Genomic DNA, 72,089 nt, shown 5'->3' on the forward strand with positions numbered 1-72,089 from the left:
TAGATAAGAGTCAATTACCAATCCGCTATTGCGTGATGTCTAATCATTTGATATAACTTATCAACGTATTTCATAGGAGTGACACGACGGGTGCCATATGTGTAGCAGGATCTGCGTACCCTTCCAGAGCACCTGAGATCAATCCCAGTTTTTGGTGGGGCTCGTGTTGCTCAGTATTAGTTTTGCATGCTGTGTTTTGTGTACTTTTATTTGTTTGTTTGTTTTTTTCTTTTCAGTTTAGCCATGGCGTTTTTTGTTTTGTTTTCGACTTATATGAGTTTGAATGTCCCTTTGGTATCTTTCGCCTCTCTTTTACTGTCAGTTAGCAATCTGGTTCCCTTTTTAGGGCGGTACTCCTTTATTGCCATGTTTCTTGGATTTGTATCATCCCCATTATGGTTTTAAATTGTTTTGTTTAAATCCGTCGATTATTGTTGAATTTGGTATTTCCTGAGTTCCTCTAGTTTTAACTGGATTATCTGCTACTAATTTTTAAAGCCTTCGCTTTTCGTTATATGTTGACTACGAGAGATATTAGATCTAAGACTTTAGCGATAAGAAGATACAAGCGAGAGTGTTGCGTACGAACTGGAAGGGAACAGACAAGTCAGGTCCGGCAATTAATATACTGCTTCGATGATAATTTCACCACCGAACACCACAGAACCGCGTGACACTAAAAAGCACCATTAAACTCCGAGGAAAACTGTAGTTTGACACAATAAAACGATAAAACAACAAAATTCCTTAAAATTCAAACATCGTATTATCATTTTTTTTAATGTTGTCAGGATAGATATACTGTTCCCAGGTTATGTGCACCATCCATTTTTTTATGTAAAAGTCGAGACGTCTTCGGATTCAATATGATTTTTTCTATGGTTCACATTGCATACATTTCTATGTATATTATCTTACTGTCTTTACTTTTCAATTATTAATAATTCAAATAATTCCAAACATTTCATTTAAAAATATATGTTGTAGATAACTTTGTGAAATTTTGTTTGTTGTTATAAAATCAATACAGTACTGTAAATTCAGAAATTATTGTGACGTTTTCAATAATGAGAATAATTAAACTGGATGAGTATCACAACAATAAGAACTCGCATTCTGATATATAATAAATTGAGAATGGAACCGGGGAATGTGTCAAAGAGACAACAACCCGACCAAAGAGCAGAAAACAGCCCAAGGCTACCAATGGGTCTTCAGCACAGCGAGAAAATCCCGCCGACCCGGAGGCGGGCTTCAGCTGGCCCCTTAACAAAAATGTGTACTAGTTCAGTGAAAATGGACGTCACACTAAACTCTGAAACATATAAATGAACTAAAATTAAAAAAAACATACAAGACTAGCCTGGCATCCTGACCCAATCTAATACTTCGTCGATAGGTGAGCCAGGATCCCAGGCTAATTCAAGACTAACAAAGGCCAGAGGCTCCCGACTCGGCCAACAGGCACAAAAACGCTGCGGGGCCAAAAATGCATTTATTTGAATCGGAAACTTTTCATGAAATCGCAATAATTAATCTCGCATTCATGAAACCGAATCTGATGCAAAGTATATTTCTCTCTTGAAATACAAGCGTCAATACATGCTTGAACTGTCATATGTATTATGTGGTGACTACCATGAATACTGGTCAATTGACAAAAGACTTTGAACTATTCAATATCAAAATTCAAGGGTCCATTTAGAGTATATAAAATAATAAAATCAATAAAAATCACAACTTTGAAGTTCATACAATATCCAGGCATACCTCACATGCAATCTATCATGCATGCTGATTATTAATGATAAAAGAAAGAAAAGAACCAATACAAAGGGGGATAACTCCATTTGTTCACCATAACCTTGGAATAGTAGTTATTTGAAAAATGGAACCAAAATTTACATAGATTCCCCAGACGACCTATTTAAATTGGGATATAATGAAGTGGATTACAAGCAGTTAGGCCTTGCAGAGCTATAGGGAAATTCGGGAAGGAAATGTTCTAGGGATGTCTGTGATAGCATACCGTATGTTTCTCAGGAAAAGTCATTGGTTAATATTTAATAAAGATTTTAAAAATGATTTGCAATTTAATAAAATTAAAGTTTTAGCGCTAAATGTGTGTGGTCTAGTCTCTAAATTGAGAAACCCTGATTTTATAGAATTTATATATATTTACGACATAATTTGTCTAACAGAAACAAAGCTTGATCAGTATGATGATGTTAATGTCGATGGTTTTCTGTTATTGCCCCTGTTAATCAACAAAATTGCAAAGCTAAATCCGGTGGTATATGTGTATTGTTAGGGAAAATTTATGTGAATGTATTAATGTTGGTTACCCTTATACTTGTTCTAGTCATTGTGTGTTTTGTGGTTTACAGTTGATGATAAACTATTGTTTAATAAAACACTGTTTGGGGTTGTGTATATTCCTCCTGTCGTGAGAATAGTTTATTCAGTGATGTTGATATGTTTAATGAAATTGAAAATGTTATTGTTGATTCAGAGCTACAAATCTGTTTGCTTGGTGATTTTAATGCACATACTAGTGATGTTAATGAATATGTTGTTATCGATAGTAATATACTTGATTTTTGCAATGTTCCTAATGTTGATCCAGGTTTTATCAATAATTTGTATATATTAGAAGAATGTGGAATTTCAGTTGTAAGAGATTCACAAGATAAATGTAAAGTTGACAAATATGGCAGTTGATTTATACATTACAAATGACTCTGATATTGTAATCGCCTATGAAGGTGAATCTATTGTAAAACCAAGATGGGCCAGCGATCGAGCTCCAGTTTTCACGGAAAAATTAGACGATAACAGCAGTCTAGATGAACTCTTGAATGGACTAGAGGATATTGATCCTCAAAACACAAATATTGTAATTATTAACAAGGCTGTAGATGATTGTAATAATATTATTAAGAATGCTGCTGAGCATGCATACATGTTTGTTAAAATTAATAATAGCAATGCACAGAAAAATGTAAAACGTCAGAATTTACGCTGTAAACGGTATTTTAATAGCGATTGTTATGTAAAACGTAAAGAATATCGCAAGTCAAAGAAGTATTTTTATAGAGTTCGTTCAACAATTAATTATAACGATATGTTATGTAAAAGCTTCTTCTTCTTCTATTGCATGGATATCCTTCCATTCATGGAACACCACATACAGCTCTGTATGTGTATTGAAATGTGTCACACAATTTTAAAATTTATTTATACTAATAAATTTAAAATCTAAAAGGACACTTTTAAACAGTATAAATAGGGGAAATTAATTTTAAAATTTATATATACGACTAAATTTAAAATCTAAGAGGATACTTTTGTACAGTAAAAGTTAAGCGGGAATAAACTTAAAATCTACAAGGATACTTTATACAGTATAAGTTAAGCGGGAAGAATACCCTGTCTCTCCCTGTTTATCTGTCTATATACATACATACAAAAATTTGGCAAAGCACTGTTCAGTAGCCACATTATATACAATGTCAGTTTATGATCATCTCCTTGTATCCTATATATCTGAGTTATTACTTTAAAAGTCTGATTCTGTGTGTATGAAGTTTATAGCATAGACTTGCCGAAAGATTATGGATATTGATAATGTCCTCCTTCTTGAATAATGCACAGAAGTGGCTACAGTCGATTACAAGCTGTACAATATCTTGTTTCTTTGAGAAGGTGTTTTTCCAAGTTTGTGGCTCAATGATGTTTATTGTATACATTTTCAGTTCTTGAAAAGCTTCTTTTCTTTGCTTAAATAGAGCCGGACAGTCTAGGAAGAAATGAATCTCATCTTCATCGCTCAATCCACAGCATTTACAAGTAGGTGCTTCCTTTCCTCCAGAATATTTATATTTTAGACTTTGTAAGAAAAAGAGTCACGAAAGATACCAGAGGGACAGTCAAACTCATAGATCGAAAACAAACTGACAACGTCATGGCCAAAAATAAAAATAAGAGATATGTTCCAGTAATTAGTCGTGTTTTTACAGTGCCTTTCTTTATATCTGAGATAGTTGAATTTAGACTGCTCCAGGATGGGTGAGTGGATCCAAAGGTTAGGCAGTTTTGACTTAAATGTTTTAAGGTAGATTTTTGTGATATATCAGATTTTAATTTTTGTGTCCAGAACTCTCGGATAGATGATTTGACTGTAGATTTCCACGATAGTTTAGTGGGCAAGCGTTGTTGGAGAGCAGTTATCTCTGGTAATTGATATATTGATAGAAGCGGTTGGATCCTGTTAAAGAAGCTTGTTGGATTTTGCATATTCATGAGGATTTGACGCTCAGAGAGATCCCTAATTGTACTGTTTTCGTATGAAAGTATATTATGGAGGAATGTCAGTTGCCTTTTGTGTATTTCTGCCTCAAGGGGCAATGCTCCGATAAGTAATAATACTGCACAGTTTGCTGTCCTGATAGGTAGAGATTGGAAGCTTTTCAAGTTCTTTAAATGAAATATATTTAATTTGTCCATCTGGGAATTGTTTAGTGGTAAAATTTCCAATCCATAAATCAGTCTTGGTAAAATATAGAACTGGTAGATTTTATAAGATGTTGCCGGGTTTAATCCATTAGTTCCATGTACTCCGGTTTTAATAAGAGAATAAAGTGTTCTCCTGGCTATGCTCATTCTAGCATCAATATTAATGTCGTTTTCTTTTAGTTCTGATCTTATGATTTCCAGATGGGTTGTTTCTTTGGAAGGATATATGGTGGTGTTGTCCAATGTCCAACTTAGTGTTGATGTATCCATTTTTGCGGATTTATTGAGAATGACAGCTTTAGTTTTTCAGGGTGCAGCGTTACCCGGTCCTGTTTAGAATGCCAGATAGCGGTAGATACCATTGTTTGAAGTTCTGACGGGTCGCTACTCAAGAAAGCAATATCGTCTGCACATGTTGGGCAGCCTACGTAGGTTGTTCCAATTTTTAATCCGATATTATGTGTTTTTAGGTCCTCAAGGAAGTCATTCACATACATTTTATATAGAAAGGGTGACAGTACTCCTCCTTGTCTTACTCCTTCTTTGATGCCAAAAGAGTTGCTGAGGATACCTTTCCATTTGACTTTTGATGTTAGACCCGAATAGAAATCCTTGATAACTGTCCATAATGAGCTATTTGGAATATTTTCATAGAATTTGTCCATCATTATAATGTGGTCTACTACATCAAACGCTTTTTTACTATCTACTGTCATGAGAAATAATGAATCTAATGTTATATGTTTGGATTCAGCTCGCGCTTCATTGATGATAAAAGCGGCCATTAGCATGCAAAGTCCCTCTGTAAAGCCAAATTGGAGAGTAGAAAGCAAGAAGATTTTGGAAAGACCTGGGAGGATGGAACTTTCAAAGAGCTTGGAGATAATAGGCGTCACTGTAATGCCTCTGTAATTGTCCATAATAGATGCTTCTTTTCCATTTTTCAATACTGGTGTAAGAATTCCAGATTTGAGATTGCCAGGGACTTTTCGTTCTTTCAGAATTTTTCCAAATAGGTTTGTGAGAAACGTTGTAACAGAGTACGGAGAATTTTTAAGATGTTCAGATGAGATTCCAAATTCATCGGCAGCTTTTCTACAATTGAGTTTTTTTTATCGCTGTAGCTATCACATCTGACGTGATGTCCAGAGGTTCAGAGCAGGATTGTTCCTCGTATTGCTGTATGAGTGAGTGGCGCACATTACAGAGTTCCTGAAAATCATTATCATAATTGTTGTCCTTAGGGATGGTCAAGTCTTCAAAGTACTGTGCAAAACATCTGGTTTGCTCATCTGTATTGTATAAATTTTGATTGTTGGAAGAGATATATGAAGCTTGGCTATTGCGGTTTGCCCTATTCATTCTAATTAATCTATGAAATTTTTCTGAATCCGGGTTATCCATCAGCTCTTTATAAAAGTTTTCTTTTTCTGTATATTGCTCCCTACGCATTTGGCGTCGCAAGTTTCTTTGAGCGATGATTTTATCTGATTTTAAAGAGTCATCTTTACTTCCATTTTGTTTCCATAGCCAGTGTTTCTCCTTTGCGGTTTTCAAAAGGTTGATTACTTCTTGGGAGCCTCTCCTTTTAGGTCCGGATAATTTCAATTTTTTAGATGGTACAGCAGATGTTGCAGCTTGTATTAAAGTTTCACATAAAAAGACCACATCTTTTTCAGATGAGTTAGAGAGTTGTTGGTAATTATTTATTTTAACTTCTATAATGTTTTGAAAATTTTCTAGATCGATTTTGTTCCAAACTGGTTTTTGAGTTACTGACTTCTTCTGGTTAGTATACTGTTTATCTTGCTCAAATACCACTGTGAAAGTTGCTGAAACCGGAACATGGCTAGAGATGTTTTCCATACATCTGTCGTGGATTATGTAGTTGCAAAGTGATCCTTCAGTAGAGTTGTCAAGAATGTAATCGATTTGAGATGTAGCGTCCCAAGCGTGGTGGAAAAAGGTTTCCTTGTCTGATGGATATACGTTGAGCTTCATTTCCTTAATAAAAGATTGCAAGAGCTTGTCGTGCTTGTTGCTTTTTCGGGGTGACAATAATGTTCCATTTAGATCACATAACAATAGAATTTGGTGAGATTCAGAATATGTTGAGATAATAGAGTTTATAATATCCAGGCATTCCATATATTCAATATGCGAGTCTTTAGAATTATTAGATGGCATATATGCACCGATAATGCAGATGTTGCAAGGAGAAGTAATCTCTACAGCTATAATTCTTTCATTTCCCTCGTTGATTTCTTTTATCTTATGCGATAAGTGTTTTTTCCAGGCAATTGCAACTCCACCTTTTCCTCTTGGCAAATTAAAGTTGTGGATGTTGTCGTAGGTGTCAGTACATCGTATAGCATAATCCATATTTGGAAGTATTTCCCCTAAAGATTGTTTTTGACATTCGTATAGCCAATGTTCTTGTATGCAAATGATGTCCGACGTTTTTTCAAGACTTGATAAAAATAGAGAATTCCCTTTTCCTTCCATGTTGCAAGACAATATATTTATGGGAAGGTTCTGTGACTGCCTTTCTGTTATGTCATTTGCGTGTCGACTACTTCTTTTTCCTTGTCTGGAGGAGGCTTTGAATCTGGCTTGTGTAGAAAAGGATATTTCTCAGATTCTCCGTTGTTTGACGTCGATCGCTCTTCGTTATGGATTGAAGGTTTAGGAAGAAGATTGGTACATTGGTCTTGAGATGGAGTGTTTTCTGCAGTTGAAGGACAGGTGTCTCCTATATCCGCTGGAGACACAAAAGTTGAGTGATGTCTCACATTTGTTTTGCCATTTTTTTTATATGAGGCGAACGGCAATTCTTTCTCAGAACTCTTTGTATGTCTAGAGTTTAAAGAGTTTGACCTCCTAGAGGTGTATGTCCCATTACTTTGTCGTTTATAAGTATTGGCATTTGGTCGGTAGCTAGGTTGTATGTTCTCAGAGGGAGGTACTACACTGGATTTTGGAATGTGCGTAGCCATGTTGTTTGAACTATTTGGTTGTGCTCTTTGTTGTTGAGAGAATGCCATTTGACCACTCTGTGCTTGATGCAGATGTGCAGTAGGTGGAATTGTTTGAAAAGGAGGCGTCATGTATGGGCTTCCAGAATGAGCAAGGTTTTGATGCTGAGTTTGCATGTAGTACGCAGGTGGTGGAATAGGAGGCGTCATGTGAGGGCTTCTAGAATGTGCGAGATTTTGTTGCTGAGTCTGCAGATAATACGCTGGCGGAGGAATAGGAGGCATACTGTTTGGATACATGTTCATCTGAGGAATATAAGCAGACGTTGGAACAGTAAACCTTGGATGAAGCATAGTGGGAGAGTGACTGTAAGGATGGTTTGTTGCTGATTGGAGCATTTGTTGTTGTTGCATAAGCATTTGTGTCTGTTGATTTATGATAATTGAATTCATGGTCATATTTTGCATTAATTGAAATTCAATTGTTCTAAAGCGTTGCTCTGTTATCTGCCCTTCAAGATTACCTAGTTGCGTGTTTAAATTTTGTTGAAGGTTGTTGATCTGGGGAGAATGAAGAGTTTGATCAATTGTTTGGTTACTATCAAACTGATTGTTAGAGTTGTTAGCAATGTGATCATTTGTCTTCCTTTGTAATTCAATTGTTGACTTTAATTTATTGAGTTCGCTCTCAAGCTTCAAAATATATGCCCTCTCATCACAGTTTTCAGACTTGTTTTTTTGACTTTTTATGTTGTTTTTCTTCCCCTTTTTTGCAGGGTTTAACGTAGTTTGATCGGAAGGAGGGTTAAAAGATGAGGTTTGTGGTTCATTATGATCCTGTGCAGTATTACAGTAAATTTCCTGTGTATTTGGTAGAGGAGTATCGTTTCCAGACTCTTGCTGGTCGTAACCAGTCATTGCGCTATAGTTGGCTTCAGCATTGTTAAATGGTTGTTTTAAATGTGTAAGTTCATGATCTAAGTCCCCATTAAGATTAATACGCTCATTGTCAGGATGACATTCTTTCTCCCTATGATCGGAATGCTGGGTTATTGGAGGAATGTTGGTAGTTTCAATTTCTTGGTTAGATTTTGATATTTGATCACTAGTTGTGTTTACACTGTATAAGAGGTTTTCTGAGCATAAATTACAGACATAATCGTTGTTATTGAGAATTTCGATGGATTGACGAGTAATTCCAGCACAGTCAAAATGGACCCAGAGTGCACAATCACTGCATTCGATGGTTTCGTTAAGAGCGATTTGATTGCATATAGGACAAAGCAAAGAGTATAAAAAGACTTTGAAAATGCAATTTAATGAGTATCAAAAGGCTAATTTTATGTACAATAATGAACGTGTATCTGTTATCGATGAATTCCAATATCTTGGCATAATATTTTCTAGAAGGGGTAATTTTCATAGTAACGGGTCTAGATTGGTCAACAAGCCAGAAAAGCTATGTTTTTTGTATTTTTGTATTGCGTAAAGCAAGAAAATTGTTCTTACCAATAGATATTTTACTACAATTGTTTGAACCTATTCTGTTATATGGTGCTGAGGTTTGGGGATATGAAAACAATGATATTGTTGAATCTCTGCATTTAGAATTTTGTAAATATATTATGAAAGTTAAAAAATGTACACCTAATTGCATTGTATATGATGAACTTGGTAGAGTACCTATGTCTGGACGAATTAAAGCAAGAATGATTGGTTTTTTTTGGGAACGTATTGTTACAGGTAAAAAAGAGAATATACACTGTACGAAATGTTGTATAGACTCGACTATGGTGATGTTTATCATTCTAAATGGTTAAATTATGTAAAAGATATTTTAATTGAATGTGGTAATGTTGATGCTTGGAATAATCAATTTGTTGGAAAGTATTGTAATTTATCTAAAAATGTGAAACAGTATTACCATGATTTATTTGTAAATGATTGGAAGACAAAAATATTCAATTCATCTAAATGTTTAAATTACAGAATGTAAAAGGCCAAATTTGGTAAGGAAATTATTTAACTGTATTACCTTTTGATTTAAGACACAACTTATGTAAATTTAGATGTGGCAGTCATAGATTACCCATTGAATGTGGTAGATTTTTTAGTATAGATAGGTCAGAAAGAGCCGTTTGTGAGTTTATGTAATAAAGAAGAATTGGGTGATTAATTTCACTATATATTTAACTGCAATTTTTTCAACGTTGAGAGATAAAAGTTTTTACCTGCAGAGATATGTAAAGTAAAAAATGTTGATAGTTTCTATCAACTAGTGAATAGTAATGATAAATTCACTCTTGTTGGATTGTAAAATTGTAACATGTCAATATTTAAGTGATATTTACCTTCCTGGGTAATTTTGTACATATGTATATATGTTTAATTTTGTTCATGCATTATATTTGTTATATTGTATTGTTTGTACTATCATGCCTCATGTGAGGCCTTTAGTGAAATAAAAAGTTTCAAAGTTTCAAAAGTTTCAAGTTTATATATATACTAACAAATTATGTCCCAACTTTATCTTGTACCTCTTTTTCCTGTCTTATGTGGAGGAGAAAATATGTATATTAACTGTACATGAGGAGAAAGGCACTTCAGAGTTTAGTATCTTTTAGCTTACATTTTAATGAACTTTCATAAAAATTTTACTGAGGTGAAGTGCTCCAATCTACTGGAGTTTAATATACAGAAAAAGAAGAAAAAGAATTACCTCCCTTACATGAACTTCCTAAAAAAAATAACAACATTCGGTTATGTAAAATATGTTAGAACACTTATACTTGATAACAACTATTTTAGTAGGTAAACATGTTATTTCTGAAATCTGTTGTTGTAAAGTGGAAGATCCTCTGTATTGGTGTTAACTTCGAAATGGTGTGCAAAGTGTCAGCGATAAACGTATAAACAAACAGCAGGTGTCAGTCAACGCGCAAATTAATATTTAAAAGACAATGCGGTCGGTTACATAAGAATAGTATTTGTTTTTTTATGAAAAATGTTCAGCTTTATGGTTACCAGAGCACGAAACAATAATCTTTAATTTACTATGTGTCCAACGATTACTAAATAAGATGTGGTATGATTGCCTATGAAACAAACTCTCCACAAGAGACCAAATGACATCGAAATTAACAACTATAGGTCACTGTACGGCCTTCAACAATGAGCAAAGCCCATACTGCATAGTCAGTATAAAAGGCCCTGAAATGACAAATGTAAAACTATTCAAACAAGAAAACTAACATGACTAAAGGCCTGATTAATGTACAAAATAATGAACGAAAAACAAATATGATATATAGCAACAAACGACAACCACTGAATTACAGGCTCCTGACTTGGAAAAGGCACATACAGAATGTGGCAGGGTTAAATATGTATGTTGTATAACTACAAAAATAAAGGGTACATGAAACCAAACTGATTTAGTTTCAGAAGATCTTCTATTAGAGCTCTGCCTTCAGATCCCTTTTGAGATGTTTCAGCCACAGTACCAGTTCAACCAAATTGATTCATCCACACTATTTTATAATGTTCTTTTCATATATATACGATTACATATTGAGACAGAATTTTGTTCTGTAAATGAATATTATTTAACAAAAAGTCATTTTGTCATAAGGTGTGCATCAGATGTGATAGAAGGACACATGACATTCTTACGTTACAGTTCACTTATAAGTTAATAACATTTCCCTTTGACTTTGGCTAGTACCAATATACATATATAAATTCATTTATATGAGTTACATATTTTTTATAACAGAGAATAGAGAAAAACAACATGTCATTCGTGGACAAAAATACTTTTTAATAGTAGACCCATTTGAAAAAAATATTTTTAAAATCAATTATTTAATAGTTCTTCCATAAAGAACATAAGTATAACTATTTTTACACATCTCTCATTCTCTAACATATCGTCAATTAGCAATAATTTACAATGAAGTTGGGTCTGACTGCGGACTGGCGAGTGTCAAGTCCCGTCAATAATTTATGTTTTAGTTTGAGTGCCATTATACTATATAGTGATCAGTATATATATTAATTTAATACTTCAGATATACATGTAGCAAAGAAATGATGATTAGCAATTATCAAATGATCAGATTAATGGATCATTATGATGAGGACTTAATTAACAATCTTCTTTACTTTTTTAATAATTATCATATCTTGTTTGACATTTAAAAGAAAGAACTTTTAAGTTTTATTGATATGAATAATCCCCCTTTTATGAATATTCTCATAACATACATAAATTTATACAAATTCTTAACAATCAATATAATTCCATGCAGGGTTTCCCCTGGGTCAAATATTTTTTTGCCACCTCTTTCGCCAAAGCAATATTTTTTTGTGCCACTATCAATCTTTTTTCGCCAACAGAAAAAAAATCTGCTTGCAGCATTGTTGTCTCATTCATTATAATTATACATATCTATTCAATTTCTCTAATCTACATTGTAAAAATTGAACACTCAATTGGAACAAAATTTCTTATAGTATGTTTTAAAAGATACTGTAAAAATTGACTTCTCAATCAGCTTATTGGATATTTTCTGTCTAAAAGGACAGAATTTTTTCTTACTTTTGAACCCTTTCTTTTTTCATTTTCCGGACCCATCTTTAAAAGTAAAAGTTGAGACGTAGAAATATGCTTAAAACAGGTACGCCACTGAAACGATTGTGAATTACAAACTTCAAAACAGTAATATTTATCAAAGTTGTAACAACAATCCTTTGGTTGACAAGTGACGCTATTTTACCACACATTTTGATTAATTACAATTAACACCTTTATTAATTAGTCCATTGTTGTGGATTGCTATCAAAAGCTGATTATTGATTTTTCTGTCAAAATCAATATGTGTGACAAGTTGAAGGTGAAATCCAAGTATTGTCTGATCAGGAAAAAAGTCTGAGAAATCTGAACAAAATTTAACAAGATGGACAAAGTGGATCTGTTATATTTCTTTCGCCAAATTCTTTCGCCAGTCTTGATTTTTTATCTCCACAATTTTTCTTTTTCTCAAAATGCAAAATTGGCTAACGCCAGCAGAAACTCTGATTCTTTGATTAAAATGTATCTTTACATCTGTTTGTAGGAACAATAAATTTTTTCTCCCTTTATAAAAAAAAAATAACCATGGCTGAAAAGACATTGCAAAGTATGGCCAAAACAACCATAGCCGAACTGGCATTATGGCCATAATGTCTTGTATCGTTTAGATCCAGAGATTGAGAGTTGGATTCCAACTTGTACCAATGGAATTTGCTTAACAAACCAATTTTCCTGTATCCTTTCCTCATCACATGCAGACAATGAAGGTATTGAAGCTGATTCATAAATATGACTGAAAAACCAACAGAGAGTTTCTAAGACTACAACACACCACACTAGTCCTCAATAAAATACAATTTGGGTAAAAACAAAAAAGACAGTTTCTATAATAACGGGGACAGCGGTGGCCGAGTTTATCCTAGTAGTTCATCTACTATATATTTAGCCGGTCAACACTGAGGTTGTGAGTTAGCCTTGGAACCCAGCAAGTGGCCGTTGCATTCATATCCAATCTTTATTTACTAGGATTGCCAGTTTTCCTAAAGAAGGTCTGTTGTTCTCTCAAGGCACTTTGGCTTCCTCCACCAATAAGAAATAGATGCACTAAAACCAAGTATGACAATTCACCTCCAAACCAATTATGACAATGCACCTCCATGTATTTATATACTATCTCATTGACTACATGTACATTCACAAAATAACATTGTACATGAGGATACCAGTTTTTGGGTCAATTTTTTTACTTCGTTATTAAATAAATTAAACAAATAAATATTTTCTTTGTCCAGACGTTAACAAACAAACTATGTGTATATATACTTATTCTAATATACACAGTTTTGTTTCATTGTAACTTGATGATTAAATCAAAGATTATGGGGTTTGTTGACGAAAAAACTCGCAAAACAAAATTATTTTCATATAAATTGTCAGTGTATGTAACAGAGATATGTATCTTCTTCATTTCAGAATGAAAGTCAGCATGTTTATAGCCACAGTGGTAATTAAAGGCTTCATGGGAACAGAGTTATGGGAAACTTGTTGCATCTAGAATCACAAGCTTTACATTAATATTGGTGTATCAACGTAAAGAATGGATACAAATCATTCTACATCATCTCCACACAGTGTACATAATGACACCCATACAGATAGTGGTACAACAGTTAACTTTGACAACTTGTATCCTGCCATCGTCCAATGTTTTGCCGTCATTCTCTTCGGTTACATTGCTGGCCGAGCTAATATTATCTCTACCACACAAGGAAAAGGAATTGGAACTTTTGTCTCAAAATTTTGTCTTCCTGCTCTGCTATTCAAGAATATGTGCATTTTGGATTTTTCCATTGTTAACTGGATGTTTTTGACAAGTGTGTTGATCTCAAAATCTGTTGTATTCATAATTGTTACAATTGTAACATTAGTTGCCAAGCGACCAGTAAATTATGGATATGCTGGATTGTTTGCCATTTTCTGTACACAAAGTAATGACTTTGCCTTAGGATATCCTATTTGTAAGTATATGTATATATTGGCTCCTATATATACACAATACACAAACATAAAGTTATGTTGAGTTGATTTGTCTCACCGGCGACGAAAGTCGCAGTATGCGAGACATAGGGATTACTATCCGGTGGCCGTGGCGCTGTAAACTATTTCTACAAAGCTTTATATTTCAGAGGGTAGAAGACCTTGATGCTTCAAATCTTGTATGCAGATACCTTATGTAACAAAGTTTCTGTCTGTCATATGTCAATTGTTCTTGACCTCTTTTTCATGGTTCAGTGACTGCTTGAAAAAAAAAATTGAGATTTTTTTTGTCATGTGAATTTCTTACTTATTATGAGTAATAGAATAACTGTATTTGGTATATGTGTTCCTTGCAATGTCTACATGTTCGTCAGGCAGAGTTCACCTGACCTTGACCTCATTATATTATAGTTCAAGGTCAAAGTTAGGTGATTAGGTCCGTTTCTCAGATACTAAAAGCAGTAGGTCAACTACATACATGTACATGTATATGTGGTTTATGGAATGATTGTTAGAGATACATGTCAGACTGGCAGGTTGCATCTGACCTTGACCTCATTTTTATGGTTCATTGGTCAATGTTAAATTTGTGTGTTTTGGTCTGTTTTTCAAATACTATCATGACTATAAGCAGCAGGTCAACTATATTTGGTGTATGGAATGATTGTAAAGTGTACATGTCTGTCTGACCGGGTTCATTTACCTTGATCTCATTTCATTGTTCATTGGTCAATGTTAAGTCTTTGTGTTTTGGTCTGTTTATCAATTAATATAAGCAATAGGTCAACCATATTTGGTGTATGGAATATTGTAAGGTGTACATGTCTGTCTGACAGGATTTATATGACATTGACCTCATTGTAATGGATCTTTAAAAATTTTAAGTTTATGTGATATTTGTAGTAAAACCTTTATCTTTAAGACTTGCAACATAAAATCAATGGACAGTAAAACAGGTGAGATATTTCAGCATGTACACTCTAGCTTAAGACGAAAAAAGTGTTTTACACACTTGGATAGTACAAATACTACATTGTAGTATAGTGTACATACCATTTACAATACTACATGTATATAAATACTTTTATTAGTGAATGTTGATTTTTTTTCAGAAAAGCTAAGGATTAGATCAGTAACATGAATGGAATATGTTTTTTTAAGTGTCTGACTGTCAGACTTTCACATAACAAATCGAAGGAAAATATTTGTAGATTAAAGTCTCAGGTTTAAATCAAGATCAGAATTAACAAAGTATTCATACTCCACAATGTGAATCACTACATTTACATGTATTTTCATGAATACTACCTGAACACAATCCCTGACAATATTTTTTATATTTATAAAATTTGTTTTTCTCAGTACAAATATTGTATGAAAAATGCAATTTACTTATGTTCTCATAACTTAACTTTTTTTTTCAGTACAAGCATTGTATGATAAAAGCCATTCACCATGTTCTCATAACTTAACTTTGTTTTTTTTCAGTACAAGCATTGTATTTTAAAAGCCATTCACCATGTTCTCATAACTTAACTTTTTTTTTCAGTACAAGCATTGTATGATAAAAGCCATTCACCATGTTCTCATAACGTAACTTTTTTTTCAGTACAAGCATTGTATGATAAAAGCCTTTCACCATGTTCTGATAACTTAACTTTGTTTTTTTTTTCAGTACAAGCATTGTATGATAAAAGCCATTCACCATGTTCTGATAACTTAACTTTGTTTTTTTTAGTACAAGCATTGTATGATAAAAACCATTCACTATGTTCTGATAACTTAACTTTTTTTTCAGTACAAGCATTGTATTTTAAAAGCCATTCACCATGTTCTCATAACTTAACTTTTTTTTCAGTACAAGCATTGTATGATAAAAACCATTTACCATGTTCTCATAACTTAACTTTTTTTTTTAGTACAAGCATTGTATGATAAAAACCATTTACCATGTTTTGATAACTTAACTTGTTTTTAAAGGCAGTGCTTTAATGCCTTTCTAGTTGCCGTGTTAATATTTCTTTCCGCGATATCCAACTTATCTACGTGGGGGGTCATTTAGCTCCAAGTAGATCCGGAAAATGTTGATTCTCTCCTCTTCTTATTGTGGTATAAAATGTTTTTTGTCTCATTTCATTTACATTGGGAAATAGAGAAACGATCATTGTGTTTTGTTAGTTTTAAAAACTTTTGATATATAAGTATTTTGCATTATAAGCAGTCAACCGATTGACAAACTAGAATTATTTGAATTCCGTGGGAAAGAGCTCGGGTTAATTTCGAGTGCTATCTGCAATCTAGATGTTTATAAATCATTTCAGTCGTTGATATAATAATTAAAGGTCGACTGAACATGAATTATATTATACAATTTATAGCGCATTTCTGTTTATGCACGTGAACCCATCTAACGTTATTGTTATTTCGCAGTTATATAAAGTAGCAAATTATCGTTCCTGAATAGGTGGCGCCGTGGTAGCGGATCCTGTTCCTCAACTTCCGGTTTCTGCACAGTGCAACTATTTCAGTTATATTTTTAATTAACGATGCCAAGTACTTGTTGTTGTGTACCTGGATGTCATTTAAGAGGAGGACATGCATTTCAAAATGACTTAAAAATAAGGAAAAGTTGGATCAACGCCATTGCCCATACGCAGATTGGACGAGAACACGATGATATCGTGGAGTCCATCTCAATCAGCTGTTGTTTGCAAGGCACGTTTTACTGAAAAAGACTACGTGCAGGAAACTATTCATGGTAAAACTCTATTTTCTTTGTGAAATATATAGTTATATATGTAATCGCCATGCGAATAAACCAAAGTCAGTTTACAACCGCAATTTGCCAATTATCGTTTTAGAATAAAAGGGGGTGGTTAATTCAAGACGTCATAATTTTTTGGATTACGATTCAATGTGATCTGTTTGAGATTTTTTGGTGCTTGCTACAATTATAATGATTTCTTACAAGAGGTATATCATACTGAGAATTATTTTAGCAGTAATTATGCTTATGTAGTAATGACAGGAATGCATAAGCTATGCCTCATAGACTTTCTTGAAAAATATCAATGACAATGTTAACAGGAACAAAACAATGACATGCTCTCATCTATATTATAGTTATTTAGGTACAAACAATGTATGTTTGTTGCATACGTCTCTCATTGTTAGTCCTTTGGATTTACATAACATACATTTTGATGTACATTGAATCAGGCTAACATAGTTTTATCCAGATTGTAATGAATAAATCTAGTTTATATTTTGCCAGGTTACGAGTACAAAGGAATTATAGTTATCTCGTACCATTGTAACTCGTACCAATGTCAACTCGTACCACTAAACAAAAACTCGTTCCAATGCAAACTCGTACCACTGCTAACTCGTACCACGGTAAATTCATACCATTGTAAACTCGTACCAACTTATTTAAATGCATTCAAACGGTGTTTAATGATGAATATATACTTCAATTTCACTCAATACCTCTTAAGTCTGTAAAATGTATATAATTTGAAATTACAATAACCAATTTGTAGCTATTTTTCCTTGTCTAATTGGATAGAGAAAACCGTGGCAGATTGGCTTTGTTGTCTCCCTTGAATAGACTCTTTTTTAAACTTTTACTGACAACTATTTGATTTAATTTTTAATCATTCCAAATCAGTAACATTGAATAGATTTGGGTATTTTTCTATTGTTTCTAAAAGGAATTTTATTTAATGAAAGAATTTATTGATTGTGTTTTAAAGGTTTAAAATTGTTTATGACCAACAGTTAGAAAGTATGAAATTTATTTTTATACAATATTCAGCACATTTCAGCAGAATATGACCATGCTTATATGATTATACAAGTTGATTAGTTAAAAAGAAAAAAAAACAAGTTGATTAGTTAATAATCAACCAATAATCACACAATCAAAGGAATTTAATATATTTATTAGCATGGTAATTAAGAAATTACATTTGTATTTTTGTCTAAGTTTTCATTAAAATCTGGTATAAATTTCAAAGATATTTTAATTTTTTGTATAAAGCTTAAAAAAAAAAATAATCATAAAACATTCGTATTTTTGTCTAAGTTTTCATTAAAATATAGTATAAAATTCAAGTAATTCAACTTTTTTTATTTAGTTTACCAAAAAAAAAATCATAAAACTTTCGTATTTTTGAATATATTTTTAATGGTACGATTTTGCAGTGGTAAGAGTTCTGATTGGTACGAGTTTACGTTGGTACGAGATTACGTGGTACGAGTTTACAATGGTACAAGTTAACTTGCTTCTGTACAAAGTATGCATTGCTAATGGAAGTTCATTTAATTATCAAAAAACTAATGTTTTATAACCTTTTTCAGGGCACAAACCCACCATACAGAGACTAAAGTCTACTGCCAATCCCAGCCTATTTTCCTGGACCAAGCAAGAGACTGAATCGTCCGCAAAAAGAAAAATCGGGGCAGATTCCTGTGAAAACAAAAGAACTAAACTTGATGAATATTGTAGTAGAAATCTAGAGGAAAGTTTTGATTGTAAAGTTGGTTTTCCTGAAGAGGTAATTCATACTGCAGACAGGATTTATGACTGTCCACCACCAACTGCCGAGCTAATGTTGAGCTTCACAGATGGAATTACGCAAACACCATCAATGCCTATATTTTCAGCAGAGAATTTTGAAATGAAGACACGTGACACAGCCATGCATTTTTATACCGGTTTAGAGTTGTATACTAAATTTTTATTTGTTTTGACCACACTTGGTCCAACAGCACATTGTTTGAGATACATATATTTTCAAATTGATAGGGTGTCATTTGAAAATCAGTTTTTTTATGACTTTGATGAAATTGATGCATTATACAACCAACTTTGAACTGTCTAGATTCTAGATTGAAACTAGTGTTAAGAATATTGTGTAAACATGGATTGTTTTTATGTCTAAACAGTGGCGTGAGGCTAACGCTTGGCCATTTAGTGGTTTAGTCAGGTATTTTTCGCCATCCAACTTAGAATTAAAGTTTCCTACAACTTGGATTATTATTGACAGCACAGAATATCCCGTGATAAAACCTAAAGCTCCTAAAGCTCAGGCAACCTTTTCATCATATAAAAACAGAAACACTGAAAATACTTGTATGTTGGACACCTGGTGGTTTAGTCAACTATGTCTCTAATGCATATGTTGGTTGTACCAGTGACTGTGAAATAGTTGAAAGATGTAGAATAGTTCAATTATGTGATCCAGGTGACAGTGTGATGGCAGACAAAGGTTTAAATGTGCAAGATTTGTTTGCTCACTTTTTTCAAAAAAAGAAACAGAATTAGTTCCAAAACTCTTGTACGGGATAGAAAAGTCTCCAATTAACACGTGCATATAGAGCTAATTATTGGACTTGGCAAAACATACAAAATTCTAATAAATCCTATGAATGGAACTGAAACAAAACTTTCATCTGAAATATCATTTAGTTGTTTTATGTTGTGTAATTTTAGAACTTGTGCCAAAGGATGTATAAATAAAAGTGACGCAATGAAGTTTGTTCTGATATATATATATAAATATTATTTACAATTACATGCACATGTAAATTGTAATGCATATAAAAATAAGGAGATGTGGTATGATATTCAGTGAGTTTATCGAACCAAAGTGCATAAGAAATGGGTAAAGCAGTTACAGGTGTTACTGTCAACGTACAATCTCCAACAATTAGAAAAACTTGTACCGTGTAAAAAATTTCAGAGATCTTACAACTAAGTTTTGTTGTCTCACCTTGACTTTGGTGAATTGTTTATATCTGTTGATGTAAATATAAAAAAGAAGATGTGGTATGATTGCCAATGAGACAACTCTCCACAAGAGACCAAATGACACAGAAATTAACAGCTATAGGTCACAGTACGGCCTTCAACAATGAGCAAAGCACATACCGCACAGTGAGCTATAAAAGGCCCCGAAATGACAATGTAAAACAATTCAAACAAGAAAACTAACGGCCTAATTTATGTACAAAAAATGAACGAATAACAAATATGCAACACATAAACAAACGACAACCACTGAATTATAGGCTCCTGACTTCGGACAGGCACATACATGTACATACAGAATGTGGCGGGGTTAAACATGTTCGCGGGATCCCAACCCACCCCCTTACCTGGGACAGTGGTGTAACAGTACAATATAAGAGCGAACTATAAAAATCGGTTGAAAGAGGCTTAACTCATCAGATGGATAAATACAAATACAAGTGGAAGTGGCCGGGTAGTTGTACATCCAAACAACAAAAAGACACTTAAGTACAGATCTGAGAGTACTCGCATTTACTGACAGCTAGTTCAAAGCCACAAACAACTGATAAAAAAATCTTGCATCTAAGACTAAATTATCAATCCGTAAGCTCCCTTTAGAATTTTATAAATTTTAGATTTTACATTTCTGAGTTATGGGGTTTTATTCATTAAAAAGGGGGGGGATTTTCCAGTTTTTGGACAACTCAAAAATGCTTTAAGCAGTTCGCATGAAACTTTGGTGAATTATTTATAGCTATTGATGTAATCTCCCTATTGATTTTCATAAATTTCAAATATGACATTGAGAAGAAATTGAACTTTATTTGTTTATAGTCTGGCAACAGATTTATTAAGTATTGCCCAACAGCACAGTGTATTGCACAACAGCAAGAAATCTTTAATTGAATGTAAATTCAATTCATATAACTGATTTCAAGTTCTTTGACAACATTTATTCAGAAACTATAATATGTCAAATATTTAATTACAATCCAAATTCAGACCTGTATCAAGCTTAAATATTGTGTCCATTTTTGCCCCAACTGTTCAGGGTTGGACCTCTGTGGGTGTATCCAGCTGCGTTCAGCGAATCAGTTTATTACTTAATTAAGAACTCCTTTTTGTCGAGCCTGCGACTGTTGCAGAAAGCTCGACATAGGGATAGTGATCCGGCTGCGGCGTTAGCTAACTTCTTAAAAGCTTTATATTTTAGAAGGTGGAAGGTCTGGATGCTTCATACTTTGTATATGGATGCCTCATGTTACGAAGTTTCCGTCAGTCACATGTCCAATGTCCTTGACCTCATTTTCATGGTTTAGTGACTACTTGAAAAAAAGTTAAGATTTTTTGTAATGTTGAATTCTCTCTTATTATAAGTAATAGGATAACTATATTTGGTATGTGCATACCTTGCAAGGTCCTCATGCCCGTCAGACAGTTTTCACTTGACCTCGACCTCATTTCATGGATCAGTGAACAAGGTTAAGTTTTGGTGGTCAAGTCCATATCTCAGATACTATAAGCAATGGGTCTAGTATATTCGGTGTATGGAAGGACTGTAAGGTGTACATGTCCATCTGGCAGGTGTCATCTGATCTTGACCTCATTTTCATGGTTCAGTGGTTATAGTTAAGTTTTTGTGTTTTGGTCTGTTTTTCTTATACTGTATGCAATAGGTCTGCTATATTTGGTGTATGGAATGATTGTAAGGTGTACATGTCTAGCTGGCAGGTGTCATCTGACCTTGACCTCATTTTCACGGTTCAGTGGTCAAAGTTAAGTTTTTGAGTTTTGTCTTTTTTTCTAATACTATATGCAATAGTTCAACTATATTTGGTGTATGGAAATATTTTATGATCTATATGTCAGTCAAGCAGGTTTTTTTTTACCTTGACCTCATTTTCAAGGTTCATTGCTCAGTTTTAAGTTTTTGTGTTTTGGTCTGTTTTTCTTAAACTATAAGCAATAGGTCAACTATATTTGTTGTATGGAAGAATTGTTAGCTGTACATGCCTGCCTAGCATGGTTCATCTGACCTTGACCTCATTTTCTTGGTTCATTGGTCAATGTTTAGTTTACTTGGTTAATGTTAAGTTTATGTGGCAGTTGTAATAAAGCTTTATATTTAGGACTATCAACATAATATCAATGATTAGTAAAGAAGGCGAGACATTTCAGCGTGTGCACTCTTGTTTCATTCATAAATTACTTTATACTTAGAAATATAATTTTGCTTGGAGTTATAGTTTCTAAAAAAAGTATTGTCATTGAAAGAGTTGACATGTTGCAATGTACATTTATTCTACATAGTTCTATGGTACCAAATCAAAAGTTTATATTAAAGAAAGAAGTCAAAGGTTTCCCATCATAGTTTAGTTACATACATTTTTTTTGTACCTGAGGTCGTTGAATATAGATCATTATATAAATAAGGAGATGTGTTATGATTGCCAATGAAACAACTATCATCCATACATTGTACTTACCAGTAACAAACCACATTTGCAAAGTTGAATAAAATACAGTTGATAACATTTACTTATTACTTAAAAGAAAATGCCAAACTATTTTAAACAGTATTTGACTATAAACATAGATAAAAAAGGTACAAACTGGACATAATGCACTAGTTCATAAACAAGTGAGAACAATCGCCTTCATATAGTGCTCAGAATATGACATTCATAAAACTTGTTCAATATCATTAGAGAACTCTAAATCTTAAATACTGAAAGCCACCTCTGATAAGTACAATGTACTATGCAAGATAATGATATAACTGGACTAAAAATACACACAACCTGTAATTAACTGCCTTTACAGCGCTTTAGCGCTTTGATTCAGTACAAGCATTGTATGATAAAAGCCATTCACCATGCATGTTCTCAAAACTTCACTTTATTTTTTAGTACAAGCATTGTATGATAAAAACCATTCACCATGTTCTGATAACTTAACTTTTTTTTCAGTACAAGCATTGTATGTTAAAAGCCATTCACCATGTTCTCATAACTTAACTTTTTTTTCAGTACAAGCATTGTATGATAAAAACCATTCACCATGTTCTCATAACTTAACTTTATTTTTTAGTACAAGCATTGTATGATAAAAACCATTTACCATGTTTTGATAACTTAACTTTTTTTTCAGTACAAGCATTGTATGATAAAAACCATTCACCGTATTCTGATAACTTAACTTTATTTTTCAGTTCAAGCATTGTATGATAAAAGCCATTCACCATGTTCTCATAACTTAACTTTGTTTTTTTCAGTTCAAGCATTGTATGATAAAAGCCATTCACCATGTTCTCATAACTTAACTTTATTTTTCAGTACAAGCATTGTATGATAAAAGCCATCCACAGTACCTGAATTATATCTATCTGATAGCTCCTGTATCTGTTGTTATTCTCAACCCAATTGGTTTTTTATTGTTGGAAATTCAAAAAAAGCGGGAAGGAGTTGATGTAGAAGTGTCTAAGAGTATAAATGACTCTGGTCCAAAATCTGGGACATGTGCCTTGATACTGCATGTGATTAAAGGGGTAATCACTAATCCTATTGTATTCATGACCATCATCGGTATTGCAGGAAACTTCATACTACGAAGAAATTTACCTTTGGTTATCTCAGAAATTCTTGATGTTTTAGGTATTATGATTATTTTTGTTTTATTTAGAAAAAACAGATGACTAATGTAATAATCTTAAATACAATTAAAAAATTCAATCATTTGTATCATTATTATTTCAGATAAATCTAAATGCAATTTTAACTGACAATTACTTATACTTTGCCTGTCTTCTGTTCAGATACACATGTACCCTGGTATATGATGTACATGTATAATTTGTGAAAAAGTTTACATTTCAATAAAATATATCAAAAATATTTCAATTATATTAATATGATATTAAAAAGATGTTAGATAATACACATGTTTATCTATTTTATAGATTTAAGACAGAAGAGTTATGGAAATGGAAATGAATCAAATATTCTTATCTTTACAGGGGATGCCTTCTCTGGAGCTGCTCTGTTTTATCTTGGTCTAAGTTTAGTAGGGAAAATATCAGGCCAGATGGGTCCACAACTTATTGTACCAGTACTTCTAATAGCAGCTAAAGCGTTAGTATCTATGTTTATAGATAATTAAAACACTTTATTATACGTTAGAATAAGATTGATTGATTGATTGATTGATTGTTGTGGTGTTTAATGGCACTTATACCGTGGAGGCTAGTTGTTATTGATGAAGGAAACTGGTTTGAACTCACAACCGCAGTCCGCTGTCACAAGAACAAGAGACAGTTATTCTGAAAGGTGTCAGCTCTTTAAGTTAATCATTGAAAAACTTAGAGTACGGTAACTGTCATGATGAAACAGCAACACTGTTTCTGTAGCTATTTGGTTATAATTTTGTATTCCATATTTTTGTATTATTTCGTTTCTGTTCCAGTTTAGAATTCAGATAAATTGAATCAACTCACACAATCACCTGAAAACAGGACTTGTTTCAAATAATTAATTTTTACCATGGACATACTTCATCCTAGTTAAAATTTTAACTTGCAGAAAAACTGATAAAATGTCTTGGCTCTCACCAACACAAATAACTTTGACAATGTTATTTACAATACGAAAAGCTTACGCAAAACTATAAATGTGTTTGATTGAATGTTGTTCGCGTAACCTCGAGTGGTAAATAATGCATATTCAGGACGACTAGGAATGGTAGAAAGCATATATCAAATTAATCACTTGTACAAAATTGATAAAACAATGCATGTTTATTAATCGCACTAAAACTATCTATTATAAAAAAAAATGTGTTAATAGGTTAATCCTGCCATTAGTTACTTGGGAAGTTGTTGGTGCTTTAGAGAAATCTTATAGTAACAAGAATACTACAGAGTCATTGAGTATGTTTGGCTTTTTATATGGCACATTCCCAACAGCGCCATCTGTCTTTTTATATGCCAGTCACTATTCTATTGGACAAGATATTGTAAGTATCAATTTATAATACATAGAGTGTAATAGGTTCATATAATATGTATATATTTTAGAAGAACCTTTTCTGGAATGAAGTCTTTTAGTGAAAGATCATGAAGATAATGTGTATTTTTATCCAAAGGAGTAGGGTCATTACTTAAAGCCCGGTTTTGGCCCATGAAGATAAAGTTGTTGAGAAATATTTCAAATTTGCACATAATGTTTGAAAATACATAAATTCATCAAAATATAAATAAATTACATAAGATTTTTGATGTTATGACATCACAATTACGTCATAAAATGCTATAATTTCAGGAAAACAAAGAGAACTGCTAAGTTTATGCAGTTTTCCGTCATTATATCCTTTGAGAAAACATCGTGCACAAGCAAGAAACAACAAAATGATTTTAAGAGAAGCTATATTATAAATTTTTACATATTCTATCCAAATATAAAGTTGTTTCTAAGATACACACTTACTTTTCCAATCTAATATATACATAAAGTTTGATGTAAAACAAGGAAAATCACCAAATTTTACCAAATATACATGTATTTTGTCATAATTTGTTGCCATGGTAACTCATTAAATGTGAAATTTGTTTTTATTTTCTGATCACCTTGTACCTTAGTGTAGTTTGGACAAAATTAGGAATATGTATGGTAACTTTTCAATTTGCTATAATATTTGGGCCAAATAAGGGCCTTGATGCCCCTACCCCTTTGTGGAAAATAAAGATATGAGAATTCTCTTGGTTTTTATACCTTTTGCGTCGTATAATGCTATGATGTCGTCGTCTGAAGACACATTTGGTTTCCAGACAATAACTTTAGTTTAAGTGAATGGATCTCTATGAATTTTTACCAGAAGGTTCAATACCACAAAAGGAAGGTTTGGATTGATTTTGGGGGTGATGATACCTAACAGTTTGGGGCCAAAAACAAGCATTTTTGTAGTTTCCGGACAATAATTTGTGTGTAAGTGTATGGATCTCTCTGAAATTATACCACAAGGTTCCATATCACAAAGGGAAGGCTGGGATTGAGTTTGGGGGTAATTGCCCCAAACGTTCAGGAATTAGGGGCAATAAAGGGGCCAAAAACAGGCATTTTTCTAGTTTCCAGACAATAACTTGTGTTTAAGTGTATGGATCTTTCTAAAATTGTACTACAAGGTTCCATACCATAAAGGGAAGGCACGGATTGAGTTTGGGGGTAATTACTCCAAAAGGGGGGGTGGGGGTTCAAAAAGTTTGGGGGGATTTTTTTTCCAATTTTTTGGGGTGCATTTTTTTTCTTCAAAATTTTTGAAATTTCAAATTTTTGAAATCTTTAATTGCACCGTATTGGGCAATAGCAAGAAATCTTCAACTGCACAGTATTGTGCAATAGCACAGTATTGGGCAAAAGCAAGAAATCTTCAATTGCACAGTATTGCGCAATAGCACAATCCAAATTCAGACAGTATCAAGCTTGAATATTGTGTCCAAACTTGCCCCGACTGTTCAGGGTTCGACCTCTGCTGTCGTATCAGGCTGCGCTCAGTGAAGCATTCTATTTTAGAAAAGAATTTTAAAACTATTTACTATTTAAAAGGGCATTAAATCTCAAATTCATGTTCATGCATATCCAAATTACAAAAAGTCTAAAATAAACAATTTTAAAACAATGCATGGACTCGATAATATGTTTCAGCATTTTGTGTGTATTTTTGTCTAGACATCATCTAACTAACCACTGAGATGACCTCCGTAGTCTGCCGACAGTCATAAAGACCAATATAAACACACATTGTAAACATAAATATAAATAGATAGCGTCCACATGCAATTGGATTTTCTAGGTCTTTTTGATTTCATATTGTAGGTTAAAAAGTATGTTTAATTTCTGTGTCATTTGGTCTCTTGTGGAGAGTTGTCTCATTGGCAATCATAACACATCTTCTTTTTTATAATTATCATTGTTTTTACCTGTATAAGAATGATTTTTTTGGTGATCGAATCCGTCAACAAATGGTTCATCCTTGTTTCACTTTCAATGTTGACATTCTTTTCCTTTTAATAGCTGAATACATGCGTAACCCATCACCAGCTAAGGGGTTGAATTGAAGGTCACATGAATATGGATTCAATGAGGTCGAATTATTCACTTGCAAGTGAATAATTCATCAGCAATGTTTCTTAGCTTATTTTGATAAAATTGAACAAAACTGGCGGCTAAACCTGAATTATTGTTTCACTTCTTCACTTTCATTATTGATTGAACAAAAAAAAATAATATTTTATTTTTTTTACATCTTGTAGCTACATGTAATGCCCCTTTAAGAGAAAGCCACATAAGTTACAATATATTGCAGTAAATATGTGAGTTTAACTCATTCTTATTCTTTTAACAGTTAAGTGTATCTTGCAGCTTTAGAAATGGGCAGGGTTATTTAAACTCAGAGGGCACTATCATTACAAACGCCGACACTTTTATGGCACCCTTTGGCGTGGAAGACTACACTTACTTAAACACTTTACTGACAAAATATTCTCATTTATTTGGGAAAACAAACCAGATGAAGTCAGAAGACACATTTTATCACTACCCCCCTGCACATTTGCATTATGTAATATATATTGTGTGTATTTCTATACCAATGTAATTTGGTTTGTTGATAAAAATAAAGTTTAAAATATATATGATGAACTTGAAAATTACAAAAAAGTCTTAAAATTAACATGGATTAGAAAGATTAACAGAAATAATTTAAAACTGGTTTAAAACTCTTTTTTTTTTCAGAAAAAATAAACATTCTTTAAATGCAATTTCTAAGTCTGTGATGTAACCAATGATAAAGTATTGGATGCATTCTTGTTATGGTTGATCATGTTAAATATGATTTTAGGTAGCCACTGGAATGGTAGCTGGTACATTCTTGTCAGCGCCCATCATGTTTGTGTCTGCTAAAATGTTAACAGTTGTAGTAAATAGTGAGCTGGACTATAAAACCCTGATGTTAGAGACTTCATTTGATACTAGTATCATAAGCTTAGTCTGTAGTGTAAGTAATCTACTTCATTTGATTCATATACATACAAGTCATGAATTAATAAAAATTTATCATAAAAGTACTTGTATACACTCATAAATTTAGGATGGTAAATACCTGTCGTTTAGTGATATTTGAAAATAATCAAATTTGTATATGCAAATGGGTTTTTTTAAAGAAAAAAGTTCCTATTATAAAAAGATAGTTTGTTTTTACTTTTTGTGTCATCTTTGACATATACCAAAAAATTTTGTCTCGTCTTGACAGCGTCAAAAAGCAAAACTTAGGTATGCTGTCTCTGACTGCGTGGGTGGCTTCAACAATGTATTAGTTTATGGGGAACCACTAGTGGTAGGTCAAGGATATTTGGTGTGTTGTATTATCATTGGCACATCTCATTTTCATGGAGATGATTTGGCCTTGCCCACTCAGTCATGGTCTATTGACTTTGAAACTGCTGCCTACTTTACATGTATTAGTTAGTGATTAGGTCAGTTTAAGGGGAACCACTTGTGGTAGGTCAATGATATTTGGGATGCAAATGCATAAGCATTGGCACATCTCATTTCCATGGAGATATTTGGTCCTGTTCCTTAAGTCATGGTTCATTGATTTTGAATTTTTTGCATAGATTACATGTTTAAATATTGCCATTTAGATTCAAAATTTGCTTTTAATTATCAAAATTACAAAAAGGCAAGACATATCTCTGTGTCAACAGTTTATCTTTAAGTCCTATCAGTAAACAAAATTCTTTTTTTTTAAATTTCATTATACCACATACTTAATGAAAATATATTACATTTTGAATAAGTAATACTGCTGGCAGTAAGAAGCCCATACTCTTGAAACCCAGACTGATAATCATTTTGATAATATCAGGAGCCTCTCATGCTCCTGTTTAAGCCCTACTCCTGATACTTTTAATAACAACTTCATAAAATATATAGGTATATACATGTGTATTATTAAATTTTGGAAAAGTTATATAATGGTACGAGAAAAATGTTACCTGGAAATTGAAGAACATTGATAATGACATATATAAATTACATAAAAGCATGACACTAACAGGGACATTTCATATTTAGTTTCTTGTTAACCAGGTTATATACTGTTCAGGTCTCAAAACAAGAAGCCAATGATGAAGGATATAACTATTTGTTCAATATTTTTCCTGGATTAACAGAAGATTTAAACAAATAATTAAATAGCTGTCATAGTATTCCTTGAATTTCAATAGTAACCTAACTAGTTATTGTCTCCCTAACCAGTATTTGAGATATATGTATACTTACACATCGACATCGTTACTTATATATTTATTTCTCTAATTCTTCGTCAATTTATCCCTTTCTACACCCATTGTATAAAAAAAATTTAATCAACGTGTGGTTCGTTTGATCTCAGTTCTTCATTGGTTAAAATCCGATTATGACGTCGAATTTACTTGCTTTCCTCTGAATTTCCTATTGTGACGGCATGAAAAAAGGCGACCATGCCTGATGACGTCACATAGAAAGAACACATCTTTTTACAGATCATTCGAAAAGACGGAATAAGTTTGCCTGCATATTGTTTGAAAATCATTAGAGAAACAGATTCCACCACCAAATCTCGTGTAATACGATATTTATCCACTCTCGACAGTTAAATTTTAAATATTTAAAACGCTTGGCGAGCCTCGCGTTTTAAATTTGAAAATTTAACTGTCTCGAGTGGATAAATATCGTACCACACTCGATGCAGTGGTAGAATCTATATATATAGAATAACAGATAATCATATGATAGTCAGTGTACAAATAGTCATAATATATGGGAGTCTGGATGATAAATGGGTCAATATGGAAAAGGCCATAAGTTAATCTGTATGTTTGACATCCTTCACTTATTACTGTATATATCATTTGTTTTATTTTCTTGTTGTTTTGGAAGGTAGGTTAAATATATAATTTGTGTAAATATTGGATTTATTTATTTCCTTCCTCCACTAGTATAGACCTTGATTGATAGTATTAAAAGCTTGAAATCTAGGATTGACGGGTTTAGTTAAACTTTGTAGGCAATATACTATTAGGCATTTTATGATTTTATCTGGCCTGCAATTTGTGAAATCTAAATTCTTTAATTTTGGGATTTAAATTTTCAGATGAATACTAGGACTGAACAAATAATATGTTTAAATTTCTGCATGAATATATCAATGAAAAATTAGTGTATATTTAAAATTTCAATGTTTTTGAGGGATCTTTATCCCTGTTTACTTAATACAAGTATGATCCTTTTTCTGTTTAAGGGTATACATGTATATAATTAGATGGTTTTTTTTATACCTCCGCTTTAAAAAAGTGGGGGTATACTGTTTTACCTCTGTCTGTCCGTCTGTCCATTCGTCAGTCCATCTGTCAGTCCGTCCGTCCGTCCCATGAATATTTTTTGTCGCATCTTTCTCAGGAACTACATTACAAGGATTTCTGAAATTTGGTTTCAGGTTTTATATGAGTCAGCTATACCGTGTGATGCGTTTTCAGATTCATCACTCAACAACTTCCTGTTTACCAAACACTTACATATTTTTACACTATTAAAATTATCCAGTTGCAGTTTCACTTGTTATTACATGTGTAATGCCATATAATGGTGTCAAAACAACATTTCTTTTCTGTGTTTTTTTTACTATGTACATTTTCATTGTTGTGAAAAGAATGTCTTGTGATTTCTATAAACAGATTTTGAAATATGTAATTCTGTGTTTCAATGAAAAGATTGTCAAAAACAAAATCTTTAACAATAGTAGATCATACATTTAGGGGGGGGGGGGGGAGGGAGTATTTGTTCTTAGAAATATTGTTATCCAAGTTAAAAGAGTATTTTTAATTTTGACAGATATGGGTCATAGTTTTGTTGTTCCTTAGTGGGAGATACAAGAAAATGCCACACCAGTTTCTTCTTTGTTTCTGTGTAGCTCATGTAAGTACTAATTATATTATTGGCTTTTGGTTAAGCAGATAATGTTCTACCAATTGATTTTAAAAGACAAAAGTTTACCTGAGAGAAACGTGGTCTTTGTGAACGTTCAGTCAATTCATCCCCCCCCCCCCCCCCCCTTTTCCTTCCATATTTGCAGTAAAGTTACTATTGGATTAAAAACATTTATCAAGAGTTTACTGGACAAATTCCCAATTATGATATCATACAAGAATTATAATGATATAAATACTTTAAAGGGACACAAGCTGTCAAAATCATAAATTATTGTTACCATACATTTTTCCCAAACTAAAACCTTATTATGCTTATGCTAAATAAAAACACCCAGTAACAACTTACTGATATCAAAAGATAGCTTTGAATCTACTTTATTGCAAATGAATTGTTAGTAGTTGATGTCATTGAGTTTTATTAAATTTGGTCAGCACATCCGAAAAATGTTGAGCACTGACAAAATGTGTATGATGTTGACCCAGAAAACAGGTATGGCTGAAGAAGTGAGAAAATGCTTATTTATAAGATGAAGCTAAATGATTTTATGCTGTTAGTAAATGTATTTTTTATCACATAAATTACAAAATTGTTATCACATAAATTACAAAATTGAAAATCTAGGTTTCCAAATGATTTATAAAGCATGATGCTATCAATTGGAAAATATTCCAGGAAATCTAGGGATGCACTAGTGTTTTTCATTTTATTCATGGTTTTATGATAAAAAATAAATTGTCATTTTATTCATAGTTTTTGTCTCGCCTGCAAAGAAAGTCACAGTATGTGAGACATGGGTATTACTATCGCGGCGTAAACTATTTGTACAAAGCTTTATATTTCAGAAGGTAAAAGACCTGGATGCTTCATACCTTGTATGCAGATACCTTATGTTATGAAGTTTCTGTTTGTCATATGTCCCTTGTCCTTGACCTCATTTTCATGGTTCAGCAACTGCTTTTTTGTCATGTGAATTTCTCACTTATTATGAGTAATAGGATAACCATATTTGGTATATGGGTTCCTTGCAACGTCTACATGTCTGTCAGACAGAGTTCTCCTGATCTCGACCTCATTTAATGGATCAGTGATCAAGGTTAAAGTTAGGTGATTAGGTCAGTTTCTCAAATACTATAAGCAGTAGGTCAACTATATTTGGTGTATGGAATGATTGTAATGGGTACATGTCAGTCAGGCAGGTTTCATCCGACCTTAACCTCATTTTCATGGTTCATTGGTCAATGTTAATTTTTGTGTTTGGGTCTGTTTTTCAAGTACTATAAGCAATAGGTCTACTATATTTAGTGTATGGAAAGATTGTAAGGTGAACATGTCTTTGTGGCAGGTATCATCTGACCTTGACCTCATTTTCATGGTTCATTGGTCAGTGTTAAGTTTTTGTGTTTTGATCTGTTTTTCAAGTACTATAAGCAATAGGTCAACTATATTTGGTGTATGGAATGATTGTAAGGTGTACATGTTTGTCTGGAAGGTATCATCTGACCTTGACCTCATTTTTTATGGTTCAATTGTCAATGTTAAGTTTTGGTGTTTTGGTCTGTTTTTCAAATACAAATACCGTAGAAAGGCTTGTATAGTTCGCACTGGTACATAGTCCACACCCCCTTCTCCCCACGAAATTTTAGGTAAAAAAACTTTTTGTAACTGTTAGAAAAGGTCTAATGAAACTCCGGTAATTTCAAATCCTGTGCGGTCGTTTGCGGTATTTTCTTGGAAAAACCTGTTTTCCATCATCAAACAGAATCTGAAACTGCTTGTAAATGATTCTAGAAAGCTTCATGATTGTTAAAATAAGTTTAATTCACTTAAAAAACAATTTAGAAACTTGTGTATGTTTAAACAGGAAGTTTAAAAAGCACGTGTAAAAGAAGAAATTAACTGGTGAGAGTCGAAATCTGTACATAACAGATATCACTATAATATTTATTTCAACCAATGCATTGAAAAGAAACGAGAAATTTGTAATGAAAGGTTTAGTTTTTATACTTATCAGTATTAATTTGATATTGAATAGAAATAACTTATTAATATGGATGAGTTAAAATTATTAGTTTGAAAAATGATAAGAGCGCCCTCTACAATATAAATAACAAAGATGGCGGAACGTAAACAAACCACCTCGCCCGCGAAATTGAAATTTTTCTCTTATTTCTTGCTTATTGTACTCTATAGTCCTCACCCCGTCTGGAAGGTCCAATTTTGGAGAATAAAACCGCGGACTATACAAGCCTTTCTACGGTAGCAATAGGTCAGCTATATTTGGTGTATGGAATAATTGTAATGTGCACATGTCTGTCTGGCAGGTGTCATCTGACCTTGACCTCATATTTATGGTTCATTACAATGTTAAATTTTTGTGTTTTGGTCTGTTTTTCAAAAAGCATACGCAATAGGTCAACTATATTTGGTGTATAAAAAAAATTGTAAGTTGTATTTGCCTGTCTGACACAATTTATCTGACCTTGACCTCATTGTCATAGATTTTTAAAAATATTAAGTTTCTGTAATGCTTTTAGTAAAACCTTTATTTTTTAGACTTTCAACATAAATTCAATGGTCAGTTAAACAGGCAAGACATTTCAGCATGTGCACTCTTGTTAATCAAAAACATGTCATAGACCCAGTAACAATGTTCCCATTCCAACGCATAGACTAGTTACAATTTAAATGTTTAAAATTTCAGGTTTTTAGCTGTTTTGAATTGATTATGTAAGGAGGTTTGCACTCCAACACATCATCATAGTTACCATTTACATTATTTTACTTTACAGGTGTTTAGCTGTTTTGGATTGATAATGTATGATGGTACCCACTCCATTAAATCGTCATAGTTACAATTTCAATTTTACATTACAGGTGTTTAGCTGTTGAGTATTGATAATGTATGATGGTTCCCACTTCAACACATTGCACAGTTACATTTTACATTATTTTACTTTACAGGTGTTTAGCTGTTTAGTATTGATAATGTGTGATGGTTCCCACTCCAACACATTGCATAATTACATTTTACATTATTTTACTTTACAGGTGTTTAGCTGTTTAGTATTGATAATGTGTGATGGTTCCCACTCCAACACATTGCATAATTACATTTTACATTATTTTACTTTACAGGTGTTTAGCTGTTTAGTATTGATAATGTGTGATGGTTCCCACTCCAACACATTGCATAATTACATTTTACATTATTTTACTTTACAGGTGTTTAGCTGTTTAGTATTGATAATGTGTGATGGTTCCCACTCCAACACATTGCATAATTACATTTTACATTATTTTACTTTGCAGGTGTTTAGCTGTTTAGGATTGATTTTGTATGAAGGTACCCACTCCAAAACGATATCGTGGTTACATCTGGTACAGTTTACCTTAATCCTAGTTGGAGTTCTGTCAACAAGATGTTGGACTGCAGTTATCTCCCTTTGTTTGTACTTCCTCCATTGTAGAAGTTTATGTTTTCTTCTCAGAATAAGATGGTGGCTGATACTTGCTGGTTTTGGGTTGGTATTCCTTTAATTGATATGATACATGTTGTCTAATATGAGTCTTACTCCCATAAAAAAATAGAGTGGAGACATAATGTAAGTCACTAGCAATAGAAGGAGAATTAGTTTCTACAATATGTATTTCAGTGTTTTTAGTTTAAAACTCCATAATGTGAACAAGTCATTTATGTATATCAGATTTGTCTTGGCCATATCAGAATATAAAGCAGCTTGCTCCTTCAAAGAATTTGTCGTCAATGAAAACATGCAGGCCTATCCAAATGTCTTGATACAGTTTTATATGCCTGCAAGATTTACGTTACACTTTACACTGTTTTTTGTGATAGCTTAAAATGCTTATAGGAAACTCTCTTTTGATTTTGAAATTTTTCTTGTTTTCTGTTCCAAAGTTAAAGGATTTTTACTGTCAGGTTTTATTTAATTTTTCAATTTTTGTACACTAACTTGAGTATGCTTGGATAGATTTACTTAATTCTTTACACAATTGTTGTACATTTCCTAGAGTATGCTTGGATAGATTTACTTAAATCGTTACACAATTGTTGTACACTAACTTGAGTATGCTTGGATAGATTTACTTAAATCCTTACACAATTGTTGTACACTAACTTGAGTATGCTTGGATAGATTTACTTAAATCGTTACACAATTGTTGGACATGGTAAAAATAAAGTAGCTTTTGATTTGAAAAATTTCCAATTTTGTATTATGGGAGTTACTTTTAAGCTCACAACACTAATCATAGGCCAGACAGTGAGTTCCATGGAACCCTTTATAAATTTTTCAGATATTTTATTTATCTACTCCATTTAATTTTTTTACAATAACTGAATTCATTATTTTTGCTGCAAATGTTGTAGTCTCAATACATGTACCTGAAAAACAGGAGCAATCCTGTCTGTGCCCCTTACAAGGGTTTTACCCTAGATCCATTGTAAGTCCAAAGCGCATCCATGCCTCTCACTTGGTGAATTTTGATTTTATCGAAGTTCCTCTTTGCCAAAAAACTTTGAAAGCCCTTACAGTAATGAGCAATGAAATGTTTTCAGCATTATGAGTCTTTGTGATAAATTAATGATAATTGTACACATACTTTTGTTGTAGGATACCAATGTTCTGTACAGGATTATTAATTATGTTGGCTGGACACCATATGCATGCAGAAATAGATCCTTCATTCCATTATGGGGAAGATCAGGTATGAAGACAGCTAACACATATTTATTAAAAATTAAATGTTTGTAACAATTACAAAACTTCTGGATTTTTGTTTTTGTTTCCTTTGTTTATAACTTATATCAAAACAAAGTTTAGCACAACATATTTTTGCTTTATAAACAACAAACTAAAATTTAACTGATTATTTACCATGGCATTTATACAACATAATTAAACAACATCCAAAATATTGGCAACAAATAAACACAAAACAGAAACCACAAAGAATGTAAAACAATCTCTATCAGCTAGACAGATCCATAACAGCTCAATGATTGTCACCCTATCGGCTAGACAGATCCATAACAGCTCAATGATTGTCACCCTATCGGCTAGACAGATCCATAACAGCTCAATGATTGTCACCCTATCGGCTAGACAGATCCATAACAGCTCAATGATTGTCACCCTATCGGCTAGACAGATCCATAACAGCTCAATGATTGTCACCCTATCGACTAGACAGATCCATAACAGCTCAATGATTATAACTGAATTATTTTGTTGTTGATGATCAGATGCACTATACTTTTGCTGAATTACATGATGGAAGACATATTTGCTAAGCACAAAATGATGAAAAATCTTAAAATTTTCTGTACTCATAGCTATCGATCAAGTTGAAACTTCTAATATTGCTGATGATACCAGACTATCAAAATAGAACTTTCAACACATTTGTTATATATTTAACCATACAATTGATTAATAAACTAGAAAGTACGGATTTGTTATAAATGGAAGGATGGGTGGTTAGAAATGTATTGTTGAAATGTATCATTATAAAAACTGATCTGGAACCCAGGTTTATGTATAAATAAGTTCATGACGTGCTTAAAACAATATTCTTAAGTATAGTTTAAGGTTATATAAAGATCTAAATGGCTAATTGTAAATTATGGACCTCCATTTAACACATGCACTCAATAAACAATAAATGTAAATCAATTTAATTATCACACAATTAATTCTAGTAAAACATCTACAAAATCTCATTGTTATGGAAAACATTAATTAGTTATATATAATTACCTACAGGAGTTATGGCCCTGAAATAAATATTTTTTACAGAAATCTTTCACTTATATTTTCAAAACAATAACAAATAGAAATGTCTTTTTGTAATTGACTCCTAAAAGGAGATATTGACCATGTTGACAGACTATAGTGTTTTCACCAATTATTTTGAAAACAATACTAGATAGAAAGAAAATGTTACTAATAGCAAAATGATAATATAATTGAAACTATAGATAGACACCTTATAATAGTAATATTGTTATGATGATTCATATCTACTTTCTTTAAAACTTTAATACATTCAAATGCAATGCAAACAGCATATTTTGAAAGGATTTTTTCTTCTTATTTTTGTGTAAAAAAGTAAAAATAAAATGGTGATATAAAAAAATCATTGGTTTTGTTTTCACTTGAATGCACTAACAAATACTTTGATGCTGAAAAAAATATATATCAATTCAAGCTCTAGTTTCTGCTCTTCTTTCTTGCTATTATATATTAAAAGTTTAAGTATAATGTGACCAAGGTATTAGATTTTTATATTGCATGTTTTGCCTGTGTAACAGCTGAGGCTTATGTATAAGGAATCATTAAAAGTTCTGTATTAAATCACTTGGAAATTGTAATCGTTTAATAAAGTTATAAACCAATTACTACAAAGGAATTTACTAACACAGCTTGTCTGAAATTTTAACTGTGTTTACAATTATAATGATAGAATGTTTGATTGATTTTACAATAGAAAAGATTTAAATAGATACATATATTTATATATTTATATAGGTATAAGTATACAGATTTTATTTCTTTTACAGACCATCTTGTCCCTAACAATCTTGATTCTATGTAGTATAATTAAAATAAATATAAAGTATACAGATTTTTTATTTCTCTTACAGACCATCTTGTCCCTAGCAATCTTGACTGTGTGTAGTACAATTAACATTGTCTGTCTAATTCTTAAACAAAGGAATTCATCAGCATATTCTAAATTAAGAGAACATCAGAATGGTGACATATTGAACAGTAAAAGAAAGAAAAATGATGGAATAAAGGATGACAGTCGTTGTAGGTTGTTAGGAAGGAGAGACAGTAAAGAAGAGGATTATAGATCCATGAATAGCTGTAACAACTGTGATAATTCGTGTGAAGGTAAATATTGTTCATAAAGGACAATAATTCTAAGATCAATCTGATTAAAATACAGACCCTGGATCCAAGCTTTGCTTACATGGATCCATTCTACTCTCTTTTTAAGAGACCTTTCGGAATCCTATGGTTTTGTCAGATTAATACACACCCTTAAAAATTTGAAGGCTGAAATTTCATTGGCTGACATGATAATTACCAGAACAGAGTGTTGTCAGATCCTTGTAAGCAAAGCTTGAACACAGAACTGAATATCAATCAAATTAATATTGGTCTAAGATAAATTTTGAATAAAGTTCAAATAAAAATATAAAGTACAGGATAAACAATGAAACCTATTTAAGCTTATGTTATTGTTTACCTTTCCAGACCATGTCACTGCAGATTTCTTTGTTCTTTTAAATTAAATAAAATGAATTTTTTGTTTATGAATGAAGGGACATTTGTTTTCTGTTTTTTGTTCAATAGTCAGGTTGAAAAGGTATCTGTAAATTGTATAATTTTGAAGATGATATTTACACAATGTGATCCCTTGATATAAACTTGAATAGTAACTAGAATTTTGAACAAGATACTTACACAATGTGGTCACTTGTATAATTGTGTATCTCCTGCTATTATTTGGATGTTGTCATCCTTTATAGGAGTAGGTAGAACCAGTATAGAAGATATAGTGCCTTTCCCTAAAGAGACTGAAAGTCTCATTTCTGACTCGTCCAGTAATAGTGGTGATGGACTAACAGATACATATGAAGTAGAACAGTGTGTGTATGGCACGTGTGGTATAGAACAGAGACGAAGGTGTGCTGGTCTACTGAGGAAGTATAATACATCAGTGGTAGCTATACCTGATGAAGATTCTGTAGGCAGCAATCGATCAAGGAATGTTAAAGATGATTTCCAAAGTAACAGATTTATGTTGATGTTGGTTCTATGTCAAGTTTCTATGTTTATGGTAAGTGTCAACAATTGTATCTATAGTGGGGTTGAGATTTTCCAGGTATGCCCTGTTTTTTTTTTTTGGGGGGGGGGGGGGGGGGGGGGGGGGCGGTTGTAGCGCCGTAGAGGAGGAGGCAATAAGTTTTACCCTTGTACGTCCATACATGCGTCCATCCGTACGTCCCAAAGTTGGTTTCCGTTCTGTAACTTTAGATTGCCTCAACCAAATGTTATGAAACTTGTAAACAATGCTTATTACTACAAAATACAGATCAAGTTTGAATTTTTGTGGGGTCACTTTAACCATTCTAGAGTTATGCCCTTTACAAATGGAAAAATTGCAGAATTTTTCGTTTCCGTTCTCTAACTTAAGTTTGCCTCTACCAAATGCTATGAAACTTATACAAAATGCTTATTACCACAAAATACAGATCAAGTTTGAATTTTTGTGGGTGTCACTTTTATTGTTCTAGAGTTATGCCCTTTACAAATGGAAAAATTGCTGAATTTTTTGTTTCTGTTCTCCAACTTTAGTTTGCCTCAACCAAATGCTATGAAACTTATACACAATGCTTATTACCACAAAATACAGATCAAGTACAAATTTGGGTAGCATCACTATTACCGTTTTTTCAGTTATGTCCCTTTATAACTTTATATGATAGACATGAGGGGGCATCATCTGTGTCCCATGGACACATTCCCCATTTATTCTTATAGGGTTAAAATGGTAAGTGTAAACAGAGGCAAATTCATGGTTAAATATCAAGATGAGAAAATATGTTTATTTTTACTATTTCAGTATCCATGTTCTTTTATGAACCAATTAGCATCAATTTCAATTTTCCACCAAATGCAATGTAAACAGAGTGAATACTTGGACAAAAACATCTTGTAACATTACATTTGTTATAACAAATAACTTGAATAATTAAACTGACTTTAATAATTAGCTTGTTTCCAGAGCCTTAAAATTGGTTGAAAAAAAAAGTCTGCCATTAACTCCTTTTAATCAGTTGCATCATTGTTTTACTTGCAGAGAGTTTAGCAGTCACAGCAGTCCCAAAATCCAACTTTGAATTAAACAATCCTAGTCTTTCATAGTAACATTGCAATAAAAAATTTACCTCATTATTTCTAGGGATTATTCTTGTGTACTTGGAGACTTTTTAATAGAGTTACAACAGGAACATATGTAGAAGTAGAATTCCTTGACGGTGTGATGAACTATGGTCAGGTAAGCCTTAGAATTCCTTGACGGTGTGATGAACTATGGTCAGGTAAGCCTTAGAATCCCTTGACGGTGTGATGAACTATGGTCAGGTAAGCCTTAGAATTCCTTGACGGTGTGATGAACTATGGTCAGGTAAGCCTTAGAATTCCTTGACGGTGTGATGGTAAAAAGTAAAATAACAAAAATACAGAACTCCAAGGGAAACTTCAAAACGGAAAGTCCTTTATAAAATGGCAAAATCAAAAGCTCAATGGATAACAACTGTCATATTCCTGACTTGGTACAGGCATTTCCTTATGTAGAAAGTGGTGGATTGAACCTGGTTTTATTGCTAGCTAAACCTCTCACTTGTATGACAGTTGCATAGAATTTCATTATATTGACAACAATGTGTGATCAAAACTAACAGACATAATAGGTAAAAAATGTCAAAAATAGGGGTACAGCCTGAGTTTCTGTCTTGTTATGTAGCCTTCAGTTAGAATCCATGTTCCATATATGCATTGGTTAATTATCGAGTCTACAGTCGACTAAGTGTGATACAATATTTCTCCAGTTGAGACTTTACTTTTTTTTCTGATGATCTTCTAAAGGATGTGTTCTTTCTGTGTAATGTCATCTTGCATGATCACCTTTTTCATAAAGTCACGCTTGCAAAATCAGAGGATAAGCAAGAAAATTTAACCGATTCAAAAACTGAGCTTAAACAAACCACATGTTGATTATAAAAAGATAAACAACCAGTTGGAGAATGTATAAATCAGCTAGAGATTAGAGAAGTCCACATATATTGTAAATTCAGAAATGTTTTTGTTGTTTTGATAAACAAGGAAATGAGATAGGATTGTTATCAAATTGATTGGAATTCACATTTGTGTTTCTGATGGCAGTATTTTAATGCTGCATTTCATAAAATTACATTAATCAAATCTTTCATTTATATCAGTTGATGAACAGGTGGGATAATGTATACATGCAAACATTTCTGTATTTACAATAAATCTTAATGAATGCAGCCAAACATAAGCATCTAGTTTGTTATTTATAAAACTACTGAACAATTATATAAAATGCAATGTAGAAACACAATTTATTTTTCAGGGATTTATTATCTTTGCTATATTTGGGTTTGATACCAGATTGATATTCCTGCCATGTATAAAAAGGTATGTACTGTGTAATTCTCTAATTCATATTCCTGCCATGTATAAAAAGGTATGTACTGTGTAATTCTCTAATTGATATTCCTGCCATGTATAAAAAGGTATGTACTGTGTAATTCTCTAATTGATATTCCTGCCATGTATAAAAATGTATGTACTGTGTAATTCTCTAATTGATATTCCTGCCATGTATAAAAAGGTATGTACTGTGTAATTCTCTAATTGATATTCCTGCCATGTATAAAAAGGTATGTACTGTGTAATTTTCTAATTGATATTTTATACTGGTAGTCAGACAATAGATAAGGTTTAGAAAGGTACAATGATGATTTAGTATATAAAAATGCTTCATACCTTACATGGTGCAAGGGAAAACAGTATTGGTGTAGATAGAATTATTTAGTATGGATAGGTATTTAAACTGATACTCAGTTAATTATTTAGTTTGGATAGGTATTTAAACTGATACTCAGTTATTATTTAGGTACTTAAACTGATACTCAGTTAATTTTTCTTGAAAATTTGTAAATGAGAGTTAAATTCAAATAGGTTAGAAATGAATTTTCCCATGCACCATCATCATATTATTTAGAAAATTTGGTTTCCCTTTATTCTCCTTAAAACAGGGATTTAAGTTGCATTACAAGAACCAGTTCAGAGAATCACTGACAGTTTATGACACTTACAAAAGGGGAAATCCCTCCTCTGAAAATAAAATAAAAATGGTGTAAAGAATTTATTTAAATTTTTTTATGGGATGGCAGTTTAATATATTTTTAATATTTAGAAAATCATGTTTTTATGCCACACCTAGGGGCATTATGTTTTTCAGTTGGTCAAGGTAGTTTTTGATGAAGTTGAAGTCCAATCTACTTGAAACTTGATACGAATGTTCCCTATGATATGATCTTTCTAATTTCAATACCAAATTAGAGTTTTGACCCCAATTTCACGGTCCACTGAACATAGAAAATGGTAGTGCGAGTGGGGCATCCATGTACTATGGACACATTCTTGTTTTTTTTCTATATTGCATAATGGTGAAATATTTGATTTAGATATGTAGTTTAAAAGATAAAGACCCCTGAATTTCATAAAAACAATTTATTTTTATTCACAATAGACCTTATGGCTATTAGGGAATCTGCGCCACTTGACCCGAAAATCTGTGCCACTTGAACTATTTATGTCACACAACAATCACTTTTCCTTTGTGGCGTCAGACATTTTCCATTACGATGTCAAAATTTTACGGGAACCTTTGTGATGTCCAGTAATGGGGGACAAAAAGCATTAAGGTGTATAAAGCCAGTGTTGTTGTGTATATTATTGAATACAGTCAAACCTGCCTTAAAGATCACTTCAATTCAGTGGTCACCTACCTCTTAACAGTTACTTGCAGACCTGCCCAAACATTTTCTGTACATAATTTTACTCTTTTCAGCAGTCACCTGTTAAACCGGATCAGAGGTCCCCCAATTTTCACTCAAAATTGTCATAATGTTAATGAATATGATCATGTCCAAAAATACATGTGTTCATAACTCACAGTCAAAGTAAAAATTGGAACCTGTTTGCAACTGTGATGGCGTAATAGGAGGTGAATTTGTGAATTTCTCTTGTTCCACTTTCCAATGAAAAATGTATCACTGTCTAATTTCGCCACTAATATTAACACAGTTTGTCATGAATGTTTTCTTCAAATTTTCAACCCTGGATTAAGCCATGTTTAGCTCACCTGACCCACTTATTGCTGTAGTCTTTTTTTAATTCTTTTTCTTAGAAACTACTAGGCTAATTTGTTAAAAACTGGGCCATCTTTTAGTTTTAAAAATGTGTACAATGGTTCCTCTTGTCAACCAACATGGCTGATATGGCTAAAAATGGGATATAGAGGAAAATGCAAATTTTGTCTATTATCTTGAAAACCGCTATATAGAGATAGAGAAAATCTGACAGGATCAGAAATCTTCAGAAAAATGAAAACTATCTATTGTCCATTTAAGTCAATACTGTCAGATGACTTCTTATAAGAGTTATTGCCCTAAAATGGTGAATTTTACCAATTTTTATCATTTTTAGCTTGCCTTTCCAAAGGAAATGTGAGCTTTTGCCATCACTTGGCGTCTGTCGTTGTCCATCGTCATCCATCCGGTGTAAACTATTTCAAACATCTTCTCCTCTGAAACTACTGAACCAATTCCAACTAAACTTAATTTGAATGATCCTTAAGGTATCTAGAATAAAGTTTGTGTTTTATTTTCTGTTTCGTCAAAAAACATGGCCACCACGGCTAAAAATAGAACATAGGGGTAAAATGCAGTTTTTGGCTTATATCTAAAAAACTAAAGCATTTAGAACAAATCAGACAAGAAGTTACGGTATTCATTAGGTCAAGGTCTACCTGCCCTGAAATTATCAGCCAAATCGGGTATCTGATTTTAAGGTTATTGCCCCTGAATTGATGATTTTAAGGAAATTTGCAGTTTTCGGTTATTATCTTGAATATTATTATAGGTTCAGCAAAGTATGATTGATTGATTGTTGGTGTTTTAACGCCACTTTTAAGCACCACTTTTGGGCTATTTCGTATGATAAGAAAGATAAGATCTACAAAGTAGCCATGTCTGAAATCAACAACTGACTCCTTATAGGAGTTATTGCCCTTTAATAACAATTTTTTGGATTTTGGCCAATAATTTTGAAAACCACAATAGATAGATAGCAACTTGATCAACAAAAACAGATCTACAAATAAGTTTCCATTGCTGAAATTGTCAGTTGACACTTTATAGCAGAAATTATCTGTGGAGTCCTTACAGGAATTATTGCCATTAAATGATAATTTTTACCCATTTTTCTATTTTGGGCAAAATTCAGACATTAGATAGAAAATGTAATCAGTAAAAATGATCAGCAAGCCAAGAGATTTTTGTTATGAATTAAATTCAATTCTACAATACAGGAGAGTGGCCATTGTTGGAAATGCAGAGATCCAGGTGAGCGACAAAGACTCTTTAACAATAACATAAAAACACTAAAACAATAGTTGCCACGATCTCAGCCATGTGAATATGGGAATCAGAATTTTTTGAAACCGCTTTTTAAAGGTCACATTTCTTGAGCATTCACTTTTGGCATTATTCGTAAGAGACCACTTAATACAGGTTTGACTGTACTCAATTTTTAACATATGATTAAATGATTGAAACAAGTACATTTCCTAGGAAAAGATAACATAAATAGTAATGTCATTGTGTTATTTGTGTTGTTGGGTTTCTTTAAAATTTCCTTCCTACCTGAAACAAATAGATATTCTTTTTTTTTCCATCCCATAGGTGATTTCGTTATGCTGGTTAACTTGCTTTAAAATATTTTGAAGATGCAATATATAGTAATGTATGATTTCAAAATAATACCACTGCAGTCAATATGTATTTAGATGTGATGGTTATATTGTAGCTTGGTCAACTTTAAACGTAAATTATTAAAAAGGTAACAGTCTTATTTGTTGTAATGCATGGCATGTTGTACACAATTGATGATATGGCAATGTTATCTTGGATTAAAGTGTGCTTTAAATTGCATGTTAATTTGTTCAGTGCTCCTATGATGGGATTTTTTTTGTATTTGTGCAGCTCGCATTATCAGAGGGACAAATACTGTGCCTTTATCTATCAATATATATGTACCTAAATAGATTTGTGTTATAAAACTAGAGATTGCCTTTGTTAATTTTATATACTTTAATGTTGAGGAATCAATTGTTCTTGTATGAATTATATGTTAGTTTCAGTCATCTTATAAAGTATAGCACCTTCCTACAACATGTAATCACATGACATTCCTACAACAAGTTTTTAATCACATGACATTCCTACAACAAGTTTTTACATGGCATTCCTACAACATGTAATCACATGACATTCCTACAACAAGTTTTTACATGGCATTCCTACAACATGTAATCACATGACACTTCTACAACATTTTATCAAATGACACTCCTACACAAAGTAATTACATGAAATTCCTAAAAAATGTTTTACATGACACTCCTACAACATGTTATCACATGACATTTCTACAACATGTTATCACATGACTCCCGCAACATGTTTTACATGACACTTCTACAACATGTCATCACATGAAACTCTTGCAACATGTTTTAACATGACACTTTTACAACATGTTATCACATGTTATTCATACAATATGTAATCACATGACATTCCTTTAATGTGATAACACATGACACCCTGTCAGCATTTTATTCCTTTAATGTGTTATCACATGACACTCCTACAACATGTTATGTTGTAAATTTGCTTGGGTTTTTCCATAGTGTGCGTTCATTTATACAATTGATTTTCCCTGAAGAACTTCAAAGATGAAGATATACACAGAAACATAAATATAAAAAGCATTCCAGCTAATTTTGTGCTTGGATTGGTCTGGATTACATTGGCTTTTTAATGCAAAAAATAAGATATTAAATTGTCCACTGCAAACTTCAGTTTTTTAACCGATAAGAAACAATTAGATATAAACAATGAACATAACCCATACTGTATAGTAATGTATAAAAGACCCCAACATGTTAGAATGTATAACAATTCAAATGAGAAAACCAAAGGCCATATTTATGTAAAAACAACAAATGAAAAACAAATTTGACAGGCAGCCACTGAATTACAGGCTCCTGACTTGGCATAGGCACATACAGAATGTGGAGGGGTTAACAATTTTTACAAGTGCTCAACCCTTTCCTAACCTTGACAGTGGTGTAACAGCACAACATAAGATCAAATAGTGAAGATCTGTTGCAAAGAGCTGGACTCATCAGATTGGCATGAAGCAACTAAAACAACTAACAAAAAAACAAGACAAAAAGTACCAATCTAAGAGTATTCACAGTTACTGAAAACTAGTTCAAAGCCAATAATAACTGACAAATAATTTGTGTTTTCCAAGACAAAAATATCAATCAGTACACATTCGACTGACCTAATGTAAAGACTTTACAAACAGGTTAAGAAAATCATGACCTTGTGCAACTCCAAAATACAAGTATTGATATGATGTAGAACCACAAGTGTTCATAAGTATATAGCAACACATATACATATCGCATTGAAAGTTGATTTATAATTTCATAAAAATGTCTGTCGGAAAAATATATTTTAGAATTTTTCCTTTGAGTTATTTATATCAATATTGGTTTTCTGTTTCTGAACATTCATCTTGTATTAAGATAATCTTGCCAGAAAAAAAAATTGTTTTGATTTACCATAAAGATGCTAGTAAAACAGATTGAAATATAGCTGGCCTGTTTAGTCGCTTTGTTAAATTTGTAATTTGTTTTCATATTCATCTCTTGTTAACTCTCTGTTTACAAAATATTTATATTCTCATACATACAAACGTGTATTAAATTTTTTGTCACATTTTCCCCAGGACCTACAAATTAGAAGTCCTGTACATCTTGCATCAAACTTCATTGTAGCATACGGTGTAGTATAATGTGTTTTTACATCCATGGCTCATTAACTTCCTGTTCACTGTATGCTTAAAATAGAGGTATAATAAGGGTGCAATAGGTCATAGTTCAGCTGGTCATTAATAACATTTTTGTAAATTTCTGTCAGAGATAAATTAGCCGTGGTTAGTTGTGCTATTAAATTGAGCTGATAGGTTTTGTTACTCTATAAATACTATGTCATTTAAGTTAGATATTTAATTATATAGGCTTTTTATATGAATAAAAACTCATTTTCGTATCAGTATCTGAAAAATATGAGTTAATAGAATAATGATGATATTTTGATTGTGTGTATATTACAGGTGGCGTAAGCTTGTTTATGGTGTAGAAATTGTAACACTTCCAGATTCTTCAGAACTTGATGAAGAAACAATGCATTTATGTGAACAGTTTAAGAAATACCACAAAAATAATTGTTCTAAAGCTATAGTAAAGGATCTAAAGTAAGTAATGTTTGGTATTAGACATTGAACAGCAAAATATTTTATTGTTTTGAGAATATTTCTAATTTTACACATTAGATATTCCTTGTAATTCGGTAATTCCTGTAAAAAAATTCTCAGAATAAAATGTCAATAAAGAGAAGGGATAGGATGTATTAATTCATGACAAAAAAAACTCACAATTTTAAATGTTTAACTTATTTAATTAAAAAAATAGTTACTGTTGTTTTGAGTTTTGTGTATTTAAAATTATTTTGATTATGAATAAAGGGAGATGCGAAGTATACATCAATCTGACAGCAACCCAGTGACATAACAATCCAACAGAAATCTAGTATGTTGTATAATTTCCAGTGTTATAAATTATTAGTTTACAGAAATATAACAAAGATATAATATTATTTCAGATATAGGTTAAAAGAATATAAACAAGTATTTACAGGAACAGACATGTGTGACTGGTTATTAGAAGTTGGTTTAGCACATGATAGAGGAGAGGCTATAGAATATGGACGTTTTCTAGTCACAGGACACATAGTTAGTCATGTGACAAAGGAACATCATTTTCATGACCTTCCATATTTTTACAATTTTATTGAAGAGGAAGAAGATGCTTGAAATTCAGAGTATACTTTGATATGGTTGATATATAATGCTTACTTTTTGAATTTATCCATTTTATTTGTTTATACTTTTTCACCATATATGAGTTGTCTCCCATAGTTTCAGAGCTGTCCTTTCTAGTATCTCACACAGTTGAGTTCATGGAAATCATTTAGTTTCTCGGTTATTGATATTATTTTAGAAAGTGAAATATTTCAGAGAAGTGGACAAAACAAAACAACAAAAAATAAATAGATAACATGGAAGTACAAAGTATCATGAACCTCAAAATACCTACATAGAAAGGGAGATAACTCTACACTTATTGGATGTACTCCTTTCATGATGTCAAAGATGATAGTGATCATTCATTAGGTTCATATTATAGGGATGATTGCATTTTGATTCTGCATTTAACTGATAATTGAACATATATTTTTATCTAAGTCAATACATAACACACTTTTAAACAGACAGCATCAGTCGCAGGCGAGACACTTTTTGAATTATTTGGTCGAAATTGCTACTGAAGATGATACTGGAACCTATAGATAATTGGATCATGTATTAGTCCCAGGGTAATACAAGGCTTACAAACTTATTTTTGTTACAATGACATATTTTGATATTTTTATTGTGTCTTTCATATTTCATACTTTGTGTATTTGTTGAGGTCCTAAAACAGAGGTGTTAAGAAACTCTCATATATTCTAAAGCTTCTGTATGTACTAATCTAAAACAATCTCTGTTACAAGTTTATTTCACACAAAGAAGTTGTTAATATTATATGCGTATTTGTCATTCTTGCTATAGACTAAACCCTATGAAATATGTCAATTCTGTGTTTATTAATCATTTTTAACTTTATACACTGAACATGTAATAAAATTTCTCCTCAGATTTTTCTGATATTTAATATTTCATTAATTAATATATATTCCTTTGCCTGTTATAATTTATATTCATTGCATTTCATCAGAGTCTCAGTAAAGTGGTTTATTTTTGTGAAGTTAAAATTTTACAAATTCTATTTTCAAACCTTTTACAAGGTTTTATTTCGTCTTTTTGATTTTGATTTTTGATTTTGATTGTCTATAAAAGATCATATTTAAGTAATTGTATATTTTGGCCATTTTATCCTTATCACAAAATCCTACTTTACAATAAATTGTATCATTTACTTCGTTTATTATCCTCTTTAAATAAAGAATTTCTATTATAAATTGTTAGCAAACATGTAAAGTATAAGCTATTTCCACATTGTATTGTTTTTTTTTTTTCGCTTTATGTAAATTTTGCAATGTATTAAGGAATCATTTTAAAAGTTTTGGGTGATATTTATGGGATATGGTTTATTTTCTTTAAAACATTGAATGCTTAAAATGTTATAAAACAGTGGATACTGGATATTGTCCATACCAGATCTGTAATTACTGGATATTTTTTTGACCAAACAAACCTCTACTTGATATTATTTTATAAAAACACTTTAAAATTCGCTGTATTACATCATAATCACATTAATTGTTTGAATTCATTCTTATGAAATAATGAAATATGGTAATTTAGTTAAAAATCAAATGTTTCTTTTAGTAGTTTTAATTGGGTGTCAAATTTGTGACAGAAAAAGTAATGGTAAAAACAGGCAATTACAAATAAAGTCAAGCTTTTTGTTTTTGTTTTAAGTATTCCAACACATTGTTGTAACCTTGTAATGGAGAGAAAATGAAAATATCACTTTATAAATTTGGTGTGCTCATAACCTTTTCTGGATTGACCTCCATCAGGAATGCTCAGACCTAAACATTTAAAAGACAGGGGATGTAAAAGTATGTGCAAATGTTAGGAGCTATATCACTGATAAAATAAACTCATCAGATACCAGAATTAAAATGTTCTACGCCAGATGAGCATTTTGTTTACAAAAGTACCTAAAAAGAACAGCTAAATTTGTCCAAGGTCAACTTTTCCTGAGGGAGTTGGAAACTTAGTTTTTTAATAATTTCTTAATTTATCATGGATAATTTTAAGTATGTTATGAATCATGCCATTTGAAACAGTTATTGATATTTCCTTTATTTTGGAAATAAAATACCATAGGATTTATATACATGAAATAGAATCCTTATGAAACACACATGTAATGTAATTATTATAGGATTAAACGCCTTTTTTAAGGAATTTATTGGTGTATAAACTCGACCAATTCACTCACAAACAAAAACTCGACCAATTCACTCACAAACAAATAAAAGTCCACAGGACTTTTATGATATGTTTGTGAGTGACTTGGTCCAGTTTATACACCAATAAATTCCTTTAAAAAGGCATTTAATCCTTATAATTCTTTAAAATTGGAGATAAGGAATTTATTTTTCTACACTCGTAATTTCTTTCACACATAAATTGTATATTTGTGTCATTGAATTAGCCTCGCGCACGAATATATTTGTTGGTTAACGCAAAAATATGTATTCCATGAAATTTGCTATCTGATAAAATATAAACTTCAAAAACTCTTATTATCATTCAAATGAATGTTTTGTGTTTATTATTTAATTTAACGATAAACGCTAAGTGAAAATAAATGTGGTCAACGTCGAGCCAGATTGTGTTATTATCGCCGCCATCTTGTTTACATTTGTTACGAAAAGAAGTTTGGTCAACGTCGTCTATCGAAAAATAAACGTCAAGAACAACTTCCAGAAGTTCTCTAAACCAATCATATCAACGTATTCCCCAAGATGCAAATCATATAAGAATTATTTTGTTTTAAAAGTAATTAATTTCACACTTGATGTGTATAAAAACAATAGCACTCTGTAACTGAATCAATACATAACTTTTAAATTTAAATATTATATATTTATTTTGTGCTATTTGTTTTGCATTTGATAATATATATTTATTTTGTGCTATTTGTTTTGCATTTGATAATATATATTTATTTTGTGCTGTTTGTTTTGCATTTGATAATATATATTTATTCTGTGCTATTTGTAACATTTCTGTTGGGTAAATATGGAGACTATGAATCACATGTAAATACTCTGGCTATAACATGGGTATTTATTTGGGATATCTATATGCTGTTGCTTTATTACATACATCTGATGTTAAATTGTGGCTTCTGTGAATTATTTTTTAAAGTAAGGGTACTTGTTATAACATATGTGTATAGCCTGTAGACCAAATGCATTAGCAAGTTGGGAGTTTACTGTTATGTCTTATGAATTCTCATTTAAAAGGTTTCTTTAATATGCTCTGCAAACAACTTTATTCCTCCTGAAATACCAGCCTCTGCCATTTGAGAATGCTTTTTTTCTGTAAATTATTTCTTGTTATTTTATTTGTTTCTTTTTAAGCATGAAATCTTGAATGTTTAAAAGATACATTCCTGTCTTTTAAACATTCCTTGAAATAAAGTAAAATGGTGCTGTGATATAGTGTATTGTTGTGTGATGTTGTTTATTTAACTTGTTTGTTGGTGGTTAGGTAAATTTTAAATGTAGTGTCTTTTATAAATGAGCAGAAAACAAATAAGAATATATATTACTGTAAATTAACAACATCATACAAAAAATAATGATTTATATTTATTTTTAGTTTTGTTATTGTTAATTATTTTGCGAAATTGGTGAATAAATCAATGATATGCACATGTCTTGACTTGTTTTTAATTGTCCATGTGTTGTGTTTAATTTCAAAAAGAGTGTGTCAAATGGAACAAAGATTATCATTCAGGCACATAAACAACTCTAATTTTTAAGAAAAATTTACAGACATAAATCTTGATTAGTAAATGTCAAATCCATTGAGATCATTCAGAATTATGCCCCTTTCACCTTAGAAATGCTGATTGTTGAAACTTTTCAGAACCTATTTTGACATTGCAACTCCTACTTGATGTTTCATCTTAACTTATAAAAAGCTTAGTACATTGTTAGATCCTATTATGCAGATGTGCATGTATGTAGGATTTTTTATTCTGTTTCTTTTATCCAGAATTATGCCCCTTTCACCTTAAAAACCTTTATCCTTTCCAGAAGTGACCTTCTCATTGCAATATCTATATGTTTATTGTATCTATATGAACTTAGAACATTATTAGATCCTATTATGCAGATGTGCATCATCAATGCATCATGTGATCCATGTGGGTTGGATTTTCCTGTCCATTGAGTTTTGATAGTGTTATGCCCTTTCAACTTGGAAAGTTTGACTGTCCAGCACTAACCTTGTCATCACAACTCCTCCAACATTGTATTTACAAGAGACTTATTTTGTGAGATCCTAATAAACAGATCTGTATATGGATAGCATGCTCCTGACTTTTGAGATTTCCCAAAGACTTGCCTTTTTGAACATGGAAAGTTTTGGCTTTGACCAGAACCTACCTTGTCATCATAACTCCTACTTCATGGTTTATCATATCTACATTAAAATTGTTACACTGTTAGATCCTTATATGCAGATGCATATTTGAGTAGAGTATTTCAGTCCATTGAGTATTTATATAGTTATGCCCATTGAACTTACAAAATTTTGACCCAAACCCTTATAAGTGATTAAGCAAATCTGTCAAAATACAGAAACTGCAAACAGCAAAATTGAAAAAAATTGCAAATCTAGATATAGAAATAGTTTCATTTATGGTTAATATTTTGATGGTTCTTAAGAGGAAGGGAAATTTAATTTACTTTTTCCATTTTGCTTTTTCAAGTTTCTCTGTCCAATTTATTTTCAAGATTATACAAAAAAAAAAAATTAAATAAACTCATCATAGATATATACCAGGATTGAAATTTTGTACGGCAGACACACATTTCATCTAAAAAAGACTCATCAGTGACGCTCAATAAAAAAAAATGTTAAAAAGGCCAAATAAAGTATTAAGTTGAAGAGCATTGAGGACCCAAAATTCCTAAAAGTTTTGCCAAATACAGCTAAGGTAATCTATTCCCGAGGTAGAAAAGCCATAGTATTTCAAAAAAAAAATTTTGTTTAAATTAACTGGTCGACCTATGCAGGTAAAAAGTCTTAAACTTAAACTATCTGCTAAGCTGGACTCATACCCAGCAATTTTAAGGAGCTGTGTTGACCTGGACAGGGCCAAAATTATAACACTAATCAATGAACCATAAAAACAGGTCAAGGATAAAGGATTCCTGTCAGACAAGTATGTACAACTTGCATCAATCAAATGATTCAATGCATGTTCTATCAACCAAATTAAATTTTACTTTTAACATGTGAAAATAAGAGCATCACATTTGTGTGAAAATTACACTATGAAGTCATTTGATTCCTTCTCAGATGAACATATTTTCAAGCCATTCTATATGTTATATTTATTATACTTCATGTCAAAATGCCAGGTTTTGATTGGTTAATACGAGGGAGACAATTTACTCTATCCCATGGCAAATACTCTATTACCCTTCACGGAGACGCTTGCTCAAGTGTGCGCTTTAATAAATATGGATGATTGTTATGTACAAGACGACATAGTTTATTACTTTGAATTTGAAATTTAATAGACAGTAATAACAGAACAGTCAGTATAATAAATTAAATAACATATCTGAGAGGGTGATAGAGCAGATTGTTACCCCTCGAAAAGACATTGTCAACCTTGGCTTCGCCTTAGTTGACAATGTTTTCTCGGGGTAACAATCTGCTCTATCACCCTCTCAGCTATGTGTTATTTATATAATGTTAGCGGCAATAAGTAAAATTAGGCATTAAGCTTAAATCCTAGGCAATAAGCTAACGCCAAGGCAGTAAGCCAATTGCCTAAATGATGTTAGGCATTAGTCTTAAATCCTAGGATTTAAACTTAAATCCTGAAAATTATGTCCAGGCATTAATGTAAATGTCTAATACGAAAATGAGAGTAAATAAAAAGAAATGTATTCAAAGTTAAAATACATTTGGTACATAATTAAATAATAAGAACTGAAATTTTTAAATGTCAATTACCTGAAATAAAATCATAAGTAAAATATTGATAACAAAATTCATTGAATAAACCTGTAAAATATATGTTAATTTGTTGGATAGTTGTTTCATTGGCAAGCATACGACATCTCTTTATTTTAATGTATGGAAATGTACTGGTTATTAGTATTAATTCTGATATAACCAAAGCTAGAAATTCACGACCTTTATCACTTTGCTGTTTATTGCATACCAAATATTGTGAAAACAACAATTAAATTAGAAGCCACCTTTGAAAAGCACTTTGTTGACGTAAGAGCTCTAACAACATAAAATTTTGTTGTGTGATCTTGGTTCACCATAAGACAATATAGTTTCCATCTGTTTTTGATTAAAAATCCATTAAAACAACCCGTCCTCTTTTGTATAACTCTTTAGATAAAATGGGTTTTAGTTCTATCCCTTCCCTTTGCGCTTTTATAATTTTAACAAAACGGAAGAAAAAGTACAATGGAATCATGGAATGGTTTGCAAAGCCATTATTAGTTGTTTTCTTTATTATACGATCTACAATGATAATAGGCTACTATGACCTCTTTATGCCCCACCTAGGGGCATTATGTTTTCCAGTCTGTGTGTCCGTTCGTTCGTTCGTTTGTCCGTCCGTCTCTCCCTTTTCAGGTTTCAGTTTTTGGTCATGGTAGTTTTTGATGAAGTTGAAGTCCAATCAACTTGAAACTTAGTACACATGTTCCCTATGATAGGATCTTTCTAATTTTAATGCCAAATTAGAGTTTTGTTCATTCGTTCATACGTTCATCCCTCTGTCCCGCTTCAGGTTAAAGTTTTTGGTCAAGGTAGTTTTTGATGAAGTTGAAGTCCAATCAACTTGAAACTTAGTACACATGTTCCCTATGATGTGATCTTTCTAATTTTAATGACAAATTAAGAGTTTTGACCCCAATTTTACGGTCCCCTGAACATAGAAAATGATAGTGCCCGCTTCAGGTTAAAGTTTTTGGTCAAGGTAGTTTTTGATGAAGTTGAAGTCCAATCAACTTGAAACTTAGTACACATGTTCCCGATGATATGATCATTCTAATCTTAATGACAAATTAGAGTTTTGACCCTAATTTCACGGTCCACTGAACATAGGAAATGATAGTGCGAGTGGGGCATCCGTGTACTATGGACACATTCTTGTTCTTTGTGTTTTACCAAAATACCTAGAAAACCTCTAGAAAAAACATAAACTTTAAAATTTTCCTCATCATTCTTGTTTACTTTAGTAACTACATATGGTAACCAGTCTTTCAAAACTCTAATGTTAAAAACAATTTTTAGTTGTAATAGTCTAAAGCTTTTACTTTTAATTTTTGCCAAATGATCGTTGTACTTTTGCCTTGGGTATATGATCTTTGTTTTCCCAGATTCACATTTATATTCTGCAACGATTCAAGAAAGTTGTTCTTGCTTAAATGCTAATAATCCAGATTAAGAATTGAAAAATACTAAATGGGTATTTAAGAAAATTTACACATTCAACAAAACCGATTGAAAAATAATGTGACTGGCAAAAATTTATATTTACAGTTGTCTATTTGTGACCAGTTCAAACCGGGTCGATTAGTTTAGAGCGAATTTTCTTGAAATAACTTTCAGACAGAATCTTCAATTCCCCCCTTTTCTATTAGACACAATTACTTGTTTAAAACAACTATTTTTGCAATACCGCAAAGAAATACGAATAAGTTCTGCTTTGAATACGAACAATTAAAGATAATTTAAATGAATGTATATCAATTTTTGGAATATGATTTTTAAAATATTAAACATAAAGAATATTTCACCGAATGTACATGTATTTGGAATATACAACAAAATTCCCAAGTTTAACTTATTGCCTGAAATGATGTTCGGCAATAGGTTGAATAATCTTCATCAGATTTCAGGCAATAACTTAATGCCTAGGCGTTAGCCTATTGCCTAGGTTTTAAGCTTAATGCCTAATTTCACTTATTGCCGCTAACATATACATGATAAAACTACACATCCTACCAAATACGAACCACCGGAAAAGAATCCTTAAAACGTCCTGCGATATCCTGCATCCGGTATGGTACTGGTCATTTTATCTATTTGCTGTCTGATCCAATATGTCTCCAACCATTCGATTCACCATGTTACAATCATAGTGGCTATTATAGATTTCAACTGCAATGATTCCCATGATGTGTACATAGCTTTCACTCAGTTATAACTATAACAGTAATTATGGTCTCACTATATCTTGACCCTTGAATAGCAATGTTAATATTTATTGCCAAATTTTACTGCTGGAAAATAAACCAGTTAATGTCACTTGAACTCAAAAATAAAATACAGAAATGATAAGATAAGGCATATTAACTAATGACACTAAATCTCAACACACATTCAAGAAAACCAAAAGCAAAGAAACAGTGATTTATTGCTGTTCTTCATCTCAAAGTCACATTTCGGTCTTTGACAAGCAGGGAAGGCTCATACCTAACTGCAATTTAGACAGTCCCTAGCTGGAGCTTGAATGGAATTCTTTGATAGCTGTTGATCAAGTGACACTTTTGCATTTAAAAAGACATTTGTATTGTTGAATGTATAAGAATATTTCAACTCCGCCTGATTGATCAGGTAGTAAATTTATTCTTTTCCTAACCCCTTGAAAGTACCCCTTAATGGTTCTCCCTGCACACAAAATATGTCATGTAAAAATACACAGGTAGGAATGACCTGAGGTTTCTGTGAACTGTAACAGACATGTTTTAAAAGGTGCAAAAAAGAAGAATGGAGCAAAATATTCTTTTTCTAATTTCTAAACTCGTTAATATAATGAAGGCTAAAATCACTAGGCTATTTTCTGCCATCTTTTGATTTGGTAATAAATTTCACAAGGGCATAGAGAAAGGAAATCAATATTAGAGACACAGTTATAAACAAGTTTTATTTTTAAACAAACATCAACTTTCAGGTTCTGCATTAATAAATACTTCTTCAACGCCCTCTACTTCCTTGACTTTATCTATAAGTTTGTACAGTTTTTCCATGTTATCTGAATTCATTTGAACAGTTGATGTTGGTATTGGTATAAATACTGACTCAGCATAAACTACATTCAATCCTTTAGATTCTAAATATTTCCTCACTTGATTCACCACTAAATAATTACACTGGAACTGAAGATAATATACAATGTTATTAATAAATTAAATTCCGTGTGGTGAACCAACGCCTGTGAAATCGTTTTGGTAGAGTCCCATGTTATTAATAGTATACATGTAAAGTCATTAAATTTGAGATCATAGTGTTTTTTAGGTTTTTTTTAGCTTGAATGAAATCTATAAGTTCTTGATAGAGTTTGAATGTATGTAATAGTTGCTTTGTCTTTATTACACAGTACTGAAAGTTCTAACAGTCATTCACTGATGTTAAGTATAACAAGTTACACAATGCTGTAAGTTCTAACAGTCATTCACTGATGTTAAAAAGTTAAACAGTGCTGTAAGTTCTAACAGTCATTCACTGATGTTAACAAGTTACACAGTGCTGTAAGTTCTAATAGTCATTCACTGATGTTGACACGTTACACAGTACTGAAAGTTTTAACAGTCATTCACTGATGTTAACAAGTTACACAGTACTGTAAGTTCTAACAGTCATTCACTGATGTTAACAAGCTACACAGTGCTGTAAGTTCTAACAGTCATTCACTGATGTTAACAAGCTACACAGTGCTGTAAGTTCTAACAGTCATTCACTAATGTTGACAAGCTTTACAGTGCTGTAAGTTCTAACAGTCATTCACTAATGTTAACAAGTTACACATTACTGTAAGTTCTAACAGTCATTCACTAATGTTGACAAGCTTCACAGTGCTGTAAGTTCTAACAGTCATTCACTGATGTTAACAAGTTACACATTACTGTAAGTTCTAACAGTCATTCACTGATGTTGACAAGTTACACAGTGCTGTAAATTCTAACAGTCATTCACTGATGTTTACAAGTTACACAGTGCTGTAAATTCTAACAGTCATTCACTAATGTTAACAAGTTAAGGATGTAGTAATCTTTTGAGGTCAATCATAATGAATTAATATGTAGTATCAACAATATATGTCTGTATCTTTAAACCTACTTGCATACAAAACATCTACTGAACACTTGTTATAATTAGAATTTACAGATAGAACAGAAGTCAAAACTAATACAAGAAAAATAACCAGTTTATAGACAAGTATGTCACTAACAAACTTTGGACTTTAATTCATTTGTGAGTGAATTGATCCTGTTCACAATTCAATGAACTTAATGGAAATATGTGTTTAATGCTATAATAGAATACTATTTATAATAAGATTTTTAGTATCCGTTTATATATTAAGAAATTGTTAAGAAACTAATGTTCCAACTCCCTCAGGCAAAGTTCACCTTAGATGGATTTGGCCTAATAAAGTTCTATACTTTATTCTTAAGTCCCTTTCAGTAATAGCTCTTCAGTTGTTCAGGATCTTATACATCTGTTTGCTTTCAAATATTTGGCTTTGAGCAGTTCCTGATGAAGGGGGTCTCATTGGGGGGTTCTGATCCCAGATCCCGCTTACTGTTTTGTCAGATTCCCGTATCCCGCTTACACTATGTATGTAAGCAATTCTCATTTTTTTTGTAATTTCCTGTGACCCGCTAGACTTCATTTCCCTTTTTCACGGCACAATAATTTGACTTTCACTTGTCACGCTTACAAAAAAACGGCAATCCCGGGTCATGCTTAGACCCCAATGAGACCCACGATGAAATAAATCCAGAAAATTACTTCAGACACATAAAATTTATAAAGTGTTATTATCATTTTGAATGTAGTTACACGAGTAAGGTGTTCCTACCTGTAGTACATCTATTCCTTCCTCTCTGGTTTCCATGGAGACATCATCAGCCTCAGCTTCAATAGCTAACTCTATATGATCATCGTGGTTTCTACTGTCTTCTTCACCAAGCTCAACATCTACAAAACCTTTTCTCTCAAAACCACGTGTAGCTGTCCCTTGTTTATCTATTGTTGCCCTAGAAACAAAAAAACAATTGTTGTATCAATTAATTATTGAATTAGAAAAGTATTTATTGTTTTCACTATTTGTAATTTTATGTTTTTTTGTAATTTTTTATTTTATCTGAAAGAACTTCAAGCATTGAGATACATAGATATACACATAATATAAGTATTAATATTAAATTTTTCTATAGCAGTCTTAAGCTAAAATGGTAAGTACCCTACATTTATGCAAATATGGTAATTATCTACTAGATCATACTCATCTTTTATCACTCAGAATAAATTGCATGAATACGTAGGAAAAGTTAATCATGGCATTGGCCTCCTCCTCTTACCACATGTATCTCTGTCCATAATATGAGGTCAAACATGAAAGGCACCAGGAGAGGCCACCAGAGATCATTAACATTTAGGGGTCAGACAGGACATGTTGGACAGAATTACAAAGTAAATAACAACCATAGTCAAGGGGAGACAACTCAAATACAATAAAACAAAATTAAGTATATATATATAACAATATCAATATTCATCATAGACAGCAATTTTATGATGCACACAAACCACTGTCCAATTGTGATGTGCATCAACATCTTATTAATTCTACATAAATTATTATAACGCCTTAAATGAGTACAAAAAGATAGATCTCCCCTCACACATAAACTAAGTTTTTAATCAATTTCCATTTGTAATTTTATGTTACTTTACTGAAATGAACTCATCAAAATCAGCTTGGACTAACCACTGCAAAAAATGATGAGACCCAGGACTTGCTGAAAAATATCCTAGTGAGATCCCTATTGTCATACCATGTATATATATATATATAGATTGTACCATCTCCTTTAATAAAAGTTAAATAAATAGTGGAAATTTAATTTGTCGAGAGTAGAAATATTGTATCATAGGAGATACTATGGTGGAAGCTGTTTCTCTAGTGATATTTTGTATCATAGGAGATACCGTGGTGGAAGCTGTTTCTATAGTGATATTTTGTATCATAGGAGATACCGTGGTGGAAGCTGTTTCTCTAGTGATATTTTGTATCATAGGAGATACCCTAGTGGAAGCTGTTTCTCTAGTGATATTTTGTATCATAGGAGATACCGTGGTGGAAGCTGTTTCTCTAGTGATATTTTGTATCATAGGAGATACCGTGGTGGAAGCTGTTTCTCTAGTGATATTTTGTATCATAGGAGAAACTGTGGTGGAAGCTGTTTCTCTAGTGATATTTTGACAATATTAACTCAAATGAATCTTTCTATTTATATGATCTGCAAAAGATGTTCTTTCTATGTGAAGTCATCAGACATGGTCACCTTCTACATGACATCACAATAATGAAATCAAAGGAAAGCAAGAAAATTTGAAATTTGAATATTTAGTTTCTCAGACAGTGGGCTCTATGTTTCCTAGACTTAAATGTGGTATAAATCTGACTGATGTCAACTTTCACCAAAATCTTGGTTTTTGGCCTATTTGGGGCGTAATTGTCAATGCTTTGTTAGAAAAGATCGGTAAAAATAGTTCTATTTCACTTTCTTATATGTCTATCCATCAACTTGAAACAATTGGATTAATATTTGGGGCTAAATAGGGCCCTTACTGATCTTAATCCTTTATGATAATGTACTGATAACATTGTGTGCATGGGTATTATTGATATCCTGAAAGAAGACATCTGATGCAGATACATAATGGTTAATAAGTCAAACAAATAATAACGTTACTTACCCAAATTTTTTAAGTCTGGCTTGAATATCTGGTCTGGTTCTCTTTGGAAGATCAGTAAAAGCTTGTATAATAAACTTCAACCCACCAGCACCGGTACATTCTATTATCTCCTCCCGCGAACTTTCATTCTTTGATGCCTGAAGATAAAATCATCAACATTTGTCATATTTGTATTTGGAATTTAATACACTTTGTTATTAATAAAATTGAGAATGGAAATGGGGAATATGTCAAAGAGACAACAAAACATAGTTTAATTTGTATCAGTGGTAAGTTTACCATAACTGTATTATTTTATTTTTATTTAAGGGGTCTATTCCTTGTTTGTGTTAGACTTTGCCTTTCTGAAGATTTACTTTCCAAAAGGCAAAGTTTAAAATGAGTTGGTACATTTATAAATTATTCTGTCCAAAAAGTTGCCATAGTAGCTCTGAGAATTTCCTGACAAAGGTCTATGGTTCTCTCTGGGTTCTCTAGCTCCCTCCAACAAAATATGGCTGTCAAAATATAGCCAAGTGTACTGTAAGGGGTGTCAAACACCTACAATCAATCAATTAACTTATCTAAAAATCAGTTGATCAGAGTGATTTCAAAACTTTTTTTTTATTTAAGGGCAAACACCTGAAAGGTGTGTGGTAGATTATTCAAATGGTGTTTTGTTTTTTATGCAAGTCATTAACATATCTATGGTCTTATCATATTCCTTTATTTCAAAATTCATGAGTGGTAACATGGAGCCAAATTAGCCAGCTTAAAAATGGTCAAGTCCTACAACTCATGCAAAAATTGTCAAATCAAAATGACAAAAAAATACGGCCAAAAATTACATTTTGTGCAGATATTAAAAACATTGGCATTAATATATTTACTGTGTTACGGATTATCCTCAGAATGGTGTCCATTGCAATGTTTTTCTGTTTACCAGAATCAATACATCTTCCCAATTCATTGTTCACTTTAGGATCTGTAGAGGCATTATCTGAAATATACCACGGTTCACACTTATAATATATGATGATGAATTTGCTTTTCGTGTCCATTGGCAAATATAATATTCACATCAGGAAAGGATAAAATTGAGGATGGAAATGGGGAATATGTCAAAGAGACAACAACCTGACCAAAGAGCAGATAACAACCGAAGGCCACCAATGGGTCTTCAACGCAGCGAGAAAATCCCGCACCCGGAGGTGGGCCTCAGCTGGCCCCTAAATAAAAATGTGTACTAGTTCAGTGAAAATGGACGTCATACTAAACTCCAAAACATATAAATGAACTAAAATTAAAAAAAATACAAAACTAACAAAAGCCAGAGGCTCCTGACTTGGGACAGACGCAAAAATGTGGCGGGGTTAAACATGTTTTGAGAGATCTCAACCCTCCCCTATACCTCTAGCCAATGTAGAATAAAGAAACACACAGCAATACGCACAATAAAACTCATTAAAAAGAAGTCAGAGTCCGATGTCAGAATAGGTAATAAAAGAAACTAAGCAAAATGACAATGATACATAAATTAACAAAGGACAACTAGCAGTTACTGACATGCCAGCTCCAGACCTCAATTAAACTGATTGAAAGATTATGTCTTTAAACATCCCTCCCGTTTGGGGTTTAGTATCATACCATCATAAAATATATGAGAAGAACATAACCCGTATCATGCCAACAACTGGTTTTAGAATAAATGTGTTTATTTCCGATGCAAAGACCCTACGAGTGAATCAATATTAATACCAAAATATGCAATCCTTAATGACCTGACAACAGTATCGTAACTATATCCCTTCTGAATAAGTCTGTTTAAAGGTTTGGTTAGCTTTTGAGGTGAATACCGACATTTTTGTGCTTTGTAAAGAATATTACCTTAAAAAATTGGATGTGAAATACCTGAACGTATAAGATGTCTGCATTGTGTTATAAGTACTAAACTGACAAGCTAACAGTCAGTAGGAAGACATGTCACCCTACCCAGACACCAGCATTATTCTGACTCAGAACCAACCAGTCATTGTTCTTACTCCTAATTGCTGCCTGATTAGAAGACAAGCATCAAATTAATACCAATTTTCAGGTCTTTGGATTGAACCCATGACCTTTCAATGAATATGTTTAATTCCTAACTGAAGTTTCTCTGGAAACTTTGTTATAAACAGTACTATAATATCTGTTCCTGTTGGAACACATATTTTATTTATACTCTTTATTCTGTCAGGAACAAATACCGTAATATTTACAAGCAAAAAAAATCTTCTCCAAAAGCAAAATAGAACTCTAGACAATTCACTACAGAACATGTAGTAAGCTAGTTATTACATGTATTAAGTCAATCTTCATGATCTAAAGATAATGAGTTAAACAAAAAATACTACAAAATTTACATATTTATAAATTAGAAAATTTAATAATCTGTTTTTAGAAATTTTATTTCTGGTTGTTTAGACATTTTAAATGGGTTTATGTTTTCAAGACATGTGGAAAAACATTAAATTGCTCCATAAGGGAAAAAATGCAAAATAAAATATATTTATGGGGCCCTAATAACAATGAATTATACTTGTAACAAGGAATTATTTGAATCTGGAATAATTTTAAATTCTGGAAAATTGATTAGAAAATAATGAAAACTAACCTAACTAATTAGGGTTAGACCTGAGCACATGTCTAAGGTTAATTTTACTTTCACTAATATATTTCATTATGAACTAACTAACCCCCCTTTGCCATGCATGCATGCATGGCTAACCGTATTTAGTTGGGTTAGTTTTCATCATACATTTCTAATCAATTTTTCAGAATTCAAAATTATTCCAATTTCAAATAATTCCTTGTTTTGTGTATACTTGGCTAACCCTACCTACCCTATAGTATTTTTTTTTGTCATCTTTCAACAAGCACTATTAATGACAGACAGTTTCCACTGTTTAAAGGAGTCAAAAACTGTTAAAAAATAAACGCATTATTTGCCTACCTACCAATGCAAAATTTTTTTTACGCATGTTAACGGAAACACAAGTATAATTTTATAAGGCCTATGTTACTCTCTTCTCAATATTTGAGCCCTACATGTACCTTCAAATATTTAGTACAAAACTGACATCACAATTTTAATAACCTTATATTAGAAATAAATACCTTTGAGAGCATTTTTTATCCTTAACGTTAACATTTGTGTTTCCTTTCCTCTTAAGGCATCCTGTTCACCTTTGGTGTGTTTAATATTCTGCCAATGGCTATGTCCTTTCTGCCTGTTTTGTTGATAAAAAATATCACTAAAATTCAAAACTGAACCTGACTTGAACACTGTTGTATTATTACTTAATGAACAATTTAATCTAGAATCTGTCATGTAACAACAATTGTGTTTTTGCCTCATTATTGTTCCATCATGATGACATGTCAAGGACCAAATGCTGATATTGTTCTTTAACTGAATTTTGGCTAGTATATCTTGGATACCAATGGCTGATCTGAGTGTAAAAAGCTGTTTGCAATTCATTTTAACAGTGTTTCAATCTGAAAAAAATATTTATATTGCATATTATCATTTTAATATAATGAAAAAGTACTCCATTATGTTATGTGAATAAGAATCTTTCAATTACACCTGAATAAAACAAATAGTCCAAATGTGACTTCAACTTATCCCAGGTTCTGATCATCCAGGGTAGCCAGTTATATCCCATTTCCATATTGAACCTCCAGGGCTCTTCAGTTACATCATCTTATATCCCATTTAAATATAGAACCTACAGGGGTCGTCATAAGAACGAACATTAACCTGACCAGTAGGGTCAGTTAAAATTAATATCTTAGCTTATTGCCTAAAATTTACCTGCTCCTCTTAATTTGAAGCTACAAAATTTGATCATAAATTTACTGATACATACATGTAGGGCCAGTTTAAAACAACTTTTACTGGCCTGGGCCATTGGACCAGTGCTCAAGTCAGATCCTGGCCTTGTACAGTCAACCTGTTATGTTAACCTTGAAACTTTATTCACTGGGATATTTTTGTTTTCCAATGCTCATAAATTTGTAATTGATTTGGCTTCTGTTTTGATTATAGAGTGCAATAATGAGTGTAGACAAAACAGTGTCTGGGATATTAAATTATAATTCTGATATCATGGATGAGTTTTTAAAACCACTACCTTGATGTTAATGATTGAGTATTTTCTGTGTACGTTTTCTTGTATTTGAAACTTCATCACATCAGGTCTAATTATGTTAAATCCATCCAAGGGACCTTGAAATCCACCCAGCTTAAAAAGGGTGTTGGGTAACTCAAATTTTAAAATTTGGAATGAAAAGATTATTGACATTTTACAGTTTTAAAAAATTGTTAGTAAGTTGAAAGACATGTGTTTAATCCTTCTTTATAGATATCTTGGGTCCTCAATTTTCCATATCGTCTGCTACCATTTCTACTGATGATAGATGTTTGTGTTACATGTTTGACAGTCGAAATCATTGAAGAGAAATTCAATGAATGTTGATTGGAATGTTGACATGTACTGAAATCCCTAATATATACTGCCTAAATACCCTAGAAATGATAAAGACTCTATAATTTAAGAAAATATGTCATTTATATTCAGAACAATACTCATAGGAAATCAGACAAATTATTTTTGCAGCCTGCATGCAATTTTCTTATGTAGCTATAAAGAAGGTAGATAACTCTAGTTTTTTTATGTAATGTTTTGTAGATTGTTGGTTGTCTTTTCGTTTTTGCAATGGTATTATCCATTTTCCTTTAATTAAGGATTTCTTATACATGTAGTACCCATGGCAAGGGTCAGGCAATGGTAATTTTTGTCGGACATGACCTAAACTGAAACGTGTTTGACCGAAATGGCAGATTGGGATTTACCTAGATCATGAAATATTTCTTTTACAGAAATAATTTTGGTCATTTCAAAATTCAATGAGATTGGGGATTTTTAATGGCCATTTTGCACTAATTGGTATCTTTTGCCTCTCTTTTGATAGTGCAAACATGATTTTTTTTAAATGGTACAAAGTAATAGAAAATGGAATTATTTTCCTGAAAGAACCATATTTTCATTTTGGGTTTTAAATAACATGAATAAGCTGGTCGACTTGAAAATTTTCAAATTATATTTTCACAGGCTTGTAGCTTTTTCTGGAAAACAGATGTGGTATGAGTGCCAATGAGACAACTCTCCATCCAAGTCACAATTTGTAAAAGTAAATCATCATAGGTCAAAGTACGGCCTTCAACACGGAGCCTCAGCCCTGACTTAGGATAGGTGCAAACAAATGCAGTGGGTTTAAATGTTTTAATAGGCGCCAACCTTCACCCTACCTGAATTGAACATACAACATGTACAATGAACGAATAAATTTGATACATCTTTAAAGAAACCTACTGCATTTTTCATAAATATGTGCCATTTCAAGTAAAAATGTGGATTAAAAAATTGAGAAAGGTATCCCTCATTGAGAAATAGTTATTCATTTGGGGAACTATTCCCCATTTGTCAATAGACAATACACCTTATCACTAATTGTCTGCCATTACTCTACATCACAGAGGTAGGTTCCTGTAAAATTTTGACTTCACAAGAGAAAATGTCTGAAGCCACAAAGGAAAAATTATTGTTGTATGACGTCAAAAGTTAAAATGTCGCAAATTCTCGGGTCAAGTGTCGCAGATTTTCAAATAGCGATAAGAAAGGAATTTTATATTTTTATAGTGACTGATTTTTAACCACCGTATGACATGTATGATAGGCACAGAAACATTTTAATTATAAAACAAAGGATTTTTAATATAAGTGTGTGTGGGTAGGATTTCACTGTAAATATAGAGCACTGCAACATATTGGTGGAGGCATCACTGTGCATAGAAATTGCGGATCACAAGTTCTACATACTAGCGTATGGTTCCTCTACAAAGGGGGTTAAAGATACAGAGGTAAGGTAAGATAAGGCCCATTGTCCAGCCTGATTAACTGCTACAAGCCTACATCATACATGTCTTTTTTTTATATTTCTAGAGGGTTCATTCAATGGAAATTTGGGTGCATTCCAACGGAACATAGGTGTTTTAAGATCATTTCGGCGATTCGAGATGTATACTAAACACAATGTAAATACTCTCAATAATAAATAATGGGAACTGTACGTATGGGAGGTTTGACATCCCTAGCAGGAGATTGATCTTGAGAATTTGTGACACCCATTAAACATGTTCATTTCAGTAATCGGACCAGTTTGAAAAATACCATAGATGTAACTTTAAGTAGCCTAGATCTAGGATCTCACATGTGCCGGTGGGTTCACCTTCAGGATTTTTATTTTTGGTTGAAGTTAAAATATAAACTTCTGAGTCAATCTCGGACATATAACGGTATTATTCCGAAAAGCTGGGGGGAACAGTACACATTATCGCTATTTGTGTTGAGATATTCTCGAAAAATTAAGTTATCTCTTTCGGCCTGTTAGTTAATGGAAATTTTAATTCAGTCCACCCAAATAACCAGGCATACTGAATTATCAAAAAAGACAACTCGGATCGTCAATAAGTCAACTCGGACGGAGACATGTCAACTCGTACTCAACCAACTCGAACCCTATTTTTACCAACTCGTACCCAATATTTTTTTTATCATGGTAGTGTTCCATTTATAAGGTTATATCAAGGATTTGTATAGTGAGAAGGATTGGAATCTCGTGAACTATTTGCATTGCCTGTATTGAAATAAGCTGCGTATGATGAGATTTTGCGAGATTTACCGTGATGCATCTCGTTAGTCGTTTTTCGTCCACCATTACAAGTTGAATTTATGTCGTTTCCAGATAAACTCGACGTTTTGTAAGTATACTATAACAAAATTACATGATGTGATACTTTTAAGTGTAAGTTTATGACAGTTCTGATTAAAAAAACAGTTTATATCTTTACAAAACACATTGTCTGCATCTAAATATACTATGCATTTTATCTATTGGTCATTGTAATAATCCCGCCCAAATAGGCGGTCCAAACCACAACTTTAATCTCAATCTCCTCCTTCATAATACGGAATTGTGTTCAGAAACTTGAATTATATGAAATAAATGTGTGTGGTGCGTGCATATTATAAACTATATAGTGTAAGGAGCTTTCGTTGTTGTTATTTTAATGGTTATTTCAGACCAACCGTCAAAAATCGTCCCGCGTCAGTGCAAAAAAGGGTGGACTGATAAAATATCAATAAAGTGCCACAATCGGTCGATTTCAACACTAAAACGTAATTATATCAATTTATCATAGTTTATTTGTTGTACTTTCTAAAACATTTGGCTTGCAAAATGATAACGTGTGATATTATCATATTTTCAAAATACCGCTACGGTTACTAGATGCATCCAAAAGTCGTTATAATGGGCGGGACCAAATTAACATAAATAAACTTCCTGTAGTCCCTCGAACGTGATGAAAAATGTTTACAGTAGAATACATAGTTTGCATCTGTCGTTTCATGGACATTTACACCAAAAGGTATTGTTTTTTCCTTTAGAATTGATATGAAAATGTACTGGGAAATACCTTTATGCCTTCAAGGGTTTACAGAACCCTGCTTACGTTCACCACATCAACTGAGTATATCAATCATACAGTCATGCACATAGGCTACTGTCATAGGTGATGGCATATTTTGGCAGTAGTATAAAGTGAAAATATAGGGACACTATTAATTTACAAGTTAAAGGCGTGTTCTTACTATCATATATTAAGACTGTCTATCTCTCCAATTTTTTGGTATACCTCAGGCCTGTACCAAAGATAACAGGAGATAGTTACATTTGTATATGTGTATATGCATGTATGTGCTTAAAAGTGTGGGGGATAAGGGTACGACTTCAGTGCGACTAATTCAGTTAATGAAATAAAAAATATATATTGACGTCTTCAGGATAAATCACAAGCGCTCGTCCCAGACCAGTATAATTTTTCTAACTGCCCAAATGAATAAAAAGAAATTTTATGAAAGACTATTTTTCAGGCTTTGTTGTCAAAAAGTGTTCCACAAAACAAAAAATTTCTTAACACTCATAAACAAAAACCAAAAAGAAAAGAACGGTCCATTCACTTGTACATGTATGGAGAATTTGAAAGTAAAATTAGGCACTTCATCAAGGAGCAGTTATAAACTCTCAGCTCACTACTAAAAACTCTTCATACATGTATTGTCAGGACTCTTGGGCGTCGGGGTTCATCATTTGAAATATAAAGAAATACCAAAATAGTCAAAAATTTTATGTTGTCATGGTCAAACATTTGATATTCTTGGGATGGATACATGTCTACTAAAGTACATAATTAATCCTTGTTACCCCAATACAATCAACCGGTTATGTACTTGTATAGGATGCATAATGTGCCAATGCGGACTTTAAAATTCTGAACTTTTTCTGACCAGACTCCACATTCTACATAAATTCATGTCTTGTATTTTATTATTTTTGTGATGTATTATGAACTGTACACGTGTTACTTTGTTAATGTTCACACATATATATATATGTATACCATAAAACCCACGATAACTGGATTAATTTCAATAAAATACATATCCCAGCATTATTATAGTGAACATGTAAATTACATCTGTTTACATGGTTTAAACAGTAACAGATTATACATAACCCAGCAGTGACGAGTGCCCAATTATTCTTTTTTAAATTACTGCAAAATTCTCTAAATGTTATTTGATAAAAAATAATTATTTAACTTTTATATATGGACGGCTAGGAGAGTAGCTTACTCTTGATACATAAGTAATAAAATTTCAGTTACTGTGTATAATTGTTTAACATCATATTTGCATTAAGTTTTTTACTTTCAGATGTAAAAGATATTTTGTGTTCTAATAGTACTTCTCTCTGAAGACAATAGTTGATTATGGCTGTGGATAATAATCAGGTAACTACATTATTATATATATAAAATAATACTGATACCAGAATTACTTTAAAATCATTATATTCAGAATTTGTGCAAGAATCATACCAGTGTGCCACATCTCTTAATATTTTTTACAGAAATTCTTAGTTGAATTCTAGCCAGCTCTGACAGCTTTCAGCACTAGTACTAGTACTGCCACAAAATGTAATTTTTAGATTCTTATTCGTAGGCAGGTGTATTTTGTTTTACATGTAATGTTTTATTTTTTTTTGCTTTGAAATTAAATGGATTAATATTATAATTTTACAATATGGAAAATGTCAGGGAAACCCTAATTATATTTTATGTATTTTAGTCTTACAAAAAAAAATGTTTGTTATTTTCAGGATACCAAAGTTAAAGAAAGGAGATATGTTTCTTTGTGGTGAAAGTGCAAGAAATAACACCATATTCTGACTTACAAAATGATCACTCATACTGCATGCAATACAGGGAAAGGCATCAAACCAAGCCTCTAGAAGACATACATTTGTAGAATGTATTTTCTATGATGTACACGTCGCAGAGGATACTTTATGTTCCAAAAATTCAAATACAAATTGTGTCAGCTCCTGTGACAAACTTAAAACGGAAGTTAACCAGAGTATGAAATCACCATTATCAATATGTAAAATCCAACCAGTGACTATATATTTATTCAAATAGTGTCATGAATGGAATTAAAAAAGGACTTGGAAAATTAACATGTTTTAATATTGCTTTGTGTGTTAATAAAATTTGTTAGCAAGAACAAACTTCTTTTATTACAAGACATCCAGAATACATGTCTTCATACATGTCATAGCGGGTACCAGCATTTCTGTGGTTGGGTGTTCCCAGATAGTTTAGTTTGTAACAATGTTCCATTTTTTGGTCTTTCATGCTTGGTTCATAAGGAATGTTTAAAAATATTTCATGTGGGTATAAAAATAAGGAGATGTGGTACGATTGCTATTAAGACAACTATCAGGAGATCAAAGGACAAGGATGTAAACGAAGACAGGTCAGTTCTCACTAAGATAGGTTTTCTAGGTACAATGTAGGTACTTTTCGAAAGTGGATAACCAATGGATTTATTGGGTCAATGGGATGAAGGTGGGGTGATGTTGGAATGAATATTTTAGCTTGGTGAGAATAAGTAGAAGAAATAATGTTGCCCGTTCAAGATGAAAATGAATAAGCTGCTGCATTTCTGCCTCACATTAAGCATGTAAAATTATGTAAAAAAGTGAAAATGAAGCTATGTGACATAAACAATCTGAGCAACAGATAAAAATGAAATAATATTGACTATTTGTGAATAATCTGTCCAAGAGAAATCCTCCTGCCTTACCCCCTAAAAATGAAATGATTGTCCACTTATATATGCTCTTAATGCTAATAAAAAATGTCAAATCTTTACCAATATAAAAATAAGGAGATGTATGAATGCCAATGAGACAACTATCCATCAAATTCAAATGAAGTGGATGTAAGCAATTATAGGCAACTGTACAGCCTTCAACAATGAGAAAAACCCATATTGTATAGTTGTCTCTAAAAGGCCACAACGTGAAAAATGTGAAACAAATTATCAATATGAGTAGGGTGTATGACACAATAAGCAGATAACCCATCAAAGTTATTCGTAAAATGCTATTAGTTGCTTGTGTTACTAATGTTTTTCACAAGGGAAATTTACTTGTACTTGCCATGGGTACAACCATTGATTTTAGGATATGAATGATACATTCATTGTTGAAGACCCTACATCAACTGTCAAGATGAAGAACAGGAATAAAAGCCATGTTCATTGATAATTTTCTATGTTTTCTATGTATTGGGTGCGATTTAGTTCTATGTACATGTACATTTACTCCATATCATTTCAGTTTCTATTTTACTGTTGTTTATAATCATGAACTTATTTTTAACAACCTCTTGTGGTAGTTGGGTCAGTTTCATATACTAGAAGAAAGGACAAAGACAAGCTGCGAAAATAAATAATTGTTTTGACCTTCTCTTTGGGGTTATCTTATACAGCTATTACTAGTATCCTAAAGATGTGTTGGGCTACTCAAATTAAGATCACAAGAAAAACAACAACATAATTACGATAATTTTCGGCAACTGCCAAATGTAAACGACTATCAAAGTTTATTTTCCAGCTTGAGAGAGGTCCTCAATATGACATACTCAGAAGGAATCGTGATATCTTTGCGAATTAAAACAAAATATTCATCAAAGATGCTAAAACAAACTAAACCTAACAACAAACAAGTCAGAAATGATTATCTTGCAATACACGCTGTTCGACCGGATATTTACTAACAGGCGCGTATAAATTTATAGTGGCGAGTACGCAACATCTCACGATACGCGAGAAGTGTCGATATACCGCGAGATTCCAATCCTTCTCACTATACAAATCCTTGGTTATATTTAAAATTTAATTGTAAGTATTATTTTGTAAATGATCTACTAGATCATGTAGATTGTCTTCACATAATTTGTTTTAAAAATTCATTTATTAATATTAAAAAATCAGACTGAATATTTAATATTAAAAAATGATTTTTTAATATTAATAAATGATTTTTTAATATTAAATATTCATTTATTAATATTAA

General features: G+C 32.2%; 3 protein-coding genes and 1 long non-coding RNA gene across 6 annotated transcripts; 3 read left to right on the top strand and 1 right to left on the bottom strand.

The window, feature by feature from the left end:
• Positions 1-10,229: 10,229 nt before the first annotated feature.
• On the top strand, positions 10,230-49,976 carry LOC127731153 (integral membrane protein GPR155-like). Of its 3 annotated transcripts, none has more exons than XM_052240083.1 (16): positions 10,230-10,301; positions 13,537-14,081; positions 23,233-23,550; positions 23,913-24,027; positions 24,739-24,907; positions 27,788-27,943; positions 30,820-30,903; positions 34,228-34,439; positions 35,550-35,643; positions 37,583-37,835; positions 38,477-38,787; positions 39,913-40,008; positions 41,107-41,171; positions 44,631-44,663; positions 47,016-47,156; positions 47,564-49,976. In XM_052240083.1, exons 2-16 carry the CDS (start codon positions 13,661-13,663, stop codon positions 47,772-47,774), a joined length of 2,679 nt encoding a protein of 892 aa, XP_052096043.1. In that variant the 5' UTR covers positions 10,230-10,301; positions 13,537-13,660; the 3' UTR covers positions 47,775-49,976. The 3 variants fall into 3 exon arrangements, with proteins under 3 accessions (XP_052096043.1, XP_052096044.1, XP_052096045.1); XM_052240084.1 differs by having other exon boundaries at positions 10,230-10,297; XM_052240085.1 differs by lacking the exon at positions 44,631-44,663.
• Positions 16,077-19,592, top strand: LOC127731154 (uncharacterized). Its single transcript, XM_052240086.1, has 2 exons — positions 16,077-16,858; positions 18,463-19,592. The coding sequence occupies exons 1-2, from the start codon at positions 16,774-16,776 to the stop codon at positions 18,975-18,977; spliced, it is 600 nt and encodes a 199-aa protein (XP_052096046.1). The 5' UTR covers positions 16,077-16,773; the 3' UTR covers positions 18,978-19,592.
• A 6,684-nt stretch (positions 49,977-56,660) lies between the features above and the next one.
• Positions 56,661-66,879, bottom strand: LOC127731155 (probable transcriptional regulatory protein TTE1135). The gene is made up of 6 exons (XM_052240087.1): positions 66,776-66,879; positions 63,657-64,037; positions 61,391-61,500; positions 60,522-60,658; positions 58,618-58,795; positions 56,661-56,911 (listed from the first exon to the last, which is right to left on the bottom strand). Exons 2-6 carry the CDS (start codon positions 64,018-64,020, stop codon positions 56,696-56,698), a joined length of 1,005 nt encoding a protein of 334 aa, XP_052096047.1. The 5' UTR covers positions 64,021-64,037; positions 66,776-66,879; the 3' UTR covers positions 56,661-56,695.
• Positions 66,880-67,513: 634 nt separating this feature from the next.
• On the top strand, positions 67,514-70,235 carry LOC127731156 (uncharacterized). Its single transcript, XR_007995519.1, has 3 exons — positions 67,514-68,034; positions 69,383-69,459; positions 69,828-70,235. It is a non-coding gene; the product is annotated as an uncharacterized LOC127731156 (long non-coding RNA).
• The last annotated feature ends 1,854 nt before the right edge of the window (positions 70,236-72,089 follow it).

The sequence above is a fragment of the Mytilus californianus genome, unplaced genomic scaffold (genome assembly GCF_021869535.1).
Source record: "Mytilus californianus isolate M0D057914Y unplaced genomic scaffold, xbMytCali1.0.p SCAF_2, whole genome shotgun sequence".
Lineage (NCBI taxonomy): Eukaryota > Metazoa > Mollusca > Bivalvia > Mytilida > Mytilidae > Mytilus > Mytilus californianus.

Excerpts from the sequence above, each read along its gene's own strand:
- LOC127731153 (XM_052240083.1), top strand. The coding sequence starts at position 13,661 with ATGGATACAAATCATTCTACATCATCTCCACACAGTGTACATAATGAC. Across the intron at positions 30,904-34,227 it reads TTTGTTTCTGTGTAGCTCAT|GTGTTTAGCTGTTTAGGATT; the intron begins GTAAGTACTAAT and ends TTTACTTTGCAG. Across the intron at positions 47,157-47,563 it reads GCTATAGTAAAGGATCTAAA|ATATAGGTTAAAAGAATATA; the intron begins GTAAGTAATGTT and ends ATATTATTTCAG.
- LOC127731154 (XM_052240086.1), top strand. The coding sequence starts at position 16,774 with ATGATATCGTGGAGTCCATCTCAATCAGCTGTTGTTTGCAAGGCACGT. Across the intron at positions 16,859-18,462 it reads CGTGCAGGAAACTATTCATG|GGCACAAACCCACCATACAG; the intron begins GTAAAACTCTAT and ends AACCTTTTTCAG.
- LOC127731155 (XM_052240087.1), bottom strand. The coding sequence starts at position 64,020 with ATGAATTGCAAACAGCTTTTTACACTCAGATCAGCCATTGGTATCCAA. Across the intron at positions 60,659-61,390 it reads TGAGGATAATCCGTAACACA|GCATCAAAGAATGAAAGTTC; the intron begins GTAAATATATTA and ends TTTTATCTTCAG. Across the intron at positions 58,796-60,521 it reads GCCAGACTTAAAAAATTTGG|GGCAACAATAGATAAACAAG; the intron begins GTAAGTAACGTT and ends TTTTGTTTCTAG.